This window comes from Ascaphus truei, unplaced genomic scaffold, assembly GCF_040206685.1.
Source record: "Ascaphus truei isolate aAscTru1 unplaced genomic scaffold, aAscTru1.hap1 HAP1_SCAFFOLD_796, whole genome shotgun sequence".
Lineage (NCBI taxonomy): Eukaryota > Metazoa > Chordata > Amphibia > Anura > Ascaphidae > Ascaphus > Ascaphus truei.
In genome coordinates this window covers 82,540-154,628 of record NW_027457131.1, presented here as the reverse complement: position 1 = coordinate 154,628, position 72,089 = coordinate 82,540, and the positions used below count along the sequence as shown (strand labels likewise).

General features: G+C 46.8%; 2 protein-coding genes across 3 annotated transcripts; one reads left to right on the top strand and one right to left on the bottom strand.

The window, feature by feature from the left end:
* Positions 1 to 6,797: 6,797 nt before the first annotated feature.
* LOC142486235 (serum amyloid A-5 protein-like) lies at positions 6,798 to 11,860 on the bottom strand. The gene is made up of 4 exons (XM_075584872.1): positions 11,676 to 11,860; positions 11,228 to 11,371; positions 7,300 to 7,438; positions 6,798 to 6,972 (listed from the first exon to the last, which is right to left on the bottom strand). Exons 2-4 carry the CDS (start codon positions 11,343 to 11,345, stop codon positions 6,831 to 6,833), a joined length of 399 nt encoding a protein of 132 aa, XP_075440987.1. The 5' UTR covers positions 11,346 to 11,371; positions 11,676 to 11,860; the 3' UTR covers positions 6,798 to 6,830.
* A 20,585-nt stretch (positions 11,861 to 32,445) lies between these two features.
* On the top strand, positions 32,446 to 58,556 carry SAAL1 (serum amyloid A like 1). 2 transcript variants are annotated; one of them, XM_075584870.1, is made up of 12 exons: positions 32,446 to 32,634; positions 34,172 to 34,282; positions 37,180 to 37,263; positions 37,936 to 38,015; positions 39,189 to 39,248; positions 46,959 to 47,074; positions 47,955 to 48,141; positions 49,191 to 49,273; positions 49,788 to 49,976; positions 51,850 to 52,046; positions 52,881 to 52,973; positions 58,175 to 58,556. In XM_075584870.1, exons 1-12 carry the CDS (start codon positions 32,515 to 32,517, stop codon positions 58,223 to 58,225), a joined length of 1,371 nt encoding a protein of 456 aa, XP_075440985.1. In that variant the 5' UTR covers positions 32,446 to 32,514; the 3' UTR covers positions 58,226 to 58,556. The 2 variants fall into 2 exon arrangements, with proteins under 2 accessions (XP_075440985.1, XP_075440986.1); XM_075584871.1 differs by lacking the exon at positions 58,175 to 58,556 and adding an exon at positions 53,195 to 55,103 and having other exon boundaries at positions 32,467 to 32,634.
* Positions 58,557 to 72,089: the final 13,533 nt, after the last annotated feature.

Genomic DNA, 72,089 nt, shown 5'->3' with positions numbered 1-72,089 from the left:
GTGTTATATTATGATGTCATGTATTACTGCCGTGAATCACTATGTACTATATACATGGATGGCGCTATATATTCTGTACATACATGCTACGAACAGGCCAATTTCAGTGTGGATGCATTGGGGCATATTGAATAACCCCATAATATATATATTTTTTATCACTTCTACTGTACATGTTAACTCACCAATATTTGGGATTAGGCAGTGGTGTGACACAGGATTTATTTGAAATCATATCTTTGTCGTATATAATTTCATCTACTTTTAACTTTTTTTTATTGGGAACAATTGATACATTATATGTACCATAACTATAAGCAATTATTAATTCAAATCTACTTCCTGGAGGATTATGTTGAAGCATTCATGATTTTGAGCTGAAGCGATGTTTGGCTGGAAGTACAGAGTAAATTATAGGGTTATTTTTTTTAAAATCATATATTTAATATCTCTTAGCGTCACTACAGTATTTATTCCCACACCTGTTTATTCATTTCGAAACCCGATGCTGACAGAAGTGTTTTTTATTTGTTTTGTGTAAACTATTCACCCCTTCCCATAAGTACACAATTCCTAAGGTAATTTCACTGGGTCCTCTGAATTTCGGAATCATTGCAGGGATATAGAAGGGTAAAGACACATGTCCCACGCCTCCCCGCTGATCCATGTGCTCCCCAGGTACACACCTCCCCGCTAATCCATGCGCTCCCCAGGTACACACCTCCCCGCTGATCCATGCGCTCCCCAGGTACACACCTCCCCGCTGATCCATGCGCTCCCCAGGTACACACCTCTCCGCTGATCCATGTGCTCCCCAGGTACACACCTCCCCGCTGATCCATGCGCTCCCCAGGTACACACCTCTCCGCTGATCCATGTGCTCCCCAGGTACACACCTCCCCGCTGATCCATGCGCTCCCCAGGTACACACCTCTCCGCTGATCCATGTGCTCCCCAGGTACACACCTCCCCGCTGATCCATATGCTCCCCAGGTACACACCTCCCCGCTGATCCATGTGCTACCCAGGTACACACCTCCCCGCTGATCCATGTGCTCCCCAGGTACACACCTCCCCGCTGATCCATGTGCTCCCCAGGTACACACCTCCCCGCCAATCCATGTGCTCCCCAGGTACACACCTCCCCGCTGATCCATGTGCTCCCCAGGTACACACCTCCCCGCCGATCCATGTGCTCCCCAGGTACACACCTCCCCGCCGATCCATGTGCTCCCCAGGTACACACCTCCCCGCCGATCCATGCGCTCCCCAGGTACACACCTCCCCGCTGATCCATGTGCTCCCCAGGTACACACCTCCCCGCTGATCCATGCGCTCACCAGGTACACACCTCCCCGCTGATCCATGAGCTCCCCAGGTACACACCTCCCCGCTGATCCATGCGCTCCCCAGGTACACACCTCCCCGCTGGTCCATGCGCTCCCCAGGTACACACCTCCCCGCTGATCCATGTGCTCCATAGGTACACACCTCTCCGCCGATCCATGTGCTCTCCAGGTACACACCTCCCCGCTGATCCATGTGCTCCCCAGGTACACACCTCCCCGCCGATCCATGTGCTCCCCAGGTACACACCTCGCCGCCGATCCATGTGCTCCATAGGTACACACCTCCCCGCCGATCCATGCGCTCCCCAGGTACACACCTCCCTGCCGATCCATGCGCTCCCCAGGTACACACCTCCCGCTGATCCATGTGCTCCCCATGTACACACCTCCCCGCTGATCCATGTGCTCCCCAGGTACACACCTCCCCGCTGATCCATGTGCTCCCCAGGTTCACGCCTCCCCGCCGATCCATGTGCTCCCCAGGTACACGCCTCCCCGCCGATCCATGTGCTCCCCAGGTACACGCCTCCCCGCCGATCCATGTGCTCCCCAGGTACACGCCTCCCCGCCGATCCATGCGCTCCCCAGGTACACGCCTCCCCGCCGATCCATGCGCTCCCCAGGTACACGCCTCCCCGCCGATCCATGCGCTCCCCAGGTACACGCCTCCCCGACGATCCATGCGCTCCCCAGGTACACGCCTCCCCGCTGATCCATGTGCTCCCCAGGTACACGCCTCCCCGCCGATCCATGTGCTCCCCAGGTACACGCCTCCCCGCCGATCCATGTGCTCCCCAGGTACACGCCTCCCCGCCGATCCATGTGCTCCCCAGGTACACGCCTCCCCGCCGATCCATGCGCTCCCCAGGTACACGCCTCCCCGCCGATCCATGCGCTCCCCAGGTACACGCCTCCCCGCCGATCCATGCGCTCCCCAGGTACACGCCTCCCCGCTGATCCATGTGCTCCCCAGGTACACGCCTCCCCGCCGATCCATGCGCTCCCCAGGTACACGCCTCCCCGCCGATCCATGTGCTCCCCAGGTACACACCTCCCCGCCGATCCATGCGCTCCCCAGGTACACACCTCCCCGCTGATCCATGTGCTCCCCAGGTACACACCTCCCCGCTGATCCATGCGCTCACCAGGTACACACCTCCCCGCTGATCCATGAGCTCCCCAGGTACACACCTCCCCGCTGATCCATGCGCTCCCCAGGTACACACCTCCCCGCTGATCCATGCGCTCCCCAGGTACACACCTCCCCGCTGATCCATGTGCTCCATAGGTACACACCTCTCCGCCGATCCATGTGCTCTCCAGGTACACACCTCCCCGCCGATCCATGTGCTCCCCAAGTACACACCTCCCCGCCGATCCATGTGCTCCCCAGGTACACACCTCCCCGCCGATCCATGTGCTCCATAGGTACACACCTCCCCGCCGATCCATGCGCTCCCCAGGTACACACCTCCCCGCCGATCCATGCGCTCCCCAGGTACACACCTCCCGCTGATCCATGTGCTCCCCATGTACACACCTCCCCGCTGATCCATGTGCTCCCCAGGTACACACCTCCCCGCTGATCCATGTGCTCCCCAGGTACACGCCTCCCCGCCGATCCATGTGCTCCCCAGGTACACGCCTCCCCGCCGATACATGTGCTCCCCAGGTACACGCCTCCCCGCCGATCCATGTGCTCCCCAGGCACACGCCTCCCCGCCGATCCATGCGCTCCCCAGGTACACGCCTCCCCGCCGATCCATGCGCTCCCCAGGTACACGCCTCCCCGCCGATCCATGCGCTCCCCAGGTACACGCCTCCCCGCCGATCCATGCGCTCCCCAGGTACACGCCTCCCCGCCGATCCATGTGCTCCCCAGGTACACGCCTCCCCGCCGATCCATGTGCTCCCCAGGTACACGCCTCCCCGCCGATCCATGTGCTCCCCAGGTACACGCCTCCCCGCCGATCCATGTGCTCCCCAGGTACACGCCTCCCCGCCGATCCATGTGCTCCCCAGGTACACGCCTCCCCGCCGATCCATGCGCTCCCCAGGTACACGCCTCCCCGCCGATCCATGCGCTCCCCAGGTACACGCCTCCCCGCCGATCCATGTGCTCCCCAGGTACACGCCTCCCCGCCGATCCATGCGCTCCCCAGGTACACGCCTCCCCGCCGATCCATGTGCTCCCCAGGTACACGCCTCCCCGCCGATCCATGTGCTCCCCAGGTACACGCCTCCCCGCCGATCCATGTGCTCCCCAGGTACACGCCTCCCCGCCGATCCATGTGCTCCCCAGGTACACACCTCCCCGCCGATCCATGTGCTCCCCAGGTACACACCTCCCCGCCGATCCATGTGCTCCCCAGGTACACACCTCTCCGCCGATCCATGCGCTCCCCAGGTACACACCTCCCCGCCGATCCATGCGCTCCCCAGGTACATACCTCCCCGCCGATCCATGCGCTCCCCAGGTACACACCTCCCCGCCGATCCATGTGCTCCCCAGGTACACACCTCCCCGCCGATCCATGTGCTCCCCAGGTACACACCTCCCCGCCGATCCATGTGCTCCATAGGTACACACCTCCCCGCCGATCCATGTGCTCCCCAGGTACACACCTCCCCGCCGATCCATGTGCTCCCCAGGTACACACCTCCCCGCCGATCCATGTGCTCCCCAGGTACACACCTCCCCGCCGATCCATGTGCTCCCCAGGTACACACCTCCCCGCCGATCCATGTGCTCCCCAAGTACACACCTCCCCGCCGATCCATGTGCTCCCCAGGTACACACCTCCCCGCCGATCCATGAGCTCCCCAGGTACACACCTCCCCGCCGATCCATGAGCTCCCCAGGTACACACCTCCCCGCCGATCCATGCGCTCCCCAGGTACACACCTCCCCGCCGATCCATGTGCTCCCCAGGTACACACCTCCCCGCCGATCCATGTGCTCCATAGGTACACACCTCCTCGCCGATCCATGTGCTCCATAGGTACACACCTCTCCGCCGATCCATGTGCTCCCCAGGTACACACCTCCCCGCCGATCCATGTGCTCCCCAGGTACACACCTCCCCGCCGATCCATGTGCTCCCCAGGTACACACCTCCCCGCCGATCCATGTGCTCCCCAGGTACACACCTCCCCGCCGATCCATGTGCTCCCCAGGTACACACCTCCCCGCCGATCCATGTGCTCCCCAGGTACACACCTCCCCGCCGATCCATGTGCTCCCCAGGTACACACCTCCCCGCCGATCAATGAGCTCCCCAGGTACACACCTCCCCGCCGATCCATGCGCTCCCCAGGTACACACCTCCCCGCCGATCCATGTGCTCCATAGGTACACACCTCCCCGCTGATCCATGTGCTCCCCAGGTACACACCTCCCCGCTGATCCATGCGCTCCCCAGGTACACACCTCCCCGCTGATCCATGCGCTCCCCAGGTACACACCTCCCCGCCGATCCATGTGCTCCCCAGGTACACACCTCCCCGCTGATCCATGCGCTCCCCAGGTACACACCTCCCCGCCGATCCATGTGCTCCCCAGGTACACACCAACACTTTTCTGCCTTGTCTCACTCTTTTTCTGGTTTCCTACTGTATCTTTCAGTCATTAACCACAAAGTTATTGTGGTTGGAATACTTTGAGTGATTTTATTTCTGTTTCGAGCACACAATCTCTGTAATAGTTTTCATATACGTGCGCTAAGGGCATAAAACACAAGGAACCTCAATCAAAAAAATAAATAATTTTTCTTTGTCCCTTTTCTACGACCTCCTGCTACATCATGCTCCACTCCTATTACTCCCCCAAAACAATGGTTTCCAACCCCTTTTTTTTAAATGAAGGAACCCCAAGTGAAATTCTGAGGAACCCCCAACCATCTCAAATAGCAACTCTGTGATCACATGCATTGTAAAGTCTTCTGTATTTGATACAATTTGCAAATGACCAGAAAATTGCAGGGAACCCTTTAGGGATTCCCAGGGAACGCAAGAGTTCCCCTGATTGAAAAGCACTTTGCTGATTATATATATATTTTTTTTCCAAAAGGCATCCATCCACAGAGAAATCCCCTCTGCCACACCCACACGCACCCTTCCTAACCTCCTTCTGCCTTTGAGTCCTTTTCTACAGTTGGAGAGGAAAAGTTTCTCTGCTGCCCTTGTCAACCTCTAAAACATGCACCCTCAACCCCCATTCCCTTCCACCTCCTGAAACGTCTCGCTTCGACGATCCCCATCCTCACTTGTATCTTTAACTCCTCTCTTGGTTCTGGTACTTTTCCATCTCTTTTTAAACGAGCTATTCAAAAGAATAACACCCTAGACCGTTTGCCTCTAAACTAATGGAATGAGGGGTTCTTTATATATACAGTACTTCACTTTCTCGGCTCCCATAACATACTTGACCTTCTCCAATCAGGTTTCTAAACTGCATACGCCAACAGAAACTGCTCTCATCAAGGTAGCTAATGACCTCCGTATTTCCAAATCTCAAGGAAATGACTTAATTCTGATTCTTCTTGACCTCTCATATTCCTACACATTCTTGGCTCTAATCATCTGCAGTACTGCCTCCTCCTGGTTCTCCTACTACCTCTTTCATTGCTCATTCAGTGTCTATTGCCAACTCCTCGACCTGCTATAGAACTCTGTAGGTGAACCTCATGGCTTATATATTTTATATTATACACACGAAGGAATCAAACTCAGGACCTTTCATATGCTAGTACCAATTCCTTACCTCTCTACACAACAGGAACTAATCCTGTGGTCATATAATAATTTATAAATTTGAGAGGTTATTGGGAATATTATAAAATAATTTATAAATGATACATTATAATAAAAATAAAATAATAGTTTATAAATTATATCATACAGGAATCGAACCCAAGACCTTTCATTTGCTAGACCAATGCTCTACCGTGTGTGTGTGTGTGTGCGTCTCTGCAGAGAGGAGAGAAATGCAGATGCCGGTAACTCCTCGCGTGGCGAAATATACGCCATCCCGGTTATAACGCGGTATCATTCTGTGTACCCCGAGGACCGTGTTATAACGGGGTTCAGCTGTATATATAATGGTAGACACCAATGTCATTTATATACTGTACTGTGCTATACATACACGCATAGACCCCCACCTATATGCTGTAATATACTGTTGAAATTGTATGCCTCTACTTTTGTTTGATCGTATGGTGCTAGGTGTCTGGCTGTTATATTTTTCTTTCTCAATAACCTGTTGAGGGGCTGCACTCTTAACCTACTATTATACCAACATTTACTTGGCAATATTATTTCTTGACTCTGTAGGGATGATGGTAATAATGGAGTGCAGAGTTCTTGGGAAAATATACATCTGGTGGCTACAGAACCCATGTAGTGACCAAACCGCAACAAATAAATGAACTAAAATAGATCTCTTGGTTTGAATTGAACATTTTGGTGTTTATTGGAAGATTAATATTTCTCAGGCAGTCCTTTAGGTCTGTATTTGTTTGGGTCGCGTCCATCCCTGCCCCATCGGTTCGCTTCTTGGTCCGCCAGGGTGTCTTCTGCCCCCCGGCCACTGACACCAGACTGGAAATTTTCTCTGCCATCACTGGGGAAAAAAGGAAAACTGGTTGAGTTTAAGATCAGGATTTAAGTCTTACGCATTCAGACAAGCCTTCCATAGACCTAGGCAAGATGTTGATCTTGATAGGTTTAATGAGGAGGGGATAGGTTTAATGCGAAGGACTAAACCATGCTGGTCTAGGAACTTTAATGGATGGGACATAAGGAACCCTTCTTTCCCCTGTCTTAGGACAACAGGAGACTGATGCCTGTCATCACCCCAGATATCACCTAAGAGAGCCCAAAACTCTAATATTATTCTTCTAAGAGGCAATGTATGTCCACCATAGAGGATGCATTTGAAACTTCGTACCTTAAAACCTCTGCTGCCCATCTCCCTCCGGACCCTCTTTGAGCTGCATCGTAATTCCCGCGAGCGTGGAAATATTTGTCTGCATCTTTATAATTTGCGTCTCTCATGTCAAAATAAGCTCTTCCCATGTCCCACGACCCTGAAAAGACGCAATGTTATTAGTTAATAAAAATTACTTTCAGAAAACTACTACTAATAAAGCAATGGATTTCAACCCTCTCCACAGTGATCTCTGGTAACACCAAGTTTTAAGAATAACAATGCACCTGTACACAGGTGTGGCTGTATCCAATTTACATATAAATATGTATGTCTTTATTTATATAGCGCCATTAATGTACATAGCGCGTCACAGCAGTAATATACGTGACAATCATATAAATAACAAATAATACAAATAACACATAAAGGGGAGAAGCGCTTCAGACAAAGTAATGATTAGGAAGAGGAGTCCCTGATCCATAGAGCTTACAATCTAATTTGTAGGAGGGCGTTCTGGAAAGTGCGTTTGCAAGGGGCCATGGTTAATGTATGAGGTGTTAATTATCAGCCATGGAGCTACTCATATGCTTCCTTAAGCAGATGTGTTTTGAGGTGTCTTAAAGGTGGATAGAGAGGATGCTAGTCGGGTATTGAGGGGAAGGGCATTCCAGAGGTGTGGGGCAGTCAGTGAGAAGGGTTTATGGCGGGAGAGGGCTTTATATACAAAGGGGGTAGAGAGAAGACATCCTTGAGCAGAACGCAAGAGTCGGGATGGTGTATAGCGAGAAATTAGGGCTGAGATGTAAGGAGGGGCAGAAGAGTGTAAAGCTTTAATGTGAGGAGGAGAATTGAGTGTGTGACACGGGATTTGATAGGAAGCCAGGAGAGGGTGATAATGGTGAAAGGCGGGGTTGCAGACCTGCCTAAGACATGCAGATGAGCATACAGTTGTATTTACATTGGCATATTTGCTTTGCTGTGGAGGGTTTTTGTCACTTTTTTTACTCACCATAACCTAACTCCGACAAACCTATACATTTGCTCGCCCCGGGCGAGTGGATTTAACCCCCGGGCGAGTAAATATTGGCCCAAGCAGCACACGTTTGGTACTAGGTGGCGAGTAGATTTTTTTGTATATATATATATTGTGTATATGTATGTAGAGTAATACGAGCAGAGTGTAATGACCTGTGTCTTTGGCAGAATGGAGGTCATTGGTTATTTTAGTGAGGGCTGTTTCAGTGGAGCAAGCGAGAGAATACAAGACATTCAACAAGTTTAGAGGCAAAAGGCAGGAGGGGGACACGCCGATGATTAGAAAGACGAGGAGGGTTAAGCTTGCTGTTTTTGAGAATTGGTATAAATGCTGTATGTTTGAAGGAACAGGGAAAGGTACCAGAGTAGAGGGAGGAGTTAATGTGTGTGTGAGCATAGGTATTCCAGTAGGAGCAAGAGGTTTTAGGAGATGGGAGGGAATGGGGTCAAGAGGGCAGGTGGTAGAGAGAGAAGAGATCAGCAATGACACGTCCTCCTCCGTGACAGTGGATAAAGAGTCAAGGAAGGCAGGAGGAGAGTTAGGAAGATATGTAGGATGGGAGGAGGATACAGAGGTGATGGCTTGACGTATGGATTCCACCTTTTCCTTGAAATAGTTAGCAAAATCCTGAGGTGAGATGGAGGAAGAAGAACAGGCATCGGAGGGTGGTCTGAGTAGGGAGTCAAAGACAGAGAAGAGTCGATGTGGATTAGACTTGTGCGTTTTGATTATTGAAGAAAAGTAGGTTTGTTTAGCTTGAGAGAGGGCAGAATTGAAACAGGATAGCATAAATTTGTAGTGAAGGAAGTCTGCGAGAGTATGACTGAACTCCAGAGGCGTTCAGAGGAACGTGTGCAGGAACGCAGCATGCACATGTGATAATTTAGCCAGGGTCTGAGGTTCAAAGGGCGAGAACGGCAGAGAAAGCGGGGCATGTAGATCAAGAGAGGAGGATAGGGCAGATTTGTGTTTCCTGACCAGGTTGTCAGGGTCTGGAGCAAAGTTGAGAGGAGAGAGGGAGGAGCGTAAAGTGGACTCAAAAGCTGGTAGGTTAATAGAGCGCAGGTCGCCGCAGAGACGAGGGGTAGATAGAGATGGAGAAAGGGAGAAGTGAGAGAGAGAAAAAGAGATGAGGTGATGGGCAGAGAAAGGGAAATGGAGAAATCAGAGAGATTTTTTTTTTTTTTTTTTTTTTAAGTGAAAACCAGGTCTAGGTAGTGGCCATCCTTGTGGGTGCAGGCTGCAGTCCACTGTTGAAGGCCAAAAAAAATGGTTAGAGAGAGAAAGCGGGAAGCCCAAGGGAGCGAGGGGTCATTAATATGGCAGTTGAAGTCCCCAAGGAGAAGAACAGGAGAGTCAGAGAATGAGAGAGCCAGGGTTCAAAGTGAGTGAGAGAGACAGAAGGGGATGAGTAGAGGTAGGTGGGCGATAGATGACTGCCATGTGGACAGGGAGAGGAGAGAAAATCTGGACAGTGAGAGCCTCAAAGGAGGGAAAAGCAAGAGAGGGAGGAATAGGAAGGGTACGGTAGTGGCAGATAGAGGAGAGCAGGAGCCCCACGCCTCCACCCCTGCCATAAGGACGCAGAGTGTGGGAGAAAGAAAGGCCACCATAAGAGAGGGCAGCTTCCAGAGCAGAGTCAGACTGAGTGAGCCAGGTCTCAGTTATAGCAAATAGGAGCAGAGTGTGAGAGAGAAAGAAGTCATGTACAGAGAGGAACTTGTTAGAAAGGGAGCGAGCATTCCAAAGGGCACAGGAGAAAGGGAGAGAGGAGGGAGGGTGGCAGGGGATGGAAATGAGGTTAGAGAGGTTGACTCCAGGGCTAGAAGTTGCATGTGGGAGGCGAGGACGAGAGCATGTAGAAATAAGGCAGGGACCAGGATTGGGAGAGATATCCCAGAAGCAAGGAGGAGAAGCATGGATAGAAAGAGAATGTGTGAGGATGATTTGTAGGGGTGTGTTTTAGTGCAGGGGGAATAGCTGTGTGGTGTCAGAGGACGCAGGTAAGAAAGGAGTTCATGTGAACTGAGAAGTGGCGAAGGAAGGAGAGGTGGAGATGTATGAATAGAGTTAGAGACATAAGGAGACTGGTAGAAGGAAGTGCATAATTTGAAAAGTGCGTTCAAAGCAAATAAAAACAGTAGTGGTGGCGGCGGCAGCAATAGTTTGGTGCTGAGAAATAGAATGTTGAGTGATGTCCCCGAATGCCGATACTAACGCAGAGCACAAAGGAGATATTTTAACACCACTGCAGGGCACATGATATTAGCAATTAAACCCTGCATCAAATCAATAAATGTATAATTTACTTTTTGAAGAGATTAAAATTGATGGCTAGTTAATTGTTCATAAATGTAATAGCGCGAATTCATTGGAAGCCTTAGCACAGGTGTGGTCAACTCCAGTTCTCAAGGGCCACCAACAGGTCAGGTGTTAAGGATATGTGTTTAGCCACTGATTGGGCTCCCTGTGCGGAAGCAGGGATATCCTTAACACCTGTCCTGTTGGTGGCCCTTGAGGACAGGAGCTGGCAATGCCTGACCTGGCATATTTACCATTATTTGTATTTGTTCAAGTTCCAATTCCAGTATCGGCGTAGCCTTTGCCACGCTATAGCCTAGGGCAGGGCTGTGTGACTGGAGGTGGGTTAATATTATTATTATTGTATTATATATACATATATAAGTATGTTCCAGGACATACTTGAAAACGAGAGGTAACGCTCAATGTATTACTGCCTGGTAAAACATTTTATAAATAAAATATGCGGAACAAACCCCAAAGAATATTAATATTGAACTCCACTTTATCCTCCTTGTCCTTACATGAAATACCCTTGGGGCTGTCATCGATCTCTCGGGTCTCTAGCTGGACAGCCCTGTTTTAAGGTTCTGCCTTTACAGGACTAACCTTGAGCAGCATGCTTCACAAATCTCCCAGCATCCATCACATTTCTTCCAACATCTGCATACCACTGCGCATCGGCAACAGCCAAGGATAACAGAAAGATACAGACGGAGACCTTCATTGCTGACTGTCCCAGTACTTCTTGATCTGCAGGAAAATATGGCTTTCAGATGTTGCTATTAGATATTTTTGCATCAGATTTTACCCATTTATAATAGCGATGGGGTAGATATCTTTCATTGATCTATAGAGTTGCCAATGAACTCTTGATCACCCAAAGATGTCCAGGTTAGGTTTTATAAATTGGGGTGGTAGTTGGAACAGACCAAGTTGGCTGAAAATATCCATGCACCAAACCGACATATTTGGCCGGTCCAGGATTTGACAACCACCACCCCAGTTTCAAAACGTGGACTTGATTGGCACCTATGGCTGGTCAGTAGCAACTTACCAGGGTATTGCTTCCAATAGTACTTCTTGTTTAACGCTGTTGAAGATTTATGTGGGAAGTTTGACCCTTTCACGGCTGGTGGGATTTGCAGGCGGCTCCGGCTATTAAAGGGTTTTTGTTAGCCTGCAAAATACAGAACTCACCAAATGAGATCCTGGTTCCAGTTAGTCTGTTCAGCGATCCACACCGTATCCTATTTATATCTAACTTAACACCCCTTTTTGCGTCCCTAGTTATTCATATGTCTGGTTAATCATTTTGATGCCCAGTATTGACACAACAGACATTTATTTCTCTTTTTTGTAAGTAAACTTCACGTATTCCCAGAAGTAAACACATTTTATCAGAGGCCAAAAATGTACTGCTGGGAAATAGACGAGTAAACACATGGCATAACCTCCCCTTTGCTCCGTGTGCTCCCCAGGTATACACAGATACAGCGCATATTTCATCATGTCGTCCTGTTCTCATTCGTTTGCTTGTTTCCTGCTGTATTTCCCCCTCCTTTCTTATTCAATGACCGTGATTGCAACTCTCTGGGCCCTCCTAACAGAAACTGCACCCCTCAATCTCAGCAATACATCTCAGATACTGTGCACCAGAAAGAATGTAAAACAATCTGAACATTTTCAGGGTCAATATGTATTCAAAAAATAAATAAAATAATAATAATACTGGAAACGGGGAGGTTTTGCGTTTCTGTAAGAATGATAAACACTTAAATGGATCAGTACCAAGAATATGTTGATGTCGGTGCTGAGAGGAACTGGGGCCCCTGTAACATCTGACATGTTGATGGTGTCACAAAGGTGAGAGGCGCACCTGGCATACCTGGGACACATGCTGATGTGAATGATTTAAATATACTTTGCATACCCACATTTGCATATCTCCCAGGTACCTCGGTGGTTTCTTTCCCTCCTCTCCTCCAAAAGTTTATTTTTTTATTTTTATATGGTCTAGATGGGAATAACGACACCTTTTTTAGGTAAGACGTAAATAACAATGGTGTTTAATTCCTGGCGTTAACCTGAACAGCTTTTAGTGGATAAGCCGTGTTTGGCGGAAACCCTTGGGGGTGGTGTGTTGCGAGAAATTAGGGCTGAGATGTAAGGAGGAGCAGAAGAGTGTAAAGCTTTGAAAGTGAGGAGGAATTGAGTGCGAGATGCGGGTTAAGAAGCCAGGAGAGGGATTTCAGCAGGGGAGACACAGATTTCAGAAAGAGCAGAGTGATTGATTCTGGCAGCAGTGTTTAGGATTGATTGTAGGGGAGGCAGGAAGGCCGGACAGCAGGAGGTTACAGTAATCGAGACGGGAGAGAATGAGGGCCTGTGTCAGAGTTTTTGCAGTCGAGCAACAGAAGAAATGGCGTATCTTTGTAATATTGCGGAGGAAAAAACGACAGGTGTTGGCTCCCTTTTGAATGTGAGAGGAGTCGGTTGTGACCCCTGCCTGCTCACCCCCCTTACCTGGTGTCCTGCGTCTTCTGACGTTGCGTTACAATGACGACGCATCGCTGGATGACGCCGACAACCAGGTTAGTGACGTTAGTGAGGCCTCATGCGCACTCCCCATCATTTATTTTAAATGCCTTGGGGAAGAATGCGGGGGCTTCTGTAACTGCCCCCCTGCTCTTCTCTCCCCCCTCCCCCCCCACATACACAGAAAATCTTGCGCGCACCCCAGGCTTAAGGCGTGGGCATCTAAACACTTCCCTGAGGTCACATGGATTGGAATTTGAACCAGGTTCACCCAGCTTGTTATGAGCTAACATGACAACACTCGGATTTAAGGTTTTTCCTAATTGGAGGTTTAATAATAAATTACCTTTTTGGTACTTTTTCTATAATGAATACAAATACTGCAAATATCCATCTATATTATGTATGCAGCATCGAGGGGGTGTTAGACAAAGAGTAGCTCGTCCTTGTGGATGATCTGGTTGAGTTGTCTGATCATACTTTTTGGGGTTCTGTTACGTTTCTCCTGTCCTGGTTTTATATGAATAATGCACGTCAAACACTTCCGTTTGTAATAATATATAGGTGCAGTAAGTGTTTTGTTAGCAGATTCTTAATTTGTGTTTGTTTTGACGTTCCCTCGATTTTCTATTTGAACTCTATTCCCTTGTAAATACTGTGACAGAAACCAGGGGATGGTAATAAATTCCGTATATAGGGCTCCCAGGATACTAAACAGTTTCTATCCTGTTTGGCCTGGGAGTGCAGCCTTATAATACATACACTCCATCCCACAGTTTGGCAAGCGCTGGAACTGAGGGATGAGAGATCCAGACCAGAGTTTGTCTGCTGCCTGATTTCTGTCACCTGTCATGCTAATTAGGAATCAGGTATGTAAGACTGTTTTCCTGTTTGCTCTGGTCTCTCCACAAGAGCCAGGAGGCTGGAAGGCTGCTGAACTACAGAGGGGAGAAGCCTCTTCCCCAAACAGGTTCAATCTTTCTGTTCATTTGTATAAGACTGCAAAAGTACCTTGTTTTGTTGTTGGGAGTGGAAAAGCCACTTCCAACCCTGAGTCAGGGATATCTAAGTTAAGTTATCGCTCAGGTGAGCAGCTTTTGTTTTGATCTGTTTTCTGTTGTATGCACTGTGGCAGTCTCAGCGCCTGGGACTGAATAAACCAGGCATAGCCTGTTTAAAGGAACAGTACGTGACGCCTCATCATTTAACCTACCCTAAAAGACCGTGTTCTAAACAGTCCCGGACAAACGACGGAGCCCCAGAGTAAGCCGTTTGTCACATATGGTGGAGAATGCGGGCAGCACACTAAAAGGTCTGCGGGTTAAAGAACTTTGAAAAAAAAAAAAAAAAAAAAGTTTTTTTTTTCTCATCCTCTGCAAACAAGATGGAAGACGTGGTGAGTGCGCTGGTACGCAATGTCGCTGCCCAGAAAGACGCGAATGAAAACCAGCAAGAGACAAACCGCTTGATGAGAGAGGAGCAACAGCGGTTCGCTCAGGGCTTACAGCAGGAACTCGAGATCCTGAGGGGGACTATCAGTAACCTTACACGGGCAGAGGCAGCCCCAGTTCCAAAAATGACCAGGGCAAGCCACTACCTTCAGAAGATGGGACCCTCGGATGATGTGGAAGCCTATCTTCTCACGTTTGAACGCACGGCACAGAGAGAGGGATGGCCAGAAGCTGAGTGGGCTGGTCTTATCGCACCCTTCCTAAGCGGCGAACCCCAGAAGGCTTACTTTGATCTAGAGCCAGCCGAAGCTAACGTCTATGCAAAATTGAAGTTCGAGATCCTCGCCCGCCTCGGCGTAACCACGGCTGTTCGCGCCCAAAGGTTTCACGCATGGTCCTTCACGATGGATAAAGCCACCCGAAGCCAGATGTATGACCTCATCCACCTCGCCCGGAAGTGGCTACAACCCGAGATCAACTCAGCCAGCCACATCGTGGAACGGTTGGTCATGGACCAGTTCTTGAGGAAACTTCCCTCTGCCTTACGCCGTTGGGTCAGTCGGAGTGACCCCCACAATGCGGATGAGCTTGTGGCCCTCGTAGAAAGGTACAATGCAGCAGAAGAGAACCTGCAACCCACAGTCGTGGAGCAACCCCACTACCCAAGGTTCCAGGACTCTTCCAGAGACGGTAAAAGGGTACCGGGGTTAAGGGGCGCTGAAGAGCGGCGACCACCTTCACGCAGCACCAGCAACAGTGGTTCGCACACTTAGGGCAATAGCCAACATGGGGAGCCGGGAAAAGGCTCTAAGTGGGACACAGACTATGTACCTAAATGTGTAAATTGTCATGAGAGGGGCCACACAGCAAAAATCTGCCCACTAAATGATGAGCCCATGCAATGCAACAGCGTGGAACCTTATGCGCTGTTGTCCCAATGTATGGGCCCTAGCCCAGAGGACCCCTTGAATAACCATTTGTGGGCATTTGTAAAGGTTAATGGTAGGAGGGTTCGGGCACTTCTTGACTCTGGGAGCATGGTCACACTAGTGTCCGAATACCTCTTGCCCATTAAGAAGAAACAGGGAAACAGTTCACAAAGAGTGGCAATTTGTTGTATACATGGGGATAATCATGAATATTCCACTGTTGATGTTTTTTTTGAAACAGAGTTTGGTTCTTTAGATTTCAAGGTGGGTATTGTACCCAAACTGGCACATGATGTGTTAATAGGGACCGACTTTCCCCATTTTCTAAAAATGTGGTCCCCCGCTCAGAATAGCGCCCAGAGTTCAATAGCGGACCATAACGAAGTATTAGAAGAAACAAATCCTTTCCCTTTTTCAGAAATGGAGGTTGACGAGGGCCCAAATAATAAGGGGGAAAAGGAGGAGTGCTGTAAAATTCCCTTCCCCATCACTACTTTGGTAGGGAATACCCCAAATCAAGATGTTGATCAGACACTTACCACCCCAGAACCGGATAAGACCCTCGCTGACCTAGAGGTCAGTCCTGGGAGTTTTAAGAAGGCCCAGTGGGAGGACCCCACATTAGCGGTAGCAAGGGGAAATATACAGGACCAGAATAGTACTCCTGGCCAACCAGATAGGTCACTTGCTTACCCCTACTTCGAGGTAGAGAACGACCTAGTATATCGGGTTGATAAAAGGAAATCAGTTACAACTAAACAATTGTTGGTACCACGGACATTCCGTAACGTAGTATTACACCTCGCACATAGTCATCCATTGGGGGGACACCTAGGGGTGGAAAAGACAAAAGAAAAGGTTCTCCGAAGCTTCTATTGGCCTGGGGTTCTGGCAGAAATTACGAATTATTGTTCCTCATGCCCAGAATGTCAGATCACCGCCCCGTTCAAGGCGTGCCGCAGCCCATTGGTACCCCTTCCCATAATAGAGGTACCATTTGACCGGATTGCTATGGATCTAGTAGGACCCCTAATAAAGTCTGCTAGGGGACATCAGCATATATTGGTAATATTGGATTATGCCACCCGATATCCGGAGGCAGTTCCCCTACGTAGCACCTCTGCTAAAAACATAGCAAAAGAGTTAGTAGTTCTGTTTTCCCGGGTCGGAATTCCTAAAGAGATTCTATCTGACCAGGGAACACCGTTTATGTCCCAAGTAACAAAAGAGCTATGTAAACTCCTAAAAATCAAGCATCTCAGAACCTCAGTCTATCATCCACAAACAGATGGTTTAGTGGAAAGGTTCAATAAAACCTTAAAGAGCATGTTACGGCGGGCGGTTGATAAAGATGGGAAAAACTGGGATTGTTTGTTACCGTACCTGTTATTTGCCATTAGGGAAGTTCCCCAATCATCCACAGGCTTCTCCCCGTTTGAACTATTGTATGGCCGACACCCAAGGGGCTTATTGGATATAGCCAAAGAGACTTTGGAACATGAGGTTACCCCTTACAGAAGTGTAATAGAGCATGTTGCCCAGATGCAGGACCGCATTGCTGCAGTCCTACCCATAGTGAGGGAACACATGGAGAAAGCTCAAGAAGCACAGAGGAATACGTATAATAAGGGTGCTAGGGTCAGAATTTTTTTTCCAGGTGATAGGGTACTAGTTCTGGTTCCCACCGTGGAGAGTAAATTCCTTGCTAAATGGCATGGGCCATATGAGGTCTTGGAAAGAGTGGGAGAAGTAAATTATAAGGTAAGACAGCCAGGTAGGAGGAAACCTGAGCAAATTTACCATATAAACCTACTCAAGCCCTGGAAAGATAGAGAAGTCTTGTTAACCCTAGTACCCCCAGGTCCGTCAGAGAATCAAGAAACTGACCCAGAGGTTAGCATAGCTGAAACCCTGTCTGTTCATCAGAAACGAGAGGTTCAGAATTTAGTGAGAAGAAACAAAGAAATCTTCTCTATACAGCCAGGTAGAACTAGCGTAATTGAACATGACCTAGGTTCTGAACCGGGGGTCCGAGTTAACCTTAAACCGTACCGAATCCCAGAGGCCAAAAGAAAGGCTATAAGTTTAGAGGTTAAAAAAATGCTAAAACTAGGTGTAATTGAGGAATCCCAAAGTGGGTGGAACAGCCCTATAGTCTTAGTCCCAAAGCCAGATGGTACAACAAGGTTTTGTAATGACTACCGGAAACTAAACGCGATGTCAAAATTTGATACTTATCCTATGCCCAGGGTAGATGAACTTGTAGAGAGACTGGGCAAAGCCCGATATCTCACAACCCTAGACCTAACAAAAGGGTACTGGCAGGTTCCCCTCACAGAAAGGGCAAAAGAAAAGACAGCCTTCTCAACCCCAGACGGCCTCTTTCAGTATAAGGTGTTGCCTTTTGGCTTACATGGAGCTCCCGCCACATTCCAAAGAATGATGGATAAAATTTTAAAACCACATGCTCGGTATGCTGCCGCCTACCTGGATGATGTGGTAATCCATAGTGAGGATTGGCAATCCCACCTTCCAAAGGTCCAAGCTGTGCTTGACGCAGTCCGGTCTGCTGGACTAACTGCTAACCCCGCTAAATGCACTATTAGTCTGGAGGAGGCCAAGTATCTGGGATATTCTATTGGCAGAGGTTTACTCAAACCCCAAACACTCAAAGTGGAGGCGATACAAAATTGGCCAAGGCCAGTTACAAAAAAACAAGTAAGGACCTTTTTGGGGTTAATTGGGTACTATAGAAGGTTTATTCCCAATTTTGCAACTAAGGCAACCCCACTAACTGACCTCACAAAAGCAAGAGGACCGCTAATGGTAAAGTGGTCCCCCGAAACCGAACAAGCCTTTAGAAGCCTGAAAGAAGCTCTCTGTGCCCAACCAGTGTTGGTCACACCTGACTTCTCCAAAGAGTTCGTAGTCCAAACCGACGCATCTGAGGTAGGGCTGGGGGCGGTACTCTCCCAGGAGTCTCAAGGTGAGGAGCACCCCATCCTTTATTTAAGTAGGAAACTAAATCCCCAGGAGAAAAATTACTCCATAGTAGAGAAAGAGTGTCTCGCAATAAAGTGGGCTGTAGAGACGCTCAAATACTACCTGTTGGGGAGAAAATTCCGGTTGGTCACAGATCATGCACCCCTTACCTGGATGTGTCAAAACAGGGAAAAGAATGCTAGAGTGACCAGGTGGTTCCTAAGCCTACAACCCTTTAAATTTTCTGTGGAACACAGGTCAGGGCACAAACATGGCAATGCTGACGGGTTGTCAAGGATGCACTCCCTAATATCCATGGTCGCTCATCCCTCGAGGTCTGAGCTGGGGGGGAGGATATGTGACAGAAACCAGGGGATGGTAATAAATTCCGTATATAGGGCTCCCAGGATACTAAACAGTTTCTATCCTGTTTGGCCTGGGAGTGCAGCCTTATAATACATACACTCCATCCCACAGTTTGGCAAGCGCTGGAACTGAGGGATGAGAGATCCAGACCAGAGTTTGTCTGCTGCCTGATTTCTGTCACCTGTCATGCTAATTAGGAATCAGGTATGTAAGACTGTTTTCCTGTTTGCTCTGGTCTCTCCACAAGAGCCAGGAGGCTGGAAGGCTGCTGAACTACAGAGGGGAGAAGCCTCTTCCCCAAACAGGTTCAATCTTTCTGTTCATTTGTATAAGACTGCAAAAGTACCTTGTTTTGTTGTTGGGAGTGGAAAAGCCACTTCCAACCCTGAGTCAGGGATATCTAAGTTAAGTTATCGCTCAGGTGAGCAGCTTTTGTTTTGATCTGTTTTCTGTTGTATGCACTGTGGCAGTCTCAGCGCCTGGGACTGAATAAACCAGGCATAGCCTGTTTAAAGGAACAGTACGTGACGCCTCATCATTTAACCTACCCTAAAAGACCGTGTTCTAAACAGTCCCGGACAAACGACGGAGCCCCAGAGTAAGCCGTTTGTCACAATACATTGTCGGGGTGATAAAGGCCTTCTCTGATGGGATGGGAGATCATGTATGAATACCCCATTCCAGCTGTCAGCTTGGTGTATTTCCCACTCCTAATGATTATCACATTGCAGACTGGTTGGGGTGGTGCAGACTGGTTGGGGTGGTGCAGACTGGTTGGGGTGGTGCAGACTGGTTGGGGTGGTGCAGACTGGTTGGGGTGGTGCAGACTGGTTGGGGTGGTGCAGACTTGTTGGGGTGGTGCAGACTTGTTGGGGTGGTGCAGACTTGTTGGGGTGGTGCAGACTGGTTTGCGTGGGTATTTGTTAGGACTCTGTTCTGCTATGCATAGTGAGGGCTGAGCGTTATGTTAAAGGATAATAAGGACGGATATAGACATACAGATCTGCATTTATTTATTGTTTTCATTGTCTGACAAATTTCTCAGCAAATGGATTTTCTGTTTTTAATGTTTATTTTCACCCAGGTCGCGGATCTTCTTGTGATTTTGTTCTGTGACACGGGCAGATTCATCCAATGCCAGTACAGGTTGGCGCATCCAATCAGGCATGGACAGCCATTGACTTGATGGGGCATCAATGCGCCATTGGGATGCGCCAGCCTGTAGCATGGTTCATGAATGTGAACCGTTGTGGGTTATACATCGGACTGCGGCGGTGATCCAGCGCAGCGTGAGGAAGAGTCCGCGTGGGATTCATTTGGCATGTTCTCTTAATAAGATAGAGCCCATATTTGTGATTTCTGCAGTGTTGTCACACAGAATGTATTTGAAATCATTACACTTTTATATTATAAATGATTTTTATACTTTTTTTTTCTTTTTTACAAGGAATAGTTAATTTTATTGCACCGTAAATATGAACACACAATGATAAGCAATAACGATTTGAAAAATCTATTTACTAATGCTCAGGGATTTATTTTTAAGCATTCACAATTTTGATGGGAAGTGATATTTGGACACAAACACAGAGTAATGTTTAAGCAGCAATTCTCTCGTTATATGCTGTGTTGTTTTGCAGAATCAGGATGGAGGGGGGAGTGGGGGTGGGGGGAGTGGGGGTGGAAGTTCCTGGGGCTGTATGATGCCTACCTGGCTCTGGGGATACTCCAGTTCCTGAGATATGTAGCTGGTTTTATGTACCTGTAGAATTAGAGGTAACTATGCTCTGATATTGTAGCTTCCTATTTCCCTGTGAGTGGGGGTTTGATGGCAACCAGATGAATTTCCCAAACGCTAGCACATAAAAGGCAAATATCTCAGGATCCAGGGGCTCCCTGGGAGTGACAGCAGAGCGTTTCAAGCACACAATGGTTCTGCAACACTCCCTTTATGAATTCTCTAATGGTGCCTCTGGTGGCACATGTACAAGTGTCTTGGATATAAAGTACCGCACACTCAGATACTGGGTAATTGGAAGGAATACCGCACACTCAGCTACTGGGTAATTGGAAGGAATACCGCACACTCAGATACTGGGTAATTGGAAGGAATACCGCACACTCAGATACTGGGTAATTGGAAGGAATACCGCACACTCAGATACTGGGTAATTGGAAGGAATACCGCACACTCCGATACTGGGTAATTGGAAGGAATACCGCACACTCAGATACTGGGTAATTGGAAGGAATACCGCACACTCAGATACTGGGTAAGAAGGAATACCGCACACTCAGATACTGGGTAATTGGAAGGAATACCGCACACTCAGATACTGGGTAATTGGAAGGAATACCGCACACTCAGATACTGGGTAATTGGAAGGAATACCGCACACTCAGATACTGGGTAATTGGAAGGAATACCGCACACTCAGATACTGGGTAATTGGAAGGAATACCGCACACTCAGATACTGGGTAAGAAGGAATACCGCACACTCAGATACTGGGTAATTGGAAGGAATACCGCACACTCAGATACTGGGTAATTGGAAGGAATACCGCACACTCAGATACTGGGTAATTGGAAGGAATACCGCACACACAGATACTGGGTAATTGGAAGGAATACCGCACACTCAGATACTGGGTAATTGGAAGGAATACCGCTGCTCTCAGGAGCTACAGTGTAGAAAGCGTCCTCTGTTTACTACATGTGAGCAAAGGGGGCGATACCTCCTCTGAGCGGTTCATTCCAGTAGACCCTGGCAATACAAAATAAATAAATATAGAATTGGAGTAGGGGGTTTGCTGCCTTACTTTTTTTTAGATTTTATTCAGATTTAACACATTATTGATTGTGCATTGCTAACGACATCCGTTTCACAACAAACAGTCTAATTTGTGTGTCCTTGGGTCGTTACCACGGGCGCGGTTTGATTGCGGAATAGTTCTTGGAAAGCGGAGCAGCGTGAGGGAATGTACAATCCTTCTTTTTCTTCACATTTTTGGTGAAGAAGGGTACTTCTGTGGGTACTTTGAAGGAACAGACCTTTTGCCTTTTAAAATGCCCGGGAGTATCCCCTTAACTTGACTGTAATGGGGAGGAAAAAGTCACAAGTTCAACTGTACAGTAAACTTAATTTGTTTAAAAAAAATAATAATATATGAAACCAGAAATTCTTTTTGAACAGCTTCTATGTATAAAATAACAGTAGCAACGAAGAAGCTTTGCATGGAATCAGTACATGAGTTTACTGCCGTGTATGCAATACAAAACAGGGAATTGTATAATACGTGCAAGAAACATCCGATCTGACCGTAGGAAAGGAAGCGTCGGGTGAAGGAGTATGCAGTTGATGGCAGTGCTTGACCACAATGGTTGATAAGTGTGACTATATGGGTGTGGGGCAGTAGCCATTTCTTCCGGCTATTGAAACCTTCAGTTTCACATGTAAGGGGCAGTGCAGAAGAGCATTAAAGGAGAGCATCAGAGGGTGGTAGGGTGGAAAGAGGAGACCATTCTGGAAAGAGTGTAGGTGATGAGGGATTAATCAGAGCTGACCCGTACGGAGAAACAGATGAGTGGAAAGCATTAACAGTAAGAAGGGTAACTTTGTAGGTGACTTTCTGGAAAGTGGTATTGGAATAACCGTAGCTATTTATTCGTACCTTACAAGGCCTCCGAGATTTCCTTGCAAGCTGCCTTCTGAAGGGTCCTGTCTTCCACGGCCAGCCTTTCCAAATCCTTTCAACGACCCGGCTACGGTATCCTTTAGTTGACCCATTACTGATAAAACCACCAAAAAAATTATAATTTTATCATTCTTACTTTGGAAATTTGAAAATGGCTTTGGATTGTCACAGTTACCTTTGTAACTGTGATACAACATTATAGAACAAACTTTTTGCTTGGGGTCCAATTTCCATATGAGAAGAAGCTAGTGTAGCCCCCCCTCCCCTCCCTCTGGGGGTCTACTAATTTAATGTGAGGGGTTTACGGACCTAATGGGTTAGCCGGGTGGGATCACGCTGGTATTGCCCCTCTGCTATTCATGTGATGTAGGATGCCTGCGAACAAAGGATTGCCACTCCCCAGAATGTCTTGTGACCAGTGATGTCACCATAGGAGATAGAAGGATATATATAGCTCCACCCAATGTTCTAGAAGCAGGTTCCTCTGCATTCTGGCCAAGTGCCTCACTGTGAGTCCTGTAGATAAGTATATTAAGTGTCCTGTCCCTGTTTGTTATTTCCAGTTAAGGAAGTGCCCTTTTTAGTTAGCACCTGTGGTAATCGATAATGTTCTCATGCTGGGGATGGAGAAAGCGTGTGCTGAAGAGGAGTTCTCAGAGTAGTAGCTGCAGATCATCATCGGGTTGGCCCAACCAGAAGGTCCATAGCTAACCCCCGCTCCAATATGCACGGGTGAGGTATGCAGTGCACTGTAAGAGGATACTGATCCCAGAGCAAGAGAGGGAGTAAAGTGTGTTCCCAGCAGGGGTCCACTTTAGATGGGGCATTATGGACGCCATGCAGGAGATTGGCAATCTAGCCAATACTAAGGAAAACCAGCACATGTACCTCCCCAACATAAGAGTGAGCGTTACCAGGGGACGAAGCACAGAGTAACTTTAGGATTTATCACCAGTTAGAGGTTCAATCCAAGCGGCTTTATTAAAAATAATTTTTTTTTTAATATACCATTGGAGCTGAACCCCATTAATTTCAGCTTTGGGGACCCCCAAGATATTTGAGGTACAGGGAAGTACGTAGGGGTGCCGGTATCGGATCTGTTCATATCTTCAGTCACGCGTGCCGATGGGAAGCCGCAAGGGATGATGTCACGGCTTCCTATTGGCCCGCGTAACTTGGGAACTTTTTTAAATCCGGCCCTTTACGAGAATCCCAGGCAGCCCAGCCGGAGCGGTTACTGGCACCCATTGTGGGGGTAAGTATCGTGGGAAGCAGGGGATCCCCGGAGCGGAGATTAACGGGGTTTCGCTCCGGAGACCGTCTGCTTCTATTCTATTTTAATTAAATTAAAAGGCTGCTTGGACAGAACCTTTTTGATGTCTTTCGTGAAGTACGTTTTTATATGACGAGACTTCTCAATAGATGTCTTTGTGTACTATAAACGTTCCTGGCGCCCATGCTTATTATATCTGCATATCCACGCCCAGCCTGCACGGATCCAGCCCCCTCAGGGTATGAGAGACTGAGCACGGCAGTGTGTGTATATATGTATGTGTGTGTGTGTATATGTGTGATTGGTGCTTTGTGTGATTGTGCTTTGTGTGATTGGTGCTTTGTGTGATTGGTGCTTTGTGTGATTGGTGCTTTGTGTGATTGGTGCTTTGTGTGATTGGTGCTTTGTGAGATTGGTGCTTTGTGTGATTGGTGCTTTGTGAGATTGGTGCTTTGTGAGATTGGTGCTTTGTGTGATTGGTGCTTTGTGTGATTGGTGCTTTGTGAGATTGGTGCTTTGTGTGATTGTGCTTTGTCTGGTGCTTTGTGAGATTGGGGCTTTGTGTGATTGGGGCTTTGTGTGATTGGGGCTTTGTGTGATTGGGGCTTTGTGTGATTGGTGCTTTGTGTGATTGGTCCTTTGTGTGATTGGTGCTTTGTGTGATTGGTGCTTTGTGTGATTGGTGCTTTGTGTGATTGGGGCTTTGTGTGATTGGGGCTTTGTGTGATTGGGGCTTTGTGTGATTGGGGCTTTGTGTGATTGGGGCTTTGTGTGATTGGTGCTTTGTCTGATTGGTGCTTTGTGTGATTGGTGCTTTGTGTGATTGTGCTTTGTGTGATTGGTGCTTTGTGTGATTGGGGCTTTGTGAGATTGGGGCTTTGTGAAATTGGGGCTTTGTGAGATTGGGGCTTTGTGAGATATGTGCGACTTGCTACTTTTCGTGTTTTGTTACACGAGAATGTTTATAGTCATTGCACAAAGCATCATAAGGATTATTGGAAGAGGATATTGCAGGATAAATGTTAAGTGACACGGGGCATCACCTCCCCTAGCCGAGCTTTGGTATGTTTTGGGAGTAGAGTAGGATAAATTACGTATGGAAACATGGTCTTCAAAAAAAATCCCAGATGTGCCCAAGCCTTTTCTGTATAGGACTCACCATTAACCACTTGCTTCAACAAGTCTTGAAGGCCTTCTACAACATTTGCGTTGGCGTAAAGGACCAAGGTGAGCAGCAAGAAGCAGACCGCGACCTTCATTTTCAGGCGGTTTTGGGCTAATGACTGGAAGAAGAAAAAAATGATTAGTGAATACTTTATTCCCTTTGCTTGCTTCATTCATTGTAACATCGCCGGAAGAAGAGATCACTGTATCTCGAAAGCTCGCACAAATAAAAGCATTTCGTTAGCCACAGAACGGTATCATCTATTTATTTTCTGATTTTATATATATATATATATATATATATATATACACATATATATATATATATATATATATATATATATATATATATACACGTACACGTACACGTACACATACATACACACACACATACATACATACACACACACATACACACACACATACACACACACATATACACACACACATACACACACATTCCCAACTTTTGTCATACGTGATGGTGACCAATAAGGAATTTTAGTTGCGTAATGTATTGCTAATATTCTGATTACCTTTTGGGGATGATAGATCTTTAAACCCTCTCCATTGCAAGTATCTTAAACATCGAAGGGGACACATACTTTACGTGACTGTTTTCTTGTGACGGCCCAGACGGTGGGTTTTTAAGCAACACCAAAAAGATTCACGTCAAGGGCATTTTAATGCATTTCAAATCCGCCGCCTAACATTTAATTCCTTTCCAGCCTTAAAGATCAGATACTCGTGGATGCATTTGCATGTCTGTTCCCAAAACCTGCTTTATACGGTACCCCATAGTCTCATAATGACAGCGCTAATGATGAAGCAATTGGGCACAGTGTGTCGCTTTTGTAGCTTCCCATCTATTTTAAACACAGACGCTTCCTACATCTGTTTCCTACTGCATTCCGCAGAATATTCAGCAGAGCCTGGCATAAGGAAGAGAAGGGTGGGAAGCCGTGTTGGTCCTTCCATGTGGTAAAATAAAGGAGGGAGGAGTACAGTAGGTAGTGTGATACCCTTTTATTGGACCAATAAATAAGTTCGAACCTCTCTATTTTTATCGGGTATTTACCTATATTATGCCTACAAACCTGATGAAGAACCCATAGAGGTTCAAAAGCTTGGAACACCAACTATATTGGTTCAATAAAAAGTACAGCTCCTCTCCTGATATTTAACCACATGGCTTAAAGTACAAAACATGAAGAAGGTTGAAGAGTCAGACTGTTGTTTCTTCACATTGTCAGTTTGATCTCGGTTACCGATTTCAGCATGATGAAGTTAGTACTAGCGGCAGAGCAGACAAGGTGATGATGGGCAAAGAGAAAAGAAAATCTGTTCATTTTTTACAAAGTACAACAAAGATATACACATTAATGCACTAACAAGTTTGTCATAGATTCCAAACGCCTAACGAAAGTACCATGAGTTGGCCATAATATTGGGTCTTGGCACATTAACGCAAACTTTATGTAGAGAATGTCTGTGTGCTCTGTACTTCCAGGAACAAGACAGTAAAGTCTGGATAAAGCTATTTCTTTGGGGGAATGAGTTACATCCCAAAAAGGAGAAGTATTCTTAAATATTCCAAGGATTCATTGAACATGTGTAGTACTCTGCTTTGGTATATTGGTACAATCAACAATCTTTATATATCTACAAAGCTAATGTAGTTTGCTCCAAGAAATGTCACCACGGGCATTCTCTGGGGTCTCTCTATCCAGCGCTCTTGTTAACGCAGCCAGTATGCTATTTTTAGTCTTTCCAAGAAGGAGTGGGTGACACAGGAGAGGGGTGCCAGTAAATTATATCCTACTGCCAGTCATTTTCAGAGGGCTGTTTTCCCTGAAACAGAAAAAGGGGAATACAAAGTCCTTACTGTGCATATATTTGTAAAATTATGGTGTAAGACTTACCCGTACTAGAAGGTTTTTTGGGAACTGTAGCGGAGTTATGGGGCATTTTATAGAATTAGGGAATATCTCACTGGGTTTGTTTTGGAAGGTCATGAAAACGCTGTGAGGGGGGTGGGTACCATGACCTGGTCTGTTGACTTTGGAATGGTTTGAAGTGCTTACAATTTGAGTGAATTGTTATTCGATCTACGATTGTACTAAAGGAAATGTCACATTGTTGGCAAGAAGAATCAAGTGTCGTTTGCAACCCTTTGTTGGCTCCCTCAAAACATTAATAAGGTTTGATGTCTATAGATGGGACAAGGATGGGGATGGAAATGACATATCCTCGGGGGTTGTAGGCCATTGGATGCGCTTGTGGCTGATGGTCTTGTTTACCAGAATAACACTGCAACTTTTTATTTGGACAAATGTCATAAATGACCCTACATTTCAGTGTGGGAGCTTTGGTAAAGATACTGTACAGAGGATTGCTATAGTCGCTGTGGTAAAGCTTTAATATGTGGGAGTCTGCACAGTTTCTACTTTGAGAACACACTATTTGTATACCAGCCTGTTTTACTTGTACTGTATGTGTATGTCATATCGTATTGTAAATTACATTCTAACCTATCCACGTGATGTATCCCAAATTCCTGTGTTCCTTTCAGTATCTCCTTACAAGTTGGATTGCGTACATAAGCAGAAGGAAATATTATTCCGGTCAGATTTTATATTCATACTGAAGGTTTTTTTTACATTTTTTTTTAAAGCAGTAGTTTGAAATGACCGTAATTGTTTTCCTTACACTATGGATATTGAAAACATTTTTTACATTCAAGCCAAGAGGCAATTGCTCGTTTGGGTAAACGCTTGTATGAAGACCGTCCTTTACATACATTTAAGTCACTCACTTTAACCATCTATGTGACCAGATTTGCTCATTGAAACGTTCTTTTTTTTCTTCCATGAAGGGGCTTATCTTTCCATGGTGTGATTTCAGGAAGCAAAATGTTTCTAATGTATTAATATAAAAATACCCCGAGGCGTCTCCACACTGTCCGTGTGATCTGACGGCTCTCATCTATGAAAACTCTGCAAGCTGCAGTAGTCAGTATGTATCATCCTAGCACAGAAGGGGCACGGTTTCCTTTCAATTCATTGCAACTCATGCGCAATTATCCATTTCACAGGTGTCAAAAGTGGGTGGTACATGTTTAATAATTTCACTGAAGTATTTTTAAGCAAGCAGCATTTCCAAACCTTGTAGCCTATAACATATTTAAGGTGTCACATCTACTCAACTATTCAGATTTTGTTTCTGAGCATCTGGAATGTAACTCTTGCAAATTAAATTGCCACCATCCACACTCTATAGCAGTGTCTCCCAACTCCTGTCCTCAGGGAACCCCAGCAGGTCAGGTCTTAAGGATATCCCTGCTCCAACACGGGTGGGTCAATCAGCGGCTCGGTCATTGTGACTGAGCCACCTGTGCTGGAGCAGGGATATCCTTAAGACCTGACCTGTTGGGGTTCCCTGAGGACTGGAGTTGGGAGACACTGCTCTATGGAACAATCCCACTTCCACCACTGGAGCCAATGTTTGTATTATTATTTAGGATTCTGAATCCATCTAAAAGGAGACGCCCTAGAGACTAGCCAAAATTTTACAGAGCCGTTGGTTAATTTTTGTTGATTTCGATGTTCGGATGTATTATGGGTGAAAAAGCACTTCAGTACAAGCTTGCATTGGAATTAACGGACCAGTTAAAAACACGTGCGTTTGTCCGGAGGAAGTATTAAGACACGTTTTAGCCCATTAACTTTGTATAGGCTTTTTTGGTACTGGAAGGTGTCTTGCAGGCTAGCAGCCTAAAAACTCAGCATAGGTTTTGGTAATAGATATTATAATCTGTAGATTTGTGATGTGGTTTTAAGCTGCAGTTTGTCGGAAAGTCTACCGTAGTGGGGTATTAAAGTATTAATTTTCTCTTTGCACAGAGCTTAACATGAGTACCTTTAACCCGACTCTTATTATCAAATTAATGAAGCCTGAGAATATGTTTCCAAAGGTGTGATTACTGCAATTATTTACAATAGAGTATGACATTTTGATGTAGTCAAGAATCATGTTCCAAGTGCAACAATGACAGTACATCAACTTTCATTTGTTTTGAAGGGGAGAAAAAATGGTTGAAGATCTGAGAAATATGAAAGTAACTTTTGATAGCTTTACATTTAAATGAAATAACCTCATATGTAGCAACAGATGCATGTAAATAATTCCTCCCTGCATCAGTGTCCCCTCTGCATCTGAATACACTGTAGAGAGGGGCTTTGCCATCCTCAGGGGTCTCTCCTGTGACATCCGGGAGAGTTGCCATATTGGACCTGTGATATCAAGAGCAATTCTTGGGGGGAATTCCAATGGCTATCCTGGGATGTCCTGTGTGGGTGCTCTATCCTGGGATGTCCTGTGTGGGTGCCCTATCCTGGGATGTCCTGTGTGGGTGCTCTATCCTGGGATGTCCTGTGTGGGTGCTCTATCCTGGGATGTCCTGTGTGGGTGCTCTATCCTGGGGTGTCCTGTGTGGGTGCTCTATCCTGGGGTGTCCTGTGTGGGTGCTCTATACTCGGATGTCCTGTGTGGGTGCTCTATACTCGGATGTCCTGTGTGGGTGCTCTATCCTGGGATGTTCTGCGTGGGTGCTCTATCCTGGGATGTCCTGTGTGGGTGCTCTATCCTGGGATGTCCTGCGTGGGTGCTCTATCCTGGGATGTCCTGTGTGGGTGCTCTATCCTGGGATGTCCTGCGTGGGTGCTCTATTACTGGGGTGTCCTGCGTGGGTGCTCTATACTGGGATGTCCTGTGTGGGTGCTCTATCCTGGGATGTCCTGTGTGGGTGCTCTATCCTGGGATGTCCTGTGTGGGTGCTCTATCCTGGGATGTCCTGTGTGGGTGCTCTATCCTGGGATGTCCTGTGTGGGTGCTCTATCCTGGGATGTCCTGTGTGGGTGCTCTATCCTGGGATGTCCTGTGTGGGTGCTCTATCCTGGGATGTCCTGTGTGGGTGCCCTATTCTGGGATGTCCTGTGTGGGTGCTCTATCCTGGGATGTCCTGTGTGGGTGCTCTATCCTGGGATGTCCTGTGTGGGTGCCCTATTCTGGGATGTCCTGTGTGGGTGCTCTATCCTGGGATGTCCTGTGTGGGTGCTCTATCCTGGGATGTCCTGTGTGGGTGCCCTATTCTGGGATGTCCTGTGTGGGTGCTCTATCCTGGGATGTCCTGTGTGGGTGCTCTATCCTGGGGTGTCCTGCGTGGGTGCTCTATCCTGGGATGTCCTGTGTGGGTGCTCTATACTGGGATGTCCTGTGTGGGTGCTCTATCCTGGGGTGTCCTGCGTGGGTGCTCTATCCTGGGATGTCCTGTGTCTGTGCTCTATCCTGGGATGTCCTGTGTGGGTGCTCTATACTGGGATGTCCTGTGTGGGTGCTCTATCCTGGGGTGTCCTGCGTGGGTGCTCTATCCTGGGATGTCCTGCGTGGGTGCTCTATCCTGGGATGTCCTGTGTGGGTGCTCTATACTCGGATGTCCTGTGTGGGTGCTCTATCCTGGGATGTCCTGTGTGGGTGCTCTATCCTGGGATGTCCTGCATGGGTGCTCTATCCTGGGATGTCCTGTGTAGGTGCTCTATCCTGGGATGTCCTGCGTGGGTGCTCTATACTGGGGTGTCCTGCGTGGGTGCTCTATACTGGGGTGTCCTGCGTGGGTGCTCTATACTGGGATGTCCTGTGTGGGTGCTCTATCCTGGGATGTCCTGTGTGGGTGCTCTATCCTGAGATGTCCTGTGTGGGTGCTCTATCCTGGGATGTCCTGTGTGGGTGCTCTATCCTGGGATGTCCTGTGTGGGTGCTCTATACTCGGATGTCCTGTGTGGGTGCTCTATCCTGGGATGTCCTGTGTGGGTGCTCTATCCTGGGATGTCCTGTGTGGGTGCTCTATACTCGGATGTCCTGTGTGGGTGCTCTATCCTGGGATGTCCTGTGTGGGTGCTCTATCCTGAGATGTCCTGTGTGGGTGCTCTATCCTGGGATGTCCTGTGTGGGTGCTCTATCGTGGGATGTCCTGTGTGGGTGCTCTATCCTGGGATGTCCTGTGTGGGTGCTCTATACTCGGATGTCCTGTGTGGGTGCTCTATCCTGGGATGTCCTGTGTGGGTGCTCTTTTAATATAGTATCTTTTATTAATGACATGACAAATGGAAGGAGAAGTGTGCCTTTTTGTAGATGACCCAAAGATCTGCAATGGGATTGACGCTCCAGGGAGATGGAAGCGGGGTGAAGAAAATAATTCTTTATTTCGGTAAATTGGAGGACAACCAAAATGTGTTGGTCACAAAAGTCCAAAGGCAGAATACAGGATTAATTGCTGCAACTATTATGGAGGAAAGAGATACTGTATGGAGGTCATTATTTCAGCTGACGTAAAGTAGGCAAGCAGTGGGGAAAACCAGCAGGATGCTAGGTTGCGGTGGGGGACTTATTAGCAGAACAAAGGGAGAGGTAGTGATATCACCTTATTGATCATTGGGAAGACCTCTGCTAGAGTACAGTCTTCAGCTCTGGGGGCATTGTACGTACAAAGAAGGCTGCTGAAATGGTGCATGGCCCACAGTATATAACTAATTAGGAAATAACGCACAGCTGGTTGGAGCGTTGGGAGAGGGGGGATATGATAGACACTTTCAAATATATAAAGGGATTCAACAAAGTACAAAAAGGAAGCATGTTTCAGAGAGAGAGAGGAGTGCTAGAATAAGAGACCATGCTCTGTAGCTCGGTGGTGGCAGGCTCCGGAAATGTGAGGAAGTACGTCTTCATGGAAAAGGGGGTCGCTTCCAGGAATAGCTCCCAACAGACGTGGCAGAGGGCGAATACAGTAAGGGAGTTCCACCATGCCTGGGACAGACACCGGGCTTTCCTTCAATACGAAAGGAAGCCGAGGGTCCGAGGTGTTACAGCAGATGGACATACATGGTGGGCTAAGTGGTTCTCATCTGTCATCGAACGCCATTTTTTCCTATATGAGGGGGAAATCTCTTGATATTAGGTAGTGATATTCTTCCTAACAGTGAGCATGGTCTTTCTATCTTTATAGCACTATGGGTTATGTGAATAAGTACCACCTGCTAATCTTATTGCTCCTTATTCACCCATAGTGCTATAAAGATGATAAATGTACAACTCGCATGTTCAGGTACCGCAACGTATCTACAATTCTCCACAACCAGTATAGTTACTACAACTCTGCTACCCGAACTTCCTTATAAGCACGAGCTGAACTTTGTGTACCAAGCACCGATAAAGGTTTCAAATGTTTATCAATATACGGTAATCTACTGTAGGTATTCTTTTGATCACTGATGTCAATTGGCTTCGTGAATTTCACTTGTTCATAGGCTAAGGCTTTCAGTAAACTATGTTGGTGCTTTTTTGCTCTTCCTAAATGAGCGTATGACACTGATGTCTTCTGTCTGTTTTAGAGAAGCGTAGTGAGGAGTCCAGTCCTGTACAGCCACCGTTCTCCTGTGACATGGACCGTAACCCATCCCCACCATCAAGCGATGATGAAGAGCCACCAGTGGGGGATTCCATAGGGGACACTGTGTACAGCAAGCACTGGTTATTCAGCACCCTAACAAAGCTCATTGAGGTATATACCATACGATCTCTCTTTTGTATTCTGTTCTTCCCATACTTGTTTTGTCATTTTTCTAGCCAGTCATATTGGCGATGTCCCAATTGAAATAAGTGATTTCTTTTTCTTTGATACATCTGGTGCTGTTTGTTTTTCTCCCAGATTTGGAATTGAAATTTGCCACCACTCTTTTTAGTAACAATCTTCCATCACCAGTGGTAGAAGTGACCAAAACCATTAATACTGAACCATTATACTGAATGCGCATATTCCCAGGACTGCGAAATATTACCGTGTTCCTTACGAACCCCGTCTTTGGTGATCTCTGCTTATGACGATCCTGGTGCTTTTGCCCCAACCAGATTATCTATTTATCCTTCCAGGATCGTTACTCTAACTCTGGCACCATGCTGCTCAAACATCTGTTTTTAGGATGCACCAAAAATTGGGAGGCCCAGGACTCATGTGGTTTTTAAAGCAGCAATCCAGGTTTCATAAAAAAAAAGAAGAGAGAAATGTTGTATTGCGCGAGTGAAGCGAGGGGTCTCTGGAGATGAACCGTGCGAATTTCAGCTCCGGGGACACCCGGCTTCCAGAGATACTTACCTATGTAGGGGCTGCAGGTATCTCTGCAGTCAGAGAAAGGGTTTGCCTAACATAATGGCGGCATTTCAATGTCCCGCGTCTCGTGCGCCCGTAGGAAGCCGTGACGTCATCGGTTGCGCCTTCCTATTGGCCCGCGTGACAAGGACCGTTAAACTTTCCAGGGATAACGGCGTCACATATGGAAGTAAGTATGAGCATGGGGTCCCCGGAGCTGAAATCGGCGCGGTTCAGCGCCGGGGAACCTGCTTCAGTCCTGTAATAAAAAATAATGATCTTGTTTTTTTTATAAAACCGTATTTTGTTACATACTTGTTCTTCCCTACAATTAGAGCAGCCACAATCTGCAGGGCATCCAACTGCTTTCAAATGCTTTTAGTGTGTGTTGTGTGTGTTGTGTGTGTTGTGTGAGCCTCTGAAGCGGAATGGGATGTTTCTCCACTGCCATTTGGCCGTGACCAAAACGCTACCGGTGTTCCGCCACCGGGACCCTTTGCTGCGATTTCTGGTCAACCACACACCCGACCCAGCAAGCCAAGCCATGTCCGCCAGTCCCACAACTGCCCCGCAGGACAGCTAAAGGAAGCGCGGTCCCACGCAGGACATTTAAACATGCAGCTGCGGGAGCAGGCGGTCAGGCATGGCAGACCTAGCTTGTCGAGTCAGGCGGGCGGCGCTCAGGCGCAGGTGCGGTCATCGCGGCAAAGTGTCCCTGCGGTGAAGTGTCCGCCAGTGGCGTTATGGTCACAGCGAAACCTCCTACACGTCTCTGAACCCGCTGCAGAAAAGTTCTTCCTCACTATTGGTGTATGAAGATGGTTACAGGACATAATGGTAGACGTTTTAGACGGTCCGAATAATGTAGTTTTGCACTTTTCAATAAAACACAGGATTGTTTCTGATGCACCATAATCTGAGTTCATTTATATTTTTATTAATATCCTTTTAGGTTGTTACCGCTGAGAAAAATAAGGCCGCGCCCGGGGATGAGATACTGGTGGAGCTGGATGAAGACATGGAGAACGAAATTTGCAAAGTGTGGGATATGTCTATGAACGAGGTAATTTAGGATGCAGTCTTTAGAGTACTCTGATTGCTAAAGAACATGCACTCTCTTTACGCACCCTCTTTACGCACCCTCTTTACGCACCCTCTTTACGCACCCTCTTGACGCACCCTCTTGACGCACCCTCTTGACGCACCCTCTTGACGCACCCTCTTGACGCACCCTCTTGACGCACCCTCTTGACGCACCCTCTTGACGCACCCTCTTGACGCACCCTCTTGACGCACCCTCTTGACGCACCCTCTTGACGCACCCTCTTGACGCACCCTCTTGACGCACCCTCTTGACGCACCCTCTTGACGCACCCTCTTGACGCACCCTCTTGACGCACTCTCTTTACGCACTCTCTTTACGCACCCTCTTTACGCACCCTCTTTACGCACCCTCTTTACGCACCCTCTTTACGCACCCTCTTTACGCACTCTCTTTACGCACCCTCTTTACGCACCCTCTTTACGCACCCTCTTTACGCACCCTCTTTACGCACCCTCTTTACGCACCCTCTTGACGCACCCTCTTGACGCACCCTCTTGACGCACCCTCTTGACGCACCCTCTTGACGCACCCTCTTGACGCACCCTCTTGACGCACTCTTGCCATCAGAGTACTCTACAGACAACATACCAGTCTCTTTGATTGTAAAGACTATTGTTAACCCAATTATACACGTGTTAGGTGCGCACACCTATAGGATTCTCCTTTGGTGCTTGGACATACTCAGTATAAATAAATGTATTTACTTCCTAGGCAGCAACATTATCTATCTACACAAGGTGAGCAAGACTTTTTTTCCCAGTAGATGACTGGACTTTTTCTGGTCTAATTTAGGATGCAGAACTGATTTAATTTGCTCCCCATTGATGTCCTTAACAAACCTGCTTTCCTATTCTTCAGACTGATTTACTGGGGGTTGCACATATTGACGCTTCAAATGGCGATTGAGCCAGTATATTCTGGAGCCTTCCTATGGCAGAACGTGTTGTAGATAGAGAAGTCATTAACCCGTAGAGTTAAATAGTTTTATGGGCTGTATATGAATACAGTTAATGGGTAGTCCATGCAAGTACACTTAGAAAGATGGTCCACAGGACAGTAATCAAAAAGGTCCATGCATCCATAAACCGTGACACTGTGTTAATAAATATTACACCTTGTACCTGTACTCCTGAATACAGTTTTACATTTCTAACCAGACACACTTTTGTCATGTATATCAAGTAAAATGTCCTTAATCTGACACGTGGAAACAAGGGGGCGCTACAACCGGTTTTGACCTCTGTTTCCATTCTGGGTGATGACACATTTATTTGGCCTGACCAAGACCAACGTTTGAGAGCAACGTTCTCTTCCTGGCCACACTGATCTGCTAATTATGTAGTATATTAAAAGCGGCCAGTGCGATGTATTTGTGTAGAATATGTGAGCTCTAATTCCTCTATTGATTTAAAAGGTCATTGTATTTCTGGTAAGTAAAACATTATATTTGGCCGGAATTTTCCAAAAGATCTTTGACAAAGGACAGATTAAGATTAACCTTTCTTTTTAAATGTAATAATAATAATAATAAAAAATGATCGTGAGATCTTAGGAATAGGACTGAAATCGCCCATGAGGGCATCAACATCTCACCCAGTGCTTAAACCTGTTCCAGGATATGAAACATTACACAACAGCTACACTGAAGCTACAACACAGTATATTCTTGCTTTGGGATGAGGACACAAGAAAAAGTACACAATGTGTCACTTTTTGCTTCTTAACTTTTTTAAGGAATAACCCCCAAAAGCCTGATTGTGCTTTATTAGCCCCCGCTTGTGTAAAGTACAATGCAATGTCGTTGGGTGCTGGCTTTGCGTTGTGAAGCTTTTAATACAATAACAATATTTTAAGAAAGGAGTTGTGTCTGCGCTCTCATTAGCACGATATGTTGTGTAATACAAATTGTGGTGCTTTCCAGTGTTGGCCTGGAAAGGGTCTAATTTATTTGATACGGTGAATATGTTGAATTATTGAACAATGGTTAATAATGGTAGAGACGTCCTAGTGCTTTGCCTTCATTATGGCTTCATACAAGTTACTCCGAGGACTTCCAACCTATGTTAATAACCAAGAGAGAGAGGCGGCAGTGGGAACGGAGGCACTTGTTGGTTTCTAGGCGAAGGAGACAAGGTCATTTGGATGGTGGCGACAGTCACGTGTGTGTTTTGCTCATACAAAGGGGCTCTGTTTTGCCAACCTGCTGTACTGCTATGTAATTATTAGATTATATGACAGGCTTGTTTTTGTAAGGTGTCATTTTCCATACAAAATCGGGACTATACAGACCCAAAATGCACGGGAATCGGTTTGGCAACATTGTATCAACAGTGATGCATATTTCAGTGATGCACTTTTCACTGTCGCCGTTCTATACTCTTCTATATAAGATAATATTTAATCTTGTGTGGAGACGTTGATATACTGTAGAGGGCAAACGAGGAGCGTTTTGTCCATGGTCACCCTACTATATCACAGTCCTCTCTTCTGGCTTCACCAGGACTTAATGATGAGAATACTCTTCAATTAGACACACAGAGGTTGTTGCTTGACTGTCCCCAAAACATGACCCGGCTGTGTTACTGGAAGTAAAGCACATTATGACATGATATTATTAGGCTGATGCTGTGTATTTCCAAAGAGCTACCTTGTAACAAACACAGGCATTATAAAAATAAAAAAAAACCCTGGTATTTGGTCAGCCACCTCTGCTGAGAGAATAGTCCATGCATTGACTACTTCCTGTACAAGTTGTTTTCAGGCTGTAAAAAGCATAGTTTGTGGACAGAGGAGTAAGAAAATGTCCCTCTTTTTTCCTACCTGTTTTTCTCATCGACGGCTTCATCTTGTTTCAGGATGTTACTTTATTTCTCCAGGAGTTTAAGGCGCCTGAAATATTTTTGGGAGTCATCGCCAAATCAAAAAGTAATCGATTGACGGTAAGTAAAAAGTAATAGAGCCGCCGGAAACAACTGCAGATCCTGATGAAGATTCTTATAGACCAAAACATTGTCGGCCACAGCAATATAGTATATACACTGCTTTTCATCCAGAGCAGGTGTAACTAGTACCATCCTCCCCTATATACCGATGTAATGTTCAGCAATTCTGTAAGAATATGAGAATAGTTTACCACCTTAGTTGTTTTCGAGTCAAATACTTGGACACAAACAAAATAAATGAAAACTATGTATATTAATGTTGCATAGAAATCAATTGACATACAAGCTTCACCTGACACTAGTATACAGTACTGTATACACGTTTAGTATTGCTGTAACTTTTGTGTCGTATGCCGGCTAAGCTTTGTTTGAAGCGAGAGATACTATAAGACAGAACTTGTGATCTTCTGATTTAGTGTTATCATAAACAGACAATGTAAGGATAGATGCTCCCGTCCATCCAGGGTCACAGTTGAAAAGCAGAATATAGACCACCTTTGCTCTCTGAAAAGATAGACCTAACATTTTCATTAAACTCATTTTATTTTAATGGGAACTTTATGCAATGTTTTGGTCCTTCAACTGTTTTAGCAATGGGTACGGGAAAAGCTCTTATTCTTGCATATCCCTATTGTCTGACTATGTCTGTAAACGTCTTTCTCTCTCAAGGAAATCTGTGTGGGGATTTTGGGGAACATGGTCTGTTTCCAAGAGCCGTGTCTGATAATCAGCAACAACGCAGATCTGGGGTAAGTTGATTCCCTCTCCAACCAGTCCAGCCTCAATGATAACATTGCAATGTCAGAACATGACGTAGGAGGCCGTGCTGTCATCCAGCCCGAGAATAGGTCGTTATCATAAGTGCTCCCAGAGCACTATGCAGAATGAATTATTATTCATTAGTTCTAAGGTATACAGTACAGTACATTGCTTCCCAAATGTGGGGTCCGTGAAAGTTCTCTACAGTGATTTGGGGATTTTGGCTGCATCAGACAATTGGAGCATCCATCACCGCATTTGTAAGGCTGACATTACAGTGCTCGCGACGGAGCGGCGAGAACAACATACTTGTTCCCTATGAGGCCAAATTATTCTGTCTTGCCGCGTCACGTGAGCGGTTCAGCCAATGAGGGCGAACCAGCCTGATGATGCCTTCGCCACGCCTCCCAATCGCTGAAAGCCGAGTTCACCCATCGCTCGCGCAAGTGCACACTATAATCTCAGTCTAAAGCTACATGAAATATACAGAAAATAGAAACGCCGTACCAATGAAGTGACATGAAATCTGACAGTTCTGTATCACTGAATGTTTCCTCATTTCTCAATTCATTAGAAGAGTAGTTATTTTGTAACCTCTGTAATGGCCCAAAAAATGGAAAGCTTCCAACAATGTAAACACGTGATACCTTGGGCCCCAGTGCGCATGCGTCGGGGTGCCTGGCGGTGCTCGTTCCCAGCATCAGCGCGACCAGGTGGACTACTGGCAACTCACGGCGGGGGCGTGCCCATGATGTCACGCGGCTGGTTCGCCTTCATTGGCTGAACTGCCACCATGACGTGGCCAATGCTAGGCCGCCAAAAGACAAAATTCTTGTGTTTTGGTGAAGGCGTTCGCGCATTGTGCCGTCACACACACCGCCGCGGTCACCGGGGACAAAGCCTTACATTGTCTCTTCAGCTGACTTGGAAGTTCCAGTCACAGTTTTGGGGTGAGGGTTTGCATAGGTTTTTTCCTTGTTACATTTCAAAAAATTAAATGAAAAGGATTAATAAGTGTGTATAGTCGGCACATTTTGTGTAATGGTTTAATGCAATGAAAAGTAGGTTTAAAAAATCATCTTCATGTAAAAATAAAAATATATAAAGGAAACGGCTGAAAGAGCTAAAATGCGAGTCCATGTTCCTGTGTGTTTATTTTTCAGCGAGGTGCTGCTCCTGCTGCTGTCTGATACTGACCCACCGACACTGCTGGAAACCAGCAGGTACTCCAGGCAGATTCTACTTTTCTTCAAATGTTTGATTATTGAAAGAGACATTAGTAGATGGGCTAAGGGAGAGGGATGTACAGTATGTGATTAATGTTTCTGTAAATATGTCGGTGTACATGTATTTGTGTACACAACCGCACAATCCCTGCAACTCAGAACCTATACACACACTAAATAGATATATAGATTAGATATATAGAATATATATATTATTCTATATATATTCTATATATCTTGGAAATAGCCGTTTTAGTCTAGTTGCGAATAAATTAGTTCTTCAGTATTAGGTGATACCTTTTTTTATTTGGACTAACAATTTATGTTATAGGACAAGCTTTCGAGAGTTCTCCTCTCTTCCTCAGGTTTGCAATACTGGTTTAAAAAGGAATCTATGGCAAAAACAGAGATTTAGATAAGGTTAGTGAGAAAGGGATGTTTGAAGAAGGTGAGAAGTAACAGCATGGAGGGGGAAGGGGATTGTGTGTGTGTGTGTGTGTGTGTGTATATAAGAACATTGGCAGAGAGGCAGACAGAATAATTACAAACAATTGTGATAGTGTGTGAAAAACCCTATATCCGCATTAAGTCCTCTTGTTTTGGTGTCACAGAGTCTTATCATTCTGAGCTCAAATGTTTTCCGTTCTTGGGTGCGTTTAAATATTCCATTGAGGATTTTGATTTTTAAATCATTTATGGAATGATCTGGCTGTGAGAAGTGATGTCCCACAGGTGAGCAGTATCTTCCTTAATGAGGCGGTATGGAGTGTCTGTGCATATTCATTCTGCCTCGAAGTTTTGGACTGGTTTCCCCAATGTAGCATCCTTGGTCTGACACTGAAGACAGAAACAAGCATCTCACAACCCTGACCGAATCGTTCAGACAGAAGGGATAGGAACCAAAGACTATTGCCAGAACTATTACATCTGCACTAAATGCCTCACGAGAACACCTGCTACAATACAGACAGAGAGAACCTACCACACGCATACCACTAGCGACCACATACAACCCTACCTTAGAGGGTATACGAAAAATAATCAAAGATCTGCAATCCATGCTGACAGAGGATGTGACATCAAAATAAATCTTTCCCAAACCTCCCATTCTTGCGTTCCGGCAACCACCAAACCTCAAACAGAAATTAGTCAGCAGAAAACTTCACAACGATTTTAAAGACATGGATAATGGCACAAAGCCGTGCAGCAACACACGCTGCAAACTCTGCAAACATATATACCAAGATCCCACAGCCAGTCACAATCATAGAACATTCAATGTTAAAGGATCATACAGCTGCACATCCACGAATATAGTGTATATGATTCAGTGCAACAAATGTGACCAAGGTTGCTACATTTGGGAAACCAGCCAAAAATTACAAGGAAGAATGAATATGCACAGACACTCCATACTCCATCACGAAGAAGGAAGATACTGCTCACCTGTGGGACATCACTTCTCACAACCAGATCATTCCATAAATGATCTAAAAATCAAAATCCTCAATGGAATGTTTAAACGCCCCCAAGAACGGAAAACATTTGAACTCAGAATGATAAGACTCTTTGACACCAAAACAAGAGGACTGAATGCGGATATGGTGTTTTCTCACACACTGAAAACAAAAAATAGACTGTAAGGCGCTCAACTATAATTAAAACCAATGCCGTAGCACCACCCAGTGGTGAAACTCAGACATTCGCGAAATAAATAAAAGATAATGCTTTAAACTAAGGGAGCGCAAACTTTTGCTGCTGCGCCCCAATCTAGCTTGCCCCGATTCTCGACCCCCCCTCTACCTTGCATCCGCGTCAAATGACGCTGCGGGGTCATGTGACGTTACATCACATAACCCCGCAGCGTCATTTAGCGCCATGGTGACGCGTCACAGCCGGTTAAATCACGGTAAGTGCAGTGTTGCAGAGGCCTCACGCGATCCCCCGGCATTTAATTTAAATGCCGTGGGGCCTCTGCACCCACCCGCGCCCCCCCAGAAAAATCTCCCGCCCCCCGTGGGGTGCGCGCTACCCAGTTTGCGAACCCCTGCTTTAAACCATACAAAATGATGGTAAGAATATAAGTCTGTATCAACTACTCAACCTTCATAAGAAACAGCCGAGTTCTGCAGGGAGTACAGGTACAAAAAGGGGAGGGAGCGGTGATAACGGCAATAACAGTTGATAAATCAAAGCCCAAAGGTTCCGGGGTTGATGAGGTTGTAGGTGCAGTGTAGCTGCAGTGTAGCTGCAGTGTAGGTGCAGTGTAGCTGCAGTGTAGCTGCAGTGTAGGTGCAGTGTAGATCTGCAGGGAAAGCAGAGAACGGACTAATTGCGCAGTATTTAAAAACTTTTAATATTCAACGCAAACAAACACAGCCCCCGGCATGGACACTTACATATGTTATGTCATTCAGGACATAAAGCGGTTTCTTTAACGAGGGCAGCCTCTCCCCTCACCGACGCTGGACTCTGGTGTGTGTCGGTGCTTGCTTCTTTGCGTGTGTCCCCTCCTTATGCGTCCGCCCGGAAACAACACTCCGCCTTCAGCACAGTTTCCACGTCACGTATCCCGGTCTGGTCGGTCTCCCTTCCTCTGCTTCACGCTACGTGTTTCGCTGGCATGCGCCCAGCTTCGTCTGACAAAAAACGTGTAAAAGCTCCAAGAGTGACGGTCAATGCTGCTCAAAAGCAGCCATTAATCATACGTGTTCAATCAGTTATTGGAGTTTGACACCGGATAATGCGGGTTGAAAGGGTAGAATGACATGGAAGGAAAGGAGGGCTTCTGCGGAACACTGAGGGGACAATACATGAGAAGGCAACTCACTCAGTCTAAAACTCCTTGGAAAAGCGCCATAGTGGGCGTGAAACGCGTGGGAGAGTACTTTGTACTGTTTGTTTATTTTGTTTTTTTATGTAGTTTAATAAATTAGGTTTTAACTTCTCTTGCTGGTGAGTTCTATTTTTCTTCCACGGAGCGGATGGATATTGATCTTCACCTATTCACTATGCGCCCAGCTTCATCAGGAGTAGCAAGGAGTAGCAAGTCTGCACCTACCTACCCTTATATTGCCAATGATCTTCATCTCGGACACATTATGGCATGCGAAGACTGACCTGGTGATGAAAGGGTTAATCAGTTTGTGAGGAGCTTGCAAAGAGAAGGGCTGGGAGAAGTGAGAATAGTGTTTACTAAGAAAAGAGCCATTATCAGCAGTTTCACTTATTCAAGACTTGCTGTAAGACAGATCACAAGAGGACCGTTAAATTAAGTAATAATCCCCGAAGAACAGCTAAATAATGCCCTGGCTGGAAGAGTTGATGGCCGAGGTGAAGCCGGGGGATTTTTACCCAGATTATTACGATTATAGGCTAAATATAGGCTTATCTTATTTTTTTTTTGAATTTTTCATAAAAAAGATACATTTTTGTAATCATATTGATTTTTATCAGCATGATTGTCTACATTCTTATGCTTTTACTGCACGTTTATTAAAAGGAAATTGTACATACACACAGCTCTCTCCTCTCTCTCTCTCTCTCTCTCTCTCTCTGTTTGTATATATGTATATATACACACAAACACACACACTGCAACTCCCCCTCAATATACACAAACACAGTCTGCAGTCCCCCCTACACACTGTGCAGCCCCCCTCCTCTAAACCCACAAAACACACTGCAGCCCTCCTCTACACTCACAAAACACACAAACACACTGCAGACATACACGCACACCAAAACACACTCTGCAGCCCTCCTGCACCATCTGCACACACACACACACACACACACACACACACACACACACACACACACACACACACACACACACACACACACACACACACTCTGCAGCTCCCATCTACACCCACAAAATGCACTGCAGGCCTCCTCCACCCTCTGCAGTCTACACTCACAAAACACACACAGCGGCCCCCCCTCTACATCCCCCACACACAAAACACATAAACACACTGCAGACACACACACAACACTCTGCACCCCTCCTTCACCCACAAAACACACACTGCAGAGATACACAAATCAACAAAACACTCTGCCACCTCTACATCCACAAAACACACAACAGCAGCCCCCTCCCTACACCCACTGCAGCTCCCTGTAAACCCACACACTGCAGACACACACACACACACACACACACAAAACACTGCACCCCTCCCCAACCCACAAAACACACACTGAAGACACACACCAACAAGACTTTGCTGCCCCCTCTACACCCACATAACACACCAACAGAAGACACACACACTAATAAAACACTCTGCTGGCCCCTTTACACACACACATACACACAAACCTTTCCCCTCACTCTCCTGTGAGGAGCTCTCTGCAGGCAGGGAGGGGGAGGAGTCAGTGCCTGGCTGCAGGCAGGGAGGGGCAGGAGTCAGTGCCTGGCTGCAGGCAGGGAGGGTGAGGAGTCAGTGCCTGGCTGCAGGCAGGGAGGGGGAGGAGTCAGTGCCTGGCTGCAGGCAGGGAGGGGGAGGAGTCAGTGCCTGGCTGCAGGCAGGGAGGGGGAGGAGTCGGTGCCTGCCTGCAGGCAGGGAGGGGGAGGAGTCAGTGCCTGGCTGCAGGCAGGGAGGGGGAGGAGTCAGTGCCTGGCTGCAGGGAGGGAGGGGGAGGAGTCGGTGCCTGGCTGCAGGGAGGGGGAGGAGTAAGGGCTTGGCTGCAGGCAGGGAGGGGGAGGAGTCAGTGAAGGCTGCAGGGAGGGAGGGGGAGGAGTCAGTGCCTGGCTGCAGGCAGGGTGGGGGAGGAGTCAGTGCCTGGCTGCAGGGAGTGGGGGAGCAGTCAGTGCCTGGCTGCAGGCAGGGTGGGGGAGGAGTCAGTGCCTGGCTGCAGGGAGTGGGGAGCAGTCAGTGCCTGGCTGCAGGCAGGGTGGGGGAGGAGTCAGTGCCTGGCTGCAGGGAGTGGGGAGCAGTCAGTGCCTGGCTGCAGGGAGGGAGGGGGAGGAGTCAGTGCCTGGCTGCAGGGAGTGGGGAGGAGTCAGTGCCTGGCTGCAGGCAGGGTGGGGGAGGAGTCAGTGCCTGGCTGCAGGGAGTGGGGAGGAGTCAGTGCCTGGCTGCAGGCAGGGAGGGGGAGGAGTCAGTGCCTGGCTGCAGGCAGGGTGGGGGAGGAGTCAGTGCCTGGCTGCAGGGAGTGGGGAGGAGTCAGTGCCTGTCTGCAGGCAGGGAGGGGGAGGAGTCAGTGCCTGGCTGCAGGCAGGGAGGGGGAGCAGTCAGTGCCTGGCTGCAGGCAGGGTGGGGGAGGAATCAGTGTGTGTGTGTGTGTGTGTGTGTGTGTGTGTATATATTCAGAAGCCTTAGTGCTACATCTATTCGACCAAAGTATTTTTAATCCTGTAACAACGCCATGGTATGCCCTTTATACATGTCCTAACACTATTTGATGCAATAAATATAGTGGTTACACTAAAGGCTATAAACATACACATATGAGGTGTATTATAATAATCTTCTCAAGCCTTTGTCGCCCTACTGCTGGATGAAGCCTCCCCAATGATCTTCCAGGTTCTGCGGTTGGAAGCCTCCCCAATGATCTTCCAGGTACTGCGGTTGGAAGCCTCCCCAATGATCTTCCAGGTACTGCGGTTGGAAGCCTCCCCAATGATCTTCCAGGTACTGCGGTTGGAAGCCTCCCCAATGATCTTCCAGGTACTGCGGTTGGAAGCCTCCCCAATGATCTTCCAGGTACTGCGGTTGGAAGCCTCCCCAATGATCTTCCAGGTACTGCGGTTGGAAGCCTCCCCAATGATCTTCCAGGTACTGCGGTTGGAAGCCTCCCCAATGATCTTCCAGGTACTGCGGTTGGAAGCCTCTCGTCCATGTGGCTTCAACAAATGTTCTGCTTTCATCCTCCCATCTTACTTTTCATCGTCGCCTTGGATTTATAATCTCCCTTGAAATCATCTTTGTCCATCGATGGTCATTTCTTCTTGCACCATGTCCGGCACACTGCCATTTTAATTTCTTCACCCATGTGATGTCACAAACTTTTGTTTGATTTCGAACATTTATTTTTTTCCTGTCTCTCCTGGTAATACCCAGGATGCATCTCTCCATACTAATTTGCATTGTCTGAAGCTTCTGAATTATCTTTGCCTTTAGGGTACAAGTTTCACATCCATGCACGAGCACAAGCAGAAATACACGAGTCGAAAACGTTCCCCTTGAGGCACGTTGGAAGGTTCCCTTGAAATATTGTCTTTCTTCCAAATGTGTTCCGTCCCATCTTCATTGATTTTTATTCAGAAGTTCCCATCCATAGGTACTTGTCGGCTAAGGTATACAGTCTTCAACTTCTTCTAGTTTTATTTCGGTTACTTCGATCTTCGCAGATTTGTTCGTGCTGAGAATTATACAAAGGTCCCCTTTATTACTTACTTCAGCGAGTTCTCCAATTTGTCTTCTGGGCTTGTGGCAAAAATGTCATCAGCAAATCGTAGGGGACTCAATTATTCACTGTAGATTTTGGTTGCTTTTTTCCCTCCCAATTCAATGTCTTGGACAATTCGTCAAGTGTTGCTGTAAAAAGCTTTGGTGACATGGGGGTCTCCCTGACGGATCTTTACCCTGCTTATATCTTCATGTCGCCTAATGTTCATGTGGCATTCCGGCAAATGTTATTTATAATATTAAATGCCTTTTCGGAATCTATAAATCCTATGCTGAGGAGTAGATCGTATTTATTACTTCAGGAAATCACCTGGCTGTTGTCCATTGTGTTGTATCCCGTGCGAAATCCGCTTGTTCTGTAGGCTGGGCAGAGTCCGAGCTCTGTTGCAGCCCTATTAGCGAGTATCTTGTAAGTGATTGGTACTATATACTGATTGGTATGTAGTCCTTGATGCCCTCTTTGTCTCCTTTCTTGTAGATGAGAGCTATGGCATTCTGGAATTTTTCTTTTGTTCAAGCAACACGTAAAGAGTTTTGCAAGGATTTTCTCTACTTCTTTCCCAGCTTTTTTCAAGTTTTCAGTTGTAATTCCATCACCCCCGGGAGCCTTCCCATTCTTCATTGATTTGATTGCCTTTGCCACTTCTTCTGGAAGGACGCATTTATACATAATTGGTCATTTCCTCTGGCTCTTTCTCTGCTGGATTATGTCCAGCGTCATCTGTGGTATCGTACAATTTCACGTAGAAGTTCTAAGCCCGTCTCCAGAACTGCAGTGTCCTTCTTCTTCTTTTTTTTTGAGATCCATCGTCTTGTTTGAGTGCAATCATTTACCTCTTCCGAATCATAAGCTGCTGCTTCGTCTTTTTAGGATTTTGGTATCTTTTATGGTCTTCCTCACCATATCACAGTTACATTCTCTTACATCTTTGTATGTGTGTATATTGATAGATATATCTATCAAGATCTTTCTATACACTCCCCCTTGCAGACACACTTACCATAACACTCTCCTACTGTCCCTATAAGTTCTTCCTACTTCCCACTTCGATGTTGAGCATTAGGGAGCAGGGGCTCCTTTTCCTAATGTTTGTGTTTGAAGCGCTTATTCACTTTATTGCTTCTGTTATGGTGCTATCCAAATAAAGAAGTATATGTAATAAATTCATTTTTGTACTATATTCAAAGTTTACTGTGATTATAGATACGGAGATTTATAGACACACTCTGTCTTACTAAATAGAGAAATGAATCTTTAATGTAATAAATCCATTCTTCATTTCAGGTTGCTCCTGACTTGTGTGTCTCAGGTTGATGTGGCGAGCACGTGGATTGAAAGGGTTAGGAAGAATCCCTCTGTTCGAGACAATGTCTGCTTCATCATGACGAGCTCCACTAACGGTAACTGGTAAATTCCCTCATAGAAACGGTCAGCAGACTCTTGCGCTTATTAAGGATCAATGCTAAGCATTTGAGATTCATTTATTGTGCCGAAGATGGTCAAATGTTAAAACAAGTACAGGTGGTCCTCGCTTTCCAACCAATGCCTTATCTGACGCCGCATAATGCAGTCCGCCGGACGCATTATCCGACGCCGGACCCGCTTACACGACGGTCACCGGCGCCGATTAACATGGGACCCACAATCTGCCGGTCCGTTAACCGACGGCGGTTAGCGGGACGCATTCCGTGGGAAAAGCGAGGACCGCCTGTATTATAGTACTTGGTAATATCGTTTTGAACTAACACTTTCAATGCCAATAAAAAGCAATGCGTTGCAGACCCCCTCTGGCCACACAAGTTCCCGTGTACAAACGTTTTTAGTTTTGGGTACTTATGTGACGATGGATTGGTGGTCAATCAACACCTTTTATAATTATCGAATTTGTTGCGTTTTTAGCGAGTTGAGCTGAAGAATAAAATGCTTTGTTTTAAATCTTTTTGGTGTAGCAGAATATCTTGCAGGTGCACGATTTGTGGAGAACGCCCCTTTAAGCAACAGAAAGTAATTCAGAATACAACTCTGTCAACCGTGACAGATCCAGCATGGGATGTAAACCTTGAAAAGAATAAACCAACCACTCTATTTTGCAAAACCTCAGTCGGGTGTGCCGCTCTTTTTCAGAATTTGGACAAATTAAGATTAGCCAGCTTTTGTAATTGATATTTAATTGAAAGTAGCTCCTCCTATTAATTTTGAGTATTAGAAACCGTGTTTGTAGCTTGCATCTAATCATACAGAATGAGTCAGTGATGCATCGTGTCTGCATTCTCTCTGCAGTGGACCTTCTAGTTAAAGTAGGTGAGCTGGTCGACAAACTCTTTGATCTGGATGAAGATTTGATGATCGAGTGGGTAAAGGCTGGTTCTCAGCCACCGGATGCCACATTGGCTAATGATATTGAAGATGACCAACCTGCGGCTCAGGAGCTCACACTCTGTTTATTGGAAGCGGCCAAACAACTCAGGCGAGTAAAGTATTTGGCCATTGGCCTGTAATTTATTATTTTTTGGAGGGGGGGGGGGGGAGCTGTAGAGCTATTCTGATGGGGATAAAACTGCTCGATACGTCTCATTGCGGAGACAAATGGAGAGATAGGGCACGATAAGCCTTCTTAATACTGTACATGCATACTCTGATCGTATATATCCATCCTTCCATCTATCTAGATAGATATACATATAGATCATCATCTTCAACCCTTGACTGAAGCTCTCCACAATAATCTTCCAGGTACAGCGGTTGCAAGCCTCTCCTCCATTTTTCTTCTGATTGTTGTCTTGGTCTTTTGACATCACTTGGAAGATAGTCGTGTACCATCCTTGTCCAAGAATGGTCATTTTATTATTGTAATGTGCCCGCCCCACTAGCATTTTACTTCCATCCCCTATGTACACAGACTTTTGTTTGCTTCCAGACCCATTCATTCATTTTCCTGTCTCGGGTAATACCCAGCATGCATCTCTCCATCTACGTCTTTGAGTTGTCTGAAGCTTCTGAAGTATCTTTGCATTTCGGGTCCACGTTTCACATCCATATGTGAGCACGGGCAGAATACACGGGTTGTAACCTTTCCTCATGAGACACAGTGGAAGGCTCCCTTGAAAGACTGTATTGTTTCTTTCAAATGCTTTGCATCCCATCTTCATTCTGCTATTGATTTAATTTGCCATGTTCTTTCTCGTTCTATTCCATTTATTTCGCTCTGTGTTGAGTTGCCACGTTGGTTGCACATCACTGTGGAGGTCCATCTGTTACTGCTTCGGCAAGTTCTCTGATTTGTTGCTGCAGGTCTTCTGTATAACGTTGTGTGCAAAACGCAGGTGACAAGTGTTGAGACAAGTACACCATTGATGTGTATTCCTTTTTCAAGTATAATCTGTAATCGGACAAACCTATTACACCAATTTATTTGCCAAAATAGAAACGGTTTGTGTGATTGTGGCTCCCGGAAGTAACTAAATTGAGATGCATTTATATAACCTGTTTTTTAAATCTGCATTTCTGTTGCTGCAGATACAACAATCTTGAAGGTCTTGATGTCTACATGCATATATTCCAACTGATGACGACGGTGGATGAAGGCATTCAAGCTATTGGTAGGATATAGAGGTTGCCTTTCTGTCGGCATGCAGTACACAAATTAAACTTGCAGAACGAGGTGATAATAAGCTCTCGCTCAGCCCATATAGGGTCAGAATGGCAAGTGCGCACGGTGGGGTAACTGGGGAAATCATAGAGCGGCAGGAGAACTGTTGTTGCCTTGTTACTGCACACCGTTCTTGTATGAGGAATAAGGCAGCTCTGTGCTGAAGACACGCTCCCTCTGCGTTCCAAGACCAAAAACATAGTTACCTCTCACTCACCCAATGACCCTATAAAGAACTGGTGCATTTTACTGCAGGAAATCTCTTCTCTCTGACCTAGATTTGCAAAGTTTGAAGACTTTGGTCAATAATCCCAAGCGCCTTGTAACCACAGTTGAAACCAGCAGATGAATGTTGTGTGTGGTTGAATGCTTTCTGTTTATTGGGGCACGGTATGTGCTCTTACGTGCGACGGACGCTTTATGCGGAGTACTGCCGGTGCGATTCATATTCTCTATTGTCCTAGTGCAATCTTCTGACGGCGGGCAGCAGACCTGGGATTTCCTGCTTGACCTCACATGCTGTGACCTGTGCCAGCCCGATGACCCCCCCATGATAGTGCAGGAGCAGAAGACCATACTGTCCTCTGTCCTCTCCGTCATGTCTGTCATGTTTGCGTCCCAGGCCGACCAGGAGTACACCAAGATGGAAAAAAGCAAGTATCCGTGTTCCAGAGTCATCCTGTGACGTGTTTGGTAACCGTGTGATCGCACATGTTTCCCGGAGGAGAAAAGAAATGTCTTGTTATCCTTCGGGTGTAAGATCCATCTCCGCTGGGAGAATGAAATGCACGTTTTATATTTAATAAGGCTGTTTCTCCGCAGAGGGGTTGGGGTACCCCCATAGATTACGGTTCCTATATGTGCGTTTGTACATCCTGCTCAGTATGTCCAACCTGAAAGAGAGTTGGGGGGACATGGCGGGCGGGCCACATCTGTAAATATATCGAGGGTGTTACCAGAACATCATTGAAAGAGCAGTAGAGATATATATGTAATATCTCTCTATCTCGGAAAGCAGGGGGTCTCTGCACCTGAAACCAATGCTGTTCAGCTCCTGAGACCCCCTGGTACAATATGTTATTAAAATAAAAGCCCCGCGATGGCCTGTTAGAGGCGCGCAGGTACAGTGACTGATTCAGTCTCTCTCTCACTGCGCGTCTCTTACAGTAACCGGTAGGATTCACACAGCGCGAGTCCCATTAAAACGGAGGGACCCCCGCTGTGTTATTCCGATGGGCCATTAGTCTCTGGCCGCTGGCATCTCGCGGCTACGGAGAGGATGCGGTGCAGAACTCGCAAGGCAAGCGGAACAGAACCGGCAGTTGCACCTGTATGGAGCACATATTTTACAAATGGCCACTAGAGTGCGCTCTAAGAATAAATTCCCTGTATGGACCCAATAGTGTGTAAAACATTTATTTATATATATATATATATATATTTTTTTTTACTCTTACCTGAACAGAGTGTCCCGCAGAGCTCTTTGCTGACCCCCCACTGTCCGGGGACCCCCTTTTCAAGAGGGCGAGCCTGTTCCCGATACGGATCCAGCTGATAATCCGTAGTGAGCCATATGACCACCTGGGTCAGAACTCTGCCCGGCAGCCAATTGACAAGCCATGAGGAGGGGGATGAGGTCGCGGCTTTCTATTGGTGACCCGGGCGGCCATGTTTTAGTCCGCAGCCATATTTGTAGTTGTTTTGGGAGGGTAAGGAGGGAGTCAGAACCAGCCCAACAAATCTATAGCTATCTCGGGAACTGGGGGGTCCCTGGACTTCGGGGGACAAACGATGAGCTCTGCGGGACCACCCTAGGCAGAATTGCTTCATGAACAGTTACTGTAGGTTAGTTTGCACTGTGATATAAAGCAACTGTGTACAGTACATCCAAACTTCCTACTTCTAAGGCTGCGCTTATAGTGCCGGCGACAGTGACGCAACGTTGCAGCAAAACAAATGCATTGCCGCAGTCTCGTGCACTTATAGTAAGCGCGGAGCGACGGATTGGTCGCGATCGCTGGAAGTCATCTCTATTTGATTTTGCAGCGACCGTCGCCGCCACTATATGTGCAGCCTAAACCTATAACAGCCTGAGCTGTCTGCCATCGGACCATGCTCCCCAGCTCATACAGTATCTCTAGTATGGGAAGAGGCAGAATAACTCTGTATGGATCGAAGACATACAAACCACCACACCAGGCTTCTATGGCCAACCTCGGCTGCACATTGCTGGCTGATCAGTCGCTGTAACTGTAGTCAGTCTTACCTACGTGTCTGTGTTACAATCACTGGTCCTGATGAAGGTGATTGTAACATCGATACGTTGATAAGTCATTAAATAAACAAATGTGATATGTGAAGACTGGTGGGTCACCGCGTTCTCTTCCGGGAAGCAGATTAACACACTATAATCTGGGAATTTGGATGGAAGTTGCTGCATCTTATACGGAGCGTTTCTTCAGCTTCTCGCTCTGGCAACGAGAACCTTTTCTGAGCCTTGAAGGGAAATGTCTCTCTTTGCTGTAGATATCCCACTGTTGGGCAGCATAATCCAAGTCCTGGAACATTTGGAAGCGTGTCACAGGAAGAACCCAGCAAGCGCCAAGCTCCCAAGTGCGCCAGAGAAGAACGCCTCGTCCGGGGCAGAGGACGATTTTCATTTAAACATCTTAAAAGACGTCTGCTGTGAGTTCCTCTCCAACATCCTCCTGGAATTAACAAAGGTAAAGAAGTATGTGGTCAGAGGAATAATGGGAAAGAATGATTTAATCCCCAAAATATTTTGCGATCCCAAGATTTCACTCTCCGAATTCTTGAAATGGGGGAAAATATAAAAAGAAAAGGGTAGTTTTCTGAGCACCGTGTTTTCTTTGGATTACAATGGAGACTGTTGCATGTATATTATGTTCCTCTTGACTAAGTCAGCGGGCACATGCAGGCTCTCGTGGTGGGGTCGCATCCTTGTTGAAGCCGCAAACAGCCCGAAAAGGCTCTGAGTTTAACGTGTATCATGTTCGTTTCTCGCTCCCGGAGCTTGACCTGCTGATTATTTTTTATTAAATGTTTTTCCAATGTTAAATAAAATAATAAAACCGTATGCTCTTCCTAACCTCTAGTTTCTGGGGTACACATGGTCAGCTTTACACTGTAACGGGCTCTGGGGAAAGTTTTCCTTTTATCAGTATTTTTATCTACCGGAAGCTAAATATTTCAAAACGCCTATATATTCTAAACCAGCGGCGGCCAACTCCAGTCCTGAAGGGCCACAAGCAGGCCAGTTATTAGGGATATCCCTGCTTCAGCACAGGTGACTCGGTCGTTGATTGAGCCACCTGTACTGAAGCAAGGATGTCTTTAAAACCTGACCTGTTGGTGGCCCTTGAGGACTGGAGTTGGCCGCCCCGGTCCTAAACGAAGCATCAGCAACAGGCAAGAAGAGATCTTAGAATTAAGAAATGCAAACATGGCACGGGCAGCGGAGTTTAAATCCCAGTGATCTTATTGGTTTTCGGGTTCCTTTAATCGCAGCCTATTTTGTATCTGTTCCTTATTTCCAGGAGAACATATTAGATGGACTTAAACAAGGACATGTCGCTGAGCGGAAATGTGTGTGTGCCCTGCGGAACCTGCTGCCTTTGTATGCCACGGCTGTGAGTATTTCACACTCAGGAAAATGTTTGGAACGCTGACATCGCTGCACAGTGCCGGGCTACCCTCTGCCAGTGCTATTATCTATATCTACATCCCCATGCATACACCCTTCACCCCCCGCCTCCCACCCCACACACACACACCCTACACCCCACACGCACACCCCACACACACCATCCACACATAAGTGAAGAGTAGATCCATTTATATTTTCTTGTAGGTGAAAAGTTTCATTGCTGTTCTGAGTGAAGCTGACCAGACCCTCGCAGACCTTTTACAGAAAGAGGTTTCCAGCTTGAGAAACCAGACCTGAGAAGCGGCAGCAGCCTCCGTTCTGTTCTGCACGTACAGACACCTGAGAAGCGGCAGCAGCCTCCGTTCTGTTCTGCACGTACAGACACCTGAGAAGCGGCAGCAGCCTCCGTTCTGTTCTGCACGTGCAGACACCTGAGAAGCGGCAGCAGCCTCCGTTCTGTTCTGCACGTACAGACACCTGAGAAGCGGCAGCAGCCTCCGTTCTGTTCTGCACGTACAGACACCTGAGAAGCGGCAGCAGCCTCCGTTCTGTTCTGCACGTGCAGACACCTGAGAAGCGGCAGCAGCCTCCGTTCTGTTCTGCACGTACAGACACCTGAGAAGCGGCAGCAGCCTCCGTTCTGTTCTGCACGTACAGATACCTGAGAAGCGGCAGCAGCCTCCGTTCTGTTCTGCACGTACAGACACCTGAGAAGCGGCAGCAGCCTCCGTTCTGTTCTGCACGTACAGACACCTGAGAAGCGGCAGCAGCCTCCGTTCTGTTCTGCACGTGCAGACACCTGAGAAGCGGCAGCAGCCTCCGTTCTGTTCTGCACGTACAGACACCTGAGAAGCGGCAGCAGCCTCCGTTCTGTTCTGCACGTACAGACACCTGAGAAGCGGCAGCAGCCTCCGTTCTGTTCTGCACGTACAGACACCTGAGAAGCGGCAGCAGCCTCCGTTCTGTTCTGCACGTACAGATACCTGAGAAGCGGCAGCAGCCTCCGTTCTGTTCTTCACGTGCAGACACCTGAGAAGCGGCAGCAGCCTCCATTCTGTTCTGCACGTGCAGACACCCGAAAAGCGGCAACAGCCTCCGTTCTGTTCTGCACGTACAGACACCTGAGAAGCGGCAGCAGCCTCCGTTCTGTTCTGCACGTACAGACACCTGATAAGCGGCAGCAGCCTCCATTCTGTTCTGCACGTACAGACACCTGAGAAGCGGCAGCAGTCTCTGTTCTGTTCTGCACGTACAGACACCTGAGAAGCGGCAGCAGCCTCCGTTCTGTTCTGCACGTACAGACACCTGATAAGCGGCAGCAGCCTCCATTCTGTTCTGCACGTACAGACACCTGAGAAGCGGCAGCAGTCTCTGTTCTGTTCTGCACGTACAGACTTTCCTGTTCCGCTCATCACTTAACTCTTCTTATTAAAGGTGCAGTCCCACTTTACCTATCTTTGGGGGAGTGAAAGCCTTCCGACCTACCTATATTTTCTTCTTTTTTTTTGTGTGTGTAATGTTCAAATTTAGATCAGAAAGCTCCGTGATAAATATCACAATATACAGAACAATATGGCATTGTGCCCAACTGCTGTTTAGGAGTTCCTCAGTGATCAGGCCGGCGTTACTAAGTAATAGTTGTGAAATTGCGAGGGCACTCATGTTTAAGAGTCCCAATAGGCATTAACCCAAAATACAGATGTGTCCCGCTGCAGGGTTCTTTTTGAGGAGTACCCTGCACCAGCATTGTCATTGAATCAAATGGAAGCTCTGCTATTCTGAGTTCTTTTACTGGGGTGTGCTGTTATCACTAGGAATGCCCATAACGATGGCTATAGTAAACTGTGGGTGGATTTCACAAAAAAAGTATGTGATGGTGATTAAAAAAAAAAAAACACACAAAAAACCCAATAGATGCAATTTCATTAAAAATAAATAAATCAACATTTCAGCTGAGTGGGATTGCAGCTTTGTTTAAAAATAAATTAATATAGGGGTGGCATCTGGTGAGACATGCCGAGAAAACCGTTTGTAGTATACAGCATGTTTTGTTACCTTTTTGTATATGTTGCCTTCTTTAGTAACAAAAATATAAATATTCTTTTGTATTTTTCCCTTGCTGTCTGTGTCCTTTATTTAAACACGTCACGTTGTGCAGACCAGATCCGTCATTAAGCTTTTATGATCTCTTACTTGTCTGAGAGTCTTTACAAAAACATTGCACAACTGCACGATCTCCCCAAGTAAATGTGGATATAACCTGCAGGGAGGCTGGAGGCCCTTCTCCCTCCACTCACAGGTAGTGTTAGGACCTGCATACTGGTCACGCCGTGACGTGGCTGCATGCTGGTCATGCCGGGACGTGGCTGCATACTGGTCATGCCGGGACGTGGCTGCATACTGGTCATGCCGGGACGTGGCTGCATACTGGTCATGCCGGGACGTGGCTGCATACTGGTCATGCCGTGACGTGGCTGCACACTTGTCATGCCGTGACGTGGCTGCATACTGGTTATGCCGGGACGTGGCTGCATACTGGTCATGCCGTGACGTGGCTGCATACTGGTCATGCCGTGACGTGGCTGCACACTTGTCATGCCGGGACGTGGCTGCATACTGGTTATGCCGGGACGTGGCTGCATACTGGTCATGCCGTGACGTGGCTGCATACTGGTTATGCCGGGACGTGGCTGCATACTGGTCATGCCGTGACGTGGCTGCATACTGGTCATGCCGGGACGTGGCTGCATACTGGTCATGCCGGGACGTGGCTGCATGCTGGTCATGCCGTGACGTGGCTGCATACTGGTCACGCCGTGACGTGGCTGCATACTGGTCATGCCGGGACGTGGCTGCATACTGGTCATGCCGGGACGTGGCTGCATACTGGTCATGCCGTGACGTGGCTGCATACTGGTCATGCCGTGACGTGGCTGCACACTTGTCATGCCGTGACGTGGCTGCATACTGGTTATGCCGGGACGTGGCTGCATACTGGTCATGCCGGGACGTGGCTGCATGCTGGTCATGCCGTGACGTGGCTGCATACTGGTCACGCCGTGACGTGGCTGCATACTGGTCATGCCGTGACGTGGCTGCATACTGGTCATGCCGGGACGTGGCTGCATACTGGTCATGCCATGACGTGGCTGCATACTGGTTATGCCGGGACGTGGCTGCATACTGGTCATGCCGTGACGTGGCTGCATACTGGTCATGCCGGGACGTGGCTGCAGGCTTGTAACGCTTTGGCCAAAGGGTTTAACTAAATGACCCTTACTCATGAAAATACTAATATTAAAGTATGTAACTATGCATTGTGTCACATTGGATGTAGCATTGGGTATTTTTGACTTTTGTTGTATACATTTGGCCATGCTCAGTAGCACTCCTTTTGAAATATATCTATATCTTTATCTCCTGGCTGTGCTCAAAGCTGCAGCAAGCTTCAGCCTATAGGGAACTATGTAATGGTTTTGAAGCAAAAGGTAGCAGTGTGTGCTCATTTGCATGTCATTTCCCAGAATCCCTTGCTGCAGTGGAAGCGCTGTATGCTGGGGTGACAATGGGGAAAGACAGGGTTGCAGACCTGCCTAAGACATGCAAATGAGCATACAGTAATATTTCCATTTGCTATATGCTTTGCTGTGGAGGGTTTTTGTCACTTTTTGTACCCACCATAACTTAAGTGTGTGTGTATATGTGTATTGTATTGTATATGTGTATTGTATGTCTTTATTTATATAGCGCCAAAAGTGGAGGGAGGGCATAGTAAGATGCAGGAGGAGAGACTTCACAGGTAATGGAGGAAAAAAATGAGCAAATAATCACAGATGTAAAAAGAGAATGTCTCACAGTGGCAAAGTTGTAATGCAGAGTCCAGATCTTCCTCCAATCTTCACCTCCAAATTCAACTCTAAAATTAACTCTTGTAGACACTTTTGATGTACACTTATGATGTGACGCTTTTGATGTTACACAGCTATATATATATATATATATATATATATATATATATATATATATATATATAGTGGTTGACAAATCACCAAAAAATCTACTCGCCACACAAAAAAAAATCTACTCGCCACCTAGTACCAAACGTGTGCTGCTTGGGCCAATATTTACTCGCCCGGGGGTTAAATCCACTCGCCCGGGGCGAGCAAATGTATAGGTTTGTCGAACACTGTATATATGTGTGTGTGCGCGCACACGTATGTACACACACACATATGTATGTACACACACATGTATGTACACACACACACACGCACACACACACGTATGCACACACACACACACGTGTGAAAAAGAAAGTACACCCTCTTTGAATTCTATGGTTTTACATATCAGGACATTATAACAATCTGTTCGTTAGCAGGTCAAAGGTTGCAGACCCCTGTCCGTGTATGAGTGTGTGTGTGTGTGTGTGTGTGTTATTTTTTGTTTTCATTTTGCATGGGAGAAGCAGCAGAATAAATGTCTACATTCCCTAGGAACAACCAGGTGCTAGGGGAGTTGGTGCCCGTGTTGGAGACTTTCTCTGGGACATATACAGTAGTGCAGGAGTGGCCAACTGCAGTCCTGAAGGGCCACCAACAGGTCAGGTGTTCATGATATTCCCTGCTTCAGCACAGGTGGCTCAGTCATTATGACTGAGGCCCTGATAGAGCCACCTGTGCTGAAGCAGGGCATGTCCGGTTAACCTGATCTGTTGGTGGTTCTTGAGGACTGCAGTTGGCCACCCATGCAGTAGATGTCGAGCAGCAGACACCCTCCATGTAGACTGGAGACCTCACACGAGTTGTTCCAGCTGCATGGACCATGCTTCTTGTGCCAAAAGGATTCTGTTTGTCCCTTGATGATGATAATTCTTCAGTGCTTCCTTTGTTTTTCTTTATATCCTCCTCATCTGGTGGTTGTTTGTGTTTCTGGAGAAAGGGGTTTACAGAACATAAAACATTACCTAAAATTAAAGTCTTACCAGTGATCTGGCCTCCCCACCGCTTTCTCTCTGCTGGTCAATCCCCTTATACTTGGGCCCTTGATAGTCACCCTTCTCTAATGAACTTCGAACCTTAGAGATGGATCCTGTCCAGAAGGATTGAGACATCCTTGGTACAGAAGGGAAGTTAGAATTACAGTTTTTGGCTCTCAACCTATAAGTCTGCTGATGTTTTCCAGGTCGGAAAAAAACCCGATGATCATGTAAAACTGCAACCCATGAACCCATGAATCTGACTTGTGCACTGACCTGAATGAATCTATTATGATGTCTGGATAGATGAACCATTGGTTCCTGCCAAGTAGACGATTGTACCACAACACCTGTCAGGTGTACATAATAATGGAAACATTCCTAAATTAATATGCAGCAGTCTGACAACAAGGAAGCACAGCGTTATCCCTAACGGTGCGTCCAAATTATCGTATATTTGTGTTTTAATAAAGCACCGACTCGTACAACATTTTCTATAACATTGTAATAATTATTTAATATATTAATGTATAGCATGGAAAAACAGAGGATGATTAAGGACCTTATGTTGGTGAACTTGTAAATATACTATATATGTCGGTGAATGAACAATATTTTTATGCTATACATGCCTACTCTGCATGCATTCATGCATTTTTGCTTGCATGGATTTACAGGCCCATATTTATTGAGCAATGCTATTTCATGAGACCAGACGACGCCCGTAGTTTGAATAGGCTGCAACGGTGTCTTACGGAATATCCCCAATTAGTAAATGAGTCTTAGTCCCCAAAATTGGTTTTGCAGACACTGGCTAGTGTAAGTACGGGTCTTCGTAAGCCCGTGAAATGTTACAATTGGCTTTGGTAGAACTGATCCACTGCAAGGTTTTGATAAACTATGAAAATCCATGAGATGGATGTTCTCTAGGGGGTTACAACTTTAGGTATTCCTAAAAAAGGTCTGAGTTTACTTCTCTCCATCAAAAGGGAGCTGATCATTTCAGAACATTGATAGGACTGTGATTGGAAACTGGAGAAAGGAATGAGCGCAAATGCCTACTTGGGTATAACGAAGGCCAATGCATTAATTATTACATTGCTTGTGGGTGAGGCTAAATTGAGTGTCATTTATTACTGAAGAAGATGGGAGCTAAATTTAGCTTCTAGATTTGCCAATTTCAGTGCTGTGTTCAGAATTTGACTTCCATAACTTCATTAACAAACCATATTTAAATTAACCGCGACTACCTAGATGATTTGAGTCCTTCCAGCTGGCAGAGTAGTTTGGATCAGCTTGGATTAGGAACCCTAGGCATGTTGCCCACTCGCTTGATAATTTTAATTATTAAAGAGCTTGGTCAAGCCCAATCCTCTTTGCACCCCATGCTGCTACGAATCCTCTGTCCTAGATGAGTGGTGTGACAAAAACTTAAGTTACAAGTACTGTATGCAACCTTAAGGGATTTGGGTTAATGGGTATTTTCAGCCAGTGTTGACGTACAAACCTTCAATAATGATTTTTCAGTGTCATTTAATTATTGCATTAAAGATGCTTCATTTATACAAGACTTTCTTACAATCTTAATGTTTCATAGTTCATAAAAATCCAATTATATTCGTACTACTACTTGGATTTGATCATGCTGCTTGGAAGGTGAAATTACGGATTGCTGTTAACCCCTTTGTTGTCAAAGTGACTGTGTTGGAGGGGTTAATGATTAGTCTTAGTTGTGTATGCATTTATTAGTAGGGCTAAGCTACAATGTATTCAGTTCCTGAATGGTAAGTATTTAATTTTAACTATATGCATTTTTTTTTATTTTTCACTTAAAACGTATTCCGCAAGCTTATTATGACTATTTCACACACCACATTAAGATTTCAGTTGTGATACTTTGCATGTTGTGGAAAATGCAAATAAGGATGTGCTGTGTTGCAGTGCTTAATATAATACTGTTGGATGTGTCATACAGAAGTATGCTAGTCGAGTTTCTTACTTAGACTGAGGTTTACGCCAATTTAAACGAACGCTTACGCCACCTTAGACTTGGAACAAGTAGAAGGAAAAAAAGAAGTACCACTAACCTAATAATATTCAATTAATAAATAAATACAATGTAGTTTTCATACAAAATAAGTGTAAATTGAAGAAGGTATAGAGTCCAAAATGGTACAGTATACTTAAGTCCAGGAGAGATTTCCACGTCCCTCCAACATGTGAGCACGAAAGAAAGATGTCCTCCGGCGAGACGACGCGGGTACCGTTAAGTATAAATTGGATAAATACAGACGGGGACACCAACTTATTAATAAAGGTTGTTAGCCTCGTTAAACTTTTACACTTACAGATTAATGTAGTTTGTTATCTATACGTTCATTCCCACTTGGAGTTTCAGAGGTTAATCAGATAGATGAGGCTAGATCTCAGCTTATTCAGGATATTGATTTTATATAAACATAAGAGAAAAACAAATCATGGCACAGTAAATGTATTACACAAGCCTGGGTTAGAACAATATTGCACTTGATAAAGTTTGTGGATCGCTTCCCAGCCTGTGCCGATGGACTCCTCGCTCTTTGGTAATGGCGCACAATTCAGGTCCTGCTCACAATTCAGGTCCTGCGCACGGAATCCAGGCGATCTTTTCTCCCTTTACTACTACACGTCTGCTGTGCCCGTCTCCTCCGATTCCCATGCAGGGGGGAGGCACGCCGCCTCTCCTCCCTTCCTGTACCTTGCGCACGGACAGGAAGTAGCCAGGAGGAGATCTTTCACCAGCAGTGTCTTCCGGCTCGCGCTCGCGTCTGCACGCGACGTGTCTCCCCCTGCATAGAAATCTGAGGAGACGGACTTAAGTTTACCATTGGTGCAAGACAAGTGCACAATTGGTAAATCCAATCTTATATATATATATATATATACTAGCTGAGAGACCCGGCGTTGCCCGGGATGTGAACCGTGCTCACACTGACACACACTGCTCATTGTTCACACTGCACACACACACTGCACACTGCACACTGCACACACACTGCTCATTGGTCGCACTGACGCACACACAGCTCACAGTGACGCACACTGCACACACACACTGGTCACACTGCACACATACACAGCTCATTGCTCACACTGCACACACTGACACACACTGCATACTGCACACACACTGCTCATTGGTCACACTGCACACAGTGCACACACACTGCTCATTGCTCACTGCACACACTGACACACTGCTCATTGCTCACACTGCACAGTGCACCACACACACACACACACACACACACACACACACTTACAGACAATCACAGACAGTTACACACACTCACACACAGTCACACACACACACTTTCACAGTTTCAAACAGTCATAGACACTTACACAGACTTACACACACTCACACACTCTCACACAGTGTGTGTAAGTGTTTCACAGTCACACACAGTCACAGACACTTACACACACTTACACACAGTCACAGACACTCACACAGTCTCACACAATTACACACACCAGCACCAACACCCGCTTCCCCCCCCCCCCTCCTCCTGCGCAGGTAGCGGGGACAACGGTGGGGAGAAGGTGAAGCGGGGACCGGAGGGGCATCCCCCCTTACGTCCCGCGGCCTAGGGGGGAGCCGGGACCGGAGGGGCACCCCCCCTCCCATCTCACGTCCCACGGCCTGTCACACGGTGACAGGGGGGAGCCAGGAGCGGAGGGGCATCCCCCCTCACGTCCCGCGGCGACAGGGGGGAGCCGGGAGCGGAGGGGCATCCCATCTCACGTCCCGCGGCCTGTCACGCGGTGACGGGGGAGCCGGGAGCGGAGGGGCAAGAGCAGCACGTACAGTAGCATGTGGAGGGGGGGGGAGCTCACCCGTCCTGCCGCTGCCTCACTCATCCTGCCGCTGCCTCACTCATCCTGCCGCTGCCTCACTCATCCTGCCGCTGCCTCACTCATCCGGCTGCTGCCTCACTCATCCGGCTGCTGCCTCACTCATCCGGCCGCTGCCTCACTCATCCGGCCGCTCCCACGTGGATGTGAGGCGGGAGGCTGCGTGTTGTGGCCGCTCCCCCGCGTGTGTCCCGGGCGCTCACTCCGCTCCCCCGCTGACTGTAGCGGCGCCGGGGTGTGAGCTTGGGGGTGTGGGGGGGGGTGTGAGGTGTGTGTGAGCTTGGGGGGGTGGGAATGTGTGTGTGTGTACACGGGACTCCGGGTTAGTTCGGGCACAGGGAGGGTGGGGGGGGTGTGGAAGTTGAGGTGCGGTCCAGCTGACGGGGGAGAGTGAGGGGCACCGGGAGGGGATTGTGTGTGTGTGTCCCCGTCCGTGTCCGTGTCCGTGTGTGTGTGTGTGTGTGTGTGTGTGTGTGTCCTTTGGCCCGTCACTCTGCCTCAGGCCAATGAGAGGTGTGTGGGGGCGGGCCAAAGGACCAATGAGATTTCCCCTAGGGACACCGGACATCCAGGCAGGCAGGCAAACATACAGTGCTTTCACTAATATAGTATAAGAGATATATATATATATATATATATATATATATATACACACATACATACACAGTGGTTGACAAATCACCAAAAAATCTACTCGCCACCTAGTACCAAACGTGTGCTGCTTCGAACACTATGTATATATATATATATATGTATATATATATATATATGTATGTATATATGTATATATATATGGGCCAGGTAACTCTACCTAATGATACTATCCAAATCACAGCCTAGTGTAAACAGAGCAAAAACTGAAGCAATGGAATTTGGTATATGGACACACAGGAGAAAGATAAAAAATACTTCTGTCCCAGTTTTGCTCCAAAATGACATTGGTAGGTCTCCTTGTAACTTTTATCAAAGAAGACAAAACAGTGGGACGCCAGACTCATGCAGCCGCTTGGCACAATGGCTCCCAACCTGTGAAATGATTATTACTGAAAGTACTCGCTATCAATGGTTGAAGTATGGAGTGCAGGGTACCATTACTTTTATGTTTACTAGTCTACATTTCTAGTTTATATTTCAGGAAGATGCTTTTTGTAAATCGTTCTGAAGTGAGATCCGAAGATTACTGCCCCACTGTGGAAAAAGGGTGGAATTCCTTTCTTTCGGGCACAGTACAATTGATACTGTTAAAGCCACTTCACCCACTGCTCATTGTCCTCTAGAGCAGTGATTCCAAACTCCAGTCTGCAAGTGCCGCTCACAGTGCAGGTTTCAGGCTCTCCTCTCATTAGCACATGTGGCTCAATCACTCTGACTGCGCAAGCCGGGGTAACATTAACACCTGCACTGTTAGGGCTCCCTGGGGACCAGAGTTTGGAACCTCTTCTCTAAAGCGAGGCATTCCTGTCTTCCCAGCCTCCAGTTGCTGTGACTGGTCACAGCCTTCTCTGAAAAGAACTTGCTTTGAATATTCAGTGTAAGATGCATCTGCCCTTACTTACCATAAAAAAATTATCTTTTTTTATTTTTGTTTTAATATATGCAGCCTTCGATTACTGCTATTGAAAACTACCTAAGCTGCAGATCGATGTGTTTCTCCTGTGATAAATAGTCAAAATCCTGTTTCCCAGGGTTCACTAAATGGGCAGTATAAAAAGTTAATTTTACTAAAGAATAATAAGTTCTGCGTACATCAGAGTATATAAAATCAGGCAATGGATAAGTGGGGTTACCTGAAGAAGTAACTGTGTGTTACGAAATGCGTTGGACTGTGTTTCAGCTAATTTTTAATCCATTTATTATACATTGCATCTTTGATTCATCCCTCCCTGTCCCCTGTGACAGTTGTCCCCGTTTTCCACACTCTGTGCCTCCCTGTGTGCTGTGCGGCGCCGTGCGCCATTGCGGACTCTGCTCTGGGCTCGGCACTGGTAGTGAAGCCTGTGACGTCATCAGCGGGCGTCCCACGTGGCGCAGCGGCGTGCTGTCAGCGTTAGGCAGCGGAGACGCTAACGGAGACTGCTGTACTCGGTCTTGGGACTCGTGTGTGGAAATCCACACTGTGGACTGACCATTTCACTGTCCAGAGACGGAGTGTGTGCACTCCACGGATCCAGAGGGCCCTCCTGCCTGGTCTGATGATCGCTGGTCTGCTGTTCCTCCCTCTACATTGGGTGAAGTGTGACGACTCCAGCTGTCCTCCTGTGTGGTAACCCCACTTATCCATTGCCTGATTTTATATACTCTAATGTACGCAGAACTTATTATTCTTTAGTAAAATTAACTTTTTATACTGTACTTCACTATGTGCGTTGTGCGCCTTGTTCTTTTTTCGTTTCTCCAGTTCTAGGGGTGTCGAGCCACCCCCCCAAGAAAGGCTGCAGACGCACTACTAGTGCACTTATAAGGTCAACAATATTGTTTATTGCACATTGTATTCACGATTGTGTGTTATACCACATATTAGCTGCGCACTTTTTCTTTTTTCTTTCACTATATGGCCGCCTTTCAGGTTCAATCCATCATTCAGTCAGTATAGCTCAGCAGCGACAATGTACCCTGATATTACTAGGGTAACATCTAGTGTACCCGCTTGCAGCTCAAACTGCAGGGAATATTGGCAACAAATAATCACAAACATGAAAGTGTTACAGAGATCTTGCACTGCTGGGGAGGTGGGCTAAAGCCTGCTATAGCAATCAAAAGATGATCAGTGTATTAAAACTAATTAGAAATGGCATGAAAAGTAGAATTTAAAAAAAAGTTTTATCTAATAATACAGAACTGATTTATTTATTAAAAAAAATCATGTAGGATATTGCTTGGATTGCTCCTTTAAATAAAGATGCAGCACACTTGTATGACTTCAATGGTGGTAAAGGCCAATGCATTACTAGTACATCATAACAAACACATTTTTTAATAATCCAAGAACTCAATTCCCTTGCTTCCCAGCCATAGGAGATAACAACATAATAACCTACTGCAGTTATTAACCCAAACTCTGCCACCCAGCCAAGAGTATATCATTAAACCATATCAAATTAACTGCAGCTAACTAGACTCAAATGAGTCCTTCCACCTGATGATAAAAAAATAAACCTCTGTAACCCTTATTCCCCCCCCCCCCCTAGACTCATCTGACATATCTAGGGTGTGTGAGGGCGGATTACATGTACTTAGTGGTGCGTACCTGCGTGGAACAGGAGGGCCTGAGTCTCCCGCGGTGGTGTGGGGGATCACAGGACCAGGCTTCTGGGGTAGTAGCCTCCATGCTTTCAGTGGTGGTGCAGCGCCTCCATCCTCTATACCTTCCCAGGGTATGGGGTAGGACCCGTTTAGAAGAGTGAACCCTGGTCCCAGGGTGGATGCTGCAGAATCACACAACAGTCTTTGATAAAAAGGTAATGTCTCTCTTTATTGGTCCGAGCCGCGCCCGGCAGTAGTGGCGACAAGCAGCCACAACAACAACAGCAATGTCCCCAATTCACACGACCCTCCGCAATACCCCACTGCCCACCTCAGAGGGTATCCTCTGGGTGGGGGATGGATTCACCCCATCATCGGGGTGAGGGGCATTGGTCCACCTGAACTCAGCTTGCTTCTCCAAATGTCATAGGACAGAGTCCTCTCTCTTGCTGCTCCCAGGACGGAGCTAGGTATACTCCTCTCACTCCCAGGACAGTCTCCAGCATAGACTAGAATAGGACTAACTGTCACTTACAGGAATGGGCTGCTAAATAGGCTTAGCCCCACCTCATCATGACGTCAGCAGTACCTCCCCTCTGTCTCATGCCTGCAGCAGAGTCAGGGGCCTGCATCTATCACTTAGGGCAGGGCTTGAAGCGGGGAAAACCCATGATCACTACTGGTGCCTGCCCTTAACAGGACTTACCACAGTAGGAGGAAGATATGTATAGCATGTGCTGTTTACAGGGGACTACACCTCTTTCACTTCCCTCCTGCAAACCTACATTGAATATAGTATCATACATCTATACTAATGTCCGATAAGTGAATCAGGTCAAATATCCCTATATAAGCCTTTACCACCTTTCTCTAAATTGACATGCCTACCTGCAAAGCTGCCTAAAGATGTGAAACCATGACATTTCTGCGTTCACTTTTCATAAGCCTCTTTCCGAAGGCTTTAATTGTTTGCAGTGTAACCATTTTAATACTTCTGACCACTTAACCCGTGTATTTTGAAACGCCAAAATAATTTGTGCTGAATTCCTTTTGATGAGATGTATCAATTCCATGGTCTGATCTCCCTGAGGTCATTACCTCCTGCATGGAACACCAAACCCCCCTGGGTCCTTAAAGTTGTGTTTTCTTGCTACTGTACCAGCCATTGTAATGCCCCCCCCCTCCCCTCCTCCTCCCTCCCCCCCCTCCTCCTCCTCCCTCCCCCCCTCCTCCTCCCTCCCCCCCTCCTCCTCCCTCCCCCCTCCTCCTCCCTCCCCCCCTCCTCCTCCTCCCTCCCCCCTCCTCCTCCCTCCCCCCTCCTCCTCCCCCCCTCCTCCTCCCTCCCCCCTCCCCTCCCCCCGTGTTTCATGTCATATGAGTTACCTCCTGAAGAAGTGTCATATGACGCGAAACGCGTAGAGGACGTCATCACGCAGCGGAGAGCGGCCGTGACGATGGGAGCTCGAGAGACTGCGGTGTTTTTTCCCTTTGCATGGAGTGCGGTCCCTGTTTGAAATCAATGTAAGCTGTGGTAATATCCAGCCTTATCCCAGGACTTTTCAACATCACTACACCTAGGGGCTTTGATTCAGGGTATCCCCGCTAGTGCTCTGCAATTGTGGAAGTGCGGGTTCATGTGAACCCTTATTTTATGTAACGATCTTGATATTAACCATCATTTTATGGACATGCCAGCAGGGTGAGAGAAATGATGCAAAGTCCAGTATGAAATGGTGCGCAAACTGCGTGGACTCAAGAAAACATTGTCATGTAGTGACCGGATTGCCTTAGGTTATCCAAAATGTTAGGTTCATTTAGGATATGCTATGGAGGAATAAAAGCCTAGTAAAGTCCAAGGGATACCCACATCTTGCAGTGCAAAGAACAACCTCCCTTGGGCAATATCACACACAAAGATTTAGAGGGGCAACTCATATAAAAGCTAATGCCTGGTACCTGTTGTACACCCTTTCTGTGGTCCGGCAAATCCAAGGTGTGAGCACCCGCTGTATGTGAAGCTAATAGCATCCAGGTAAGAAACGGGGCGCTGCCAAAGCAGCAGGAAAAAATCAGCATGATCAGGGGGGTAACTTCCATAAACGATGAATTTATTGACTCGCATGGATAACTACAGCTGAAAACGCACCTACTTTTAACCTGTATTTATACATGTGAGCCAATAAAGTCATTTTTTTTATGGAAGTTACTCCCTGGTCAAGCTTATTTTTTCCTGCTGCTTCGGTTGTGCTGCGTTTTTCACCTGGTGATGATATGAGATAAATGATGCATCACGCGTAAGGATTTCGGTTTTGTACGTTTGGTTAAAACCGATCAACACCGGAAATGAAGCCTCCTTTCCTGTTAAATTCCACCTCTCGTGGAAGCCCCTCGACAGGAAGGAGACACGGGCGTCACGGGGCGTATGGAAACAAAAATAAAACGCACCGATTAAACACCAAATTCAAATGTCAATTTATTTTCATTGTTAAAACAGATTTTTGTTATGTAGCCAGGTGTGCCCCTGTGTTCCCCTTGCCTGCGGTCCGGAATACTGTGGCGCTGAGCGGGCTGTGCGCACTCCCGTGAGTGCAGGTGCATTGCGGGCAGTTGCAGGGGCGACCGGGTTGCCGGGGGGACGTCGGGAAGGGCGCCGTCATACTAGGACGTGTTGCGCACGCGCAGGACGTGTTGCGTATGCGCAGAGTGGACCGGAGGTGTGGCGGCCATCCCAGGGCTTTGCGCAGGAGCTTAGGCAGAGCGGCAGCCATTAAGGGAAATGGCTCTGAGGGGAACTACAATCCACAGAAGGCACCGGGGCTGCATAGGTCACTTGCGGCCAGCAGCCAATAGGGCGCTCGGATTGCCCTACAGGCAAAAAGATCCATTTCGCGCGTTTCAACCACGCTAGTTAGTTGGAGCCAGGACGGAGAAGGGGAAGGTACGGTCTGTGTGTCAGTGGCACTCGGATTAAGCCCTTTAGGTCCCAGATAGGCCCCACTCAAGTGAGCTTGTGGTTGCTTCAGGGAAGGCCCTAGATAGGGACGCTTCCCCATTAACTGAGTAGTGTCAGGGACACAGAGGAAGACGCCGCGCGATGATTGCTCCTGTGGTCTGAGACCAGACCACCACAGTGTTATCAGAGACATAAAGGTGAGACCCTCCTACGTTCACCTTGAGTTCACCCAACGCAAAGGCGAATCGCCATTGTGGACGATGACATCGCTGGATCAGCGGATCCTCATCGTTAAGTTGGCCGCACCGAGTACTGGAGTACTTGGCAGGTATCTCAACACAGTGCACCAACAATTCACGAGGTAGCGCTACAACCTACACATTTGGGTGGGCCCGGACATTGGGGAAAAGGACATCAGGGTATTGGGGCCGAGCACCTAATGTACTTTGGGGGACACTCATAGGTGGTACTGAATTGGGGTTGTTATTTTGTGTGGTACAGGTACTGTTGATCGTGCATAGCAAAGGTTATTATATATACAGAAGTGTGTATTCCTGGTATTGTTCCTGGGAGGGGCTTATCCTGCTGCGTCGGGATCCCTTTCAGTTGGAGGCGCTGCACTGAGGTGGACATCTGATCACCCCAGGCTCCCAGTGGCGGAGGCTCCAGCCTCCGGTGAGCCAACGGGTAACGGCAGCACCACTAGTCTCTTTAGTAAGGGAGAAAGTGGGCTACCTTTACAAGGATGGAAACACGAGAAAACAAAGAAAAAAGAAACACTGAAAAATAAACCTCGGAAACTGGAGTCCCTAATCATGCACTGAGCCCCCGGCTCCTTTTTTTTGGTTCAATGCCCAACAAAGCTGCCCTAAAATCCGAAAAAGGGGGATGTTGGAAATGGACCCTTAATTCTACCCATTGTTGACGCATTATTATTTTTTTCCGTTAACATCACTAGGTTTAATAGCCGATTTTTATTATTCACCCACACCTACTGAAATCCTTGCACTGATGGTATCCAAGGTCTTTCATTAACCCTTTGGACGCCCCAGGAAGTATCCGGCACGTCACGGGGGACTGGTACTCCGGTGGCCCCAGGATATAGTGACTACGTCAGGCCCAGGGAGGGTGTTCCCATGGAGCGCAGGACATGATCTAACCAGTAAGGGAACAGAGGCCTCCGTTTCCTCCAAAATGGCCACCGCTGTCACTTGACCACACTCGAAGGGTTAAACCCATCAAACCGTAACGTGGACCATATTCTTTTAGGATTGTTGTTTCACCCACTACAAGCGATGCCTCATTAAATCTGTGGAGGAATATAACGGTCCCAGGTGTAGGAGTGTTTCAAGTCAGAGGCGCGTTCCGCAAAAACAGTGGCAGAAAGAAACGTTAATGAGATTAGAACTGCTGTGCTATCCAAAGTCCGGGGAAGCACCAAAGCTCTTTTTATCTTACCCCTCAAGCGGCATATGAACTCACTTGCTTAAAATAAGTGACACAATGAACTGTATCGGGCGAGTGTCTCTTAGTTTCCCAAATTATCAAAAAAGCATGTGGTCTGCATGGCTGGACCACGTGAGCTTAATCCCTGTTGTTCAGCGGTCATTAAAAATTTAATTTGAAAGCATTTTTTCCTAATGCATGTTAAAAGATATGTGGAAGATGTTTAATATTCTCATTTATTACACATTTACATATGTTTTAAATACACTATATTAAACTGACCTGTGTTAAAGCTGGCTTTTATTTTAAAATAAATACAAACCCATAAAATACCCCTACTAATACCCCTATCCCTGGACATGTGAGTCAACAGAGTGCTGCTAGCCTGGAGGAAGCAGACCCAGAGGGAAGAGGGGAGGGGAGGGGGGGGGGTGACCCTGTTTACACGGGCAGCTATGGCTCTTTAAAGCTCCTGTGTTCTAAACCAGGGGAGCGCAAACTTTTTAAGCTGCGCCCCCCCTGCCAGGCCTCCCCCGGTTTCACGCCCCCTCGCCTACCTTCCACATGCGTCAAATGACGCTCCGGGGGTCGCGTGATGTCACGTGACCCGCAGCGTCATTTGATACCGGCGACGTCACGTCACATGACCCCGCAGCGTCATTTGACACCGTGTTGCCATGGAGACGCGTCTGAAACAAGGTAAGTTTCCTTGTTGCAGAGGCCTCACGCGAACCCCCGGCATTAAATGCCTGGGGGAAGAGCGCAGGGCCTCTGCAACGGCCCGCCCCCCCCCAATTTGCGCACCGCTGTCTAAACTACAAGACACCAACAATCAGTAAATAGTCACGTGACCTCCATGGCTGATGGCAATACCTCAATAATAAATACCCTAATAAAGAATTACAATATTGACTTCGCATTATTTCTTATTATTGCAATATTACTGCCGTTGGTATTTTGCCCAACACTAATTATATAATCTATGTTATATCTAAAAAGTGACATACTGGAAGTGTTCATTTGCATGTCATTACCCAGAATCCCTGGCGGCAGTGGAAGCATTATATTATTTTATTTATTTATAAAATGTTTTACCAGGAAGTAATACAGTGAGAGTTACCTCTCGTTTTCAAGTATGTCCTGGGCACAGAGTTAAGACAAATAATACATGGTTACAAATACAGTTACATAAATGAGCAGTTTATACATTATATACAAGACATTGCATGCACAGTTAAAGATAATATATATTATGGGCGTATGAAATAGTTACAGACCAGATTAAAATGTGAGACAGCCTTAGATTTGAAAGAACTTAAACTGGTGGTGAATGTGAGAGTCTCTGGTAGGCTGTTCCAGTTTTGGGGTGCACGGTAAGAGAAGGAGGAACGGCTGGATACTTTGTTGAGCCTTGGGACCATGAATAGTCTTTTGGAGTGTGATCTCAGATGATAGGTGCTGCATGTGGTAGGGGTGTGGAGCTTATTCAGGTAGCTGGGTAGCTTGCCCATAAAGAATTAAGGCAAGACAGGAAAGGTGAACTTTGCGCCTAGACTCGAGTGATGACCAATCTAGTTCTTTGAGCATTTCGCAGTGATGGGTGTTATAGTTGCATTGGAGAACAAAACTGTAGAGGGAGAGGGGGTTGGCCCGGTATTAATGGGGTTGCACCCCATATGGCCACCCCCTGACCTCACCAGGGAGGCAAGGAGTTAACTGGACTGCGGTCCAGGAAGGTGGTTTACACCTTGTCATGTCAGGAAAATGTATGTTCCCCTGTTCCCATGTTTCATTATAATCCTGTATTTTAAAGATGTTTTAAAGTGCATTTCTGTATCTCCAGTTCTGGAGGTCGCAGAGAGTTGATATTTGGCCAATATGTGGAGTCACTGTAGGCGTTAAGAACTGGCAAATTTCGACCCACTGAGCCCACCACAATGGAACTTATTAATATGTGTAGATATTAAAGTGTATATGTATGGTATTTTGGATCTGCCCTGAAAATGCAGACTCCATCTGCTATGCTAATAGGTCATGAAGGGCAGCCGGCTGATTGAGCCTAAGCACTGTGATCAAAAGTTAACTGCCTGATTGTTTACACTAAGTACTAATCAACAGATCAAGTACTAATCAACAGACTCTGCCACTCTAATTGTTACCTGAGGGTGGAAAATCATCAAACTGGAGTGGTTTGTAAGTGTTATGTCTACACCTACAAACAATGCAGATACTTCATTTGATAGACTGGTCGTCACCCCTGATTTAATTATGGGGCTACCCATAGAGTCCCAGTACACATGGGCTAATTAGCTGGGGGCATGGGTTAATCTGTGTCTCCACGTTAGGGATTGGATACAGTTAATTGTTCACCAATAGTCTGTATTCAATGTTAAGAATAGGGTTACACAGGTATATAAACTGTGTCAACCCTACAGTTTTTAGTTGTTCTTCTGATTCCACCTGGGATGTCACCGGATTGCTGGAGAATTGCTAGCTGATACTTCTCCATCCCCCAACCCTAAGTAAGTGTTACCTTCTTGCCTGTTAATTGTACTATATTGCTGTGTTCACCTTTTTTAAGG

Bases quoted from the DNA above. Each gene is read 5' to 3' on its own strand.
- LOC142486235 (XM_075584872.1), bottom strand. From the start codon at position 11,345: ATGAAGGTCTCCGTCTGTATCTTTCTGTTATCCTTGGCTGTTGCCGAT. The intron at 7,439-11,227 runs GTTAGTCCTGTA...GCGTCTTTTCAG, and splicing joins TGTGAAGCATGCTGCTCAAG to GGTCGTGGGACATGGGAAGA. The intron at 6,973-7,299 runs GTACGAAGTTTC...TTTTTTCCCCAG, and splicing joins TGGGCAGCAGAGGTTTTAAG to TGATGGCAGAGAAAATTTCC.
- SAAL1 (XM_075584871.1), top strand. From the start codon at position 32,515: ATGGACCGTAACCCATCCCCACCATCAAGCGATGATGAAGAGCCACCA. The intron at 48,142-49,190 runs GCGAGTAAAGTA...CTGTTGCTGCAG, and splicing joins GAAGCGGCCAAACAACTCAG to ATACAACAATCTTGAAGGTC. The intron at 52,974-53,194 runs GTGAGTATTTCA...ATTTTCTTGTAG, and splicing joins TGCCTTTGTATGCCACGGCT to GTGAAAAGTTTCATTGCTGT.